Source organism: Oryctolagus cuniculus, chromosome 2, assembly GCF_964237555.1.
Source record: "Oryctolagus cuniculus chromosome 2, mOryCun1.1, whole genome shotgun sequence".
Classification (NCBI taxonomy): domain Eukaryota; kingdom Metazoa; phylum Chordata; class Mammalia; order Lagomorpha; family Leporidae; genus Oryctolagus; species Oryctolagus cuniculus.
In genome coordinates this window covers 199,586,152-199,649,742 of record NC_091433.1, presented here as the reverse complement: position 1 = coordinate 199,649,742, position 63,591 = coordinate 199,586,152, and the positions used below count along the sequence as shown (strand labels likewise).

General features: G+C 51.4%; 1 long non-coding RNA gene across 2 annotated transcripts; it reads right to left on the bottom strand.

The window, feature by feature from the left end:
• Nucleotides 1–3,077: 3,077 nt before the first annotated feature.
• LOC103346001 (uncharacterized) lies at nucleotides 3,078–20,795 on the bottom strand. Of its 2 annotated transcripts, XR_007913611.2 has the most exons (4): nucleotides 20,716–20,795; nucleotides 7,947–8,063; nucleotides 6,828–6,957; nucleotides 3,078–5,174 (listed from the first exon to the last, which is right to left on the bottom strand). It is a non-coding gene; the product is annotated as an uncharacterized lncRNA (long non-coding RNA). The 2 variants fall into 2 exon arrangements; XR_011386995.1 differs by lacking the exon at nucleotides 20,716–20,795 and having other exon boundaries at nucleotides 7,947–9,259.
• Between the last annotated feature and the right edge of the window lie 42,796 nt (nucleotides 20,796–63,591).

The window sequence follows — 63,591 nt, the reverse complement described above, 5'->3', positions numbered from 1 at the left end:
TAAAAGTTAAAAAAAAGAATCAAAAAAGGGAGAGAACGATCCATCATGGGAAGCGGGATACACAGCAGACTCATAGAATGGCAGATGTCCTAATAGCACTCTGGCCTCAGAATCAGCCCTTGAGGCATTCGGATCTGGCTGAAGAGCCTGTGAAAGTATTTTAGGTGTAGAAAGCCAAGACACTCTGGCAAAAAAAAAAAAAATCTCTGTGAGTGAGATCCCAGTGGAAAGAATGGGGCCATCAAAGAAGGAGGTACCTTTCTCTGAAGGGAGGAGGGAACTTCCACTTTGACTATGACCCTGTCGGAATAAGATTGCAGTCTGTGAACTCAAAAGGCTTCCATAGCCTTGGCAACTCATGACTAGAGCCTAGGGAGATTACTGATGCCATAAACAAGAGTGTCAAATTGTTAAGTCAACAACAGGAATCACTGTGTACTTACTTCTCATGTGGAATCTGTCCTTAATGTGTTGTCCAATGTGAAGTAATGCTATAACTAGTACTGAAACAGTATTTTACACTTTGTGTTTCTGTGTGGGTGCAAACTGATGAAATCTTTACTTAATATATACTAAATTGATCTTCTGTATATAAAGAGAATTGAAAACGAATCTTGATGTGAATGGAATGTTAGAGGGAGCGGGAGATGGGAGTGTTGCAGGTGGGAGGGAAGTTATGTGGGGGGAAAGCCATTGTAATCCATAAACTGTACTTTGGAAATTTATATTTATTAAATAAAAAAAAGAAGTCAAGGAGACACACACAAAAAAAATGGGGGCCAGTGCTTTGGTGCAGCAAAGTAAGCCTCTGCTTGTTATGCAAGCATCCCATATTGGAGGGCCAATTTGGGTCCCAGCTGCTCCATTTTTGATCCAGCTTCCTACTAATGTGCCAGGAAAAGCAGAAGAGAATAGCCCAAGTACCTGGGCTCCTGCCACCCATGTGGCACCATGGAGACATGGATGGAATTCCTGGCTCCTGGCTTCAGCCTGACCCAGCCCCTGTTGTTGGGATAATTTGGGGAATGAATCAGCAAATGGAGGGTCTCTCTCCTACTCTTCCTCTCTCTGCTTTATCACTTTGCCTTTCAAATAAATCTTAATAAATATGTAATAAAGATGACAGTGACCCAATATGTAACTGAAGCCTGCAGTCTGTCCGGGTCTCCTTGGTTTTGCTCTGTCCCTTCTGTCCTGCCCAGGTTACCGCGAGACATTGGGGCTCCTGAGGCTCCTCTTGCAGGTGACAGTTTCTCAGCCCTTCCTTGCTTCTGACAACTGTGACACTGTTGCAGAATACTGGTTAAGTGTTTTGTAGGATACCCCTTAGTCTGAATTTCATTGAGGGGTTTTGCAGTAAGATGAGGTTCACAGGTCATGGGAAGAAGACCACAGTGGTAAAGGGTGGCTGTCATTGCGTCCCACTGAGAGACACATTCTGCTACAGGCAGCAGTCATGACCGCCGGACTTGACCATGACCCCGTGGTCACCTGCTGCCCTCATTCCCACCCCGTCAGCTGCTTCTCCTGGCCCCTCAAGGTGCTGCCCTGCTGGGAAGGAAGTCACAGTGCAGCATACACAGCCTCCCAGCACCTGCCCTGGCTATCAGGCTCTTCTGTCTGGACAGTGTGCCCTCCCTGTCCACATACTCGTTTGCCAACATCATGGAGTTGTGATCCAAAGTTGGCTTTTTTATTTGGTTGCTCAAATTGTACCACACTGGCCCACCGGGATTCTTCAGTCACCTCCTGTGCTACCCAACAGGTGCGTCATGATTTTTGCTTGTTGGTTTTTTTTTTTTTTTTTTGACAGAGTGGACAGCGAGAGAGAGAGACAGAGAGAAAGGTCTTCCTTTTGCCGTTGGTTCACCCTCCAATGGCCGGCGCATCCGGCGCGCTGAAGCCAGCACGGCGCGCTGCAGCCAGCACACCGTGCTGATCCGATGGCAGGAGCCAGGTGCTTTTCCTGGTCTCCCATGGGGTGCAGGGCCCAAGGACTTGGGCCATCCTCCACTGCACTCCCTGGCCACAGCAGAGAGCTGGCCTGGAAGAGGGGCAACTGGGACAGAATCCAGCAGCCCGACCGGGACTAGAACCCGGTGTGCCAGCGCCGCAAGGCAGAGGATTAGCCTAGTGAGCCGCGGCGCCGGCCATTGGTTTGTTTCTGATCATTTCCTTTATTTCTGGCACTACAAGCTGGTTCAGGCTCACTGCATAATTCCTACTCCAGTCCTAGAACCAGGCGTTTCTTCGAGCTACCCTGGTTCCCTATTGGAAAACCGCCTAAAGAAACAAGATCTGAGGTTAGGTATGCAGCTGCACCTGGGGTCTCATTTCTTTTGGCCTTGTCAAATGAGATAAAAAAAAAGTATGGTGTGTGCACGTGCATGCATACCTGTGTGTTCACACCTGTGTGTTCATGTATGTCCCCACACGGGTATTTGTGCAAGTGTGTGTGTGCACTAGCCCATGCATGTGCAGTTAATAACTATGTATCTCTGTATGGAACCATCTGTATCTGTGTGAAGCAAAGCTGGGTTCATGCTGATGTCCCCAGCTCTAATCCCCTGTGACCTGGGCTATTCCAGCTTCCTCCCTTTGCCCATCTGTCAATCAATGGCACAGGGAGGGGCTAGCCCCCACCACCCAGGGCCTATTTACATATGTAGATGGTGGCATCAATTATCATCCCAAACCCCAAGGGACAACGTTGTCAATAGCAGAACCAAGTGCAGTCCCTTTTGCCTGTGGACTTACTGACTCCATTTCCTGAGGACAGTATTTCCCAGCCTGTCAGTGGGACTGGTTTACACATTTGTGATGCAGGAGGTCTCTTGCTGAAGGTGACTTTCCTTCCTAGGAGCCTAAAGATCTCACTTTTGTTGCACCATTGAAAGGCGTTTCTTTGTGTTGGGAAATGGGTTTTGAGAAATGCTTGTCAACTCACGTAGCCACCATGTCATTTTTTTTAACTTTTATTTAATGAATATAAATTTCTGAAGTACAGCTTATGAATTACATTGGCTCCCCCCCCCATAACTTCCCTCCCACCCACAACCCTCCCCTTTCCCGCTCCCTCTCCCCTTCCATTCACATCAAGATTCATTTTCATTTCTCTTTATATACAGAAGATCAGTTATTTGCCTACAGTTCTGTGACCTTGGAACCAACTTCCTGGGCTCCCTGACCGGACCCGTCCCTCCTCACTGCACCTTGGTAACCGCTGGTCATTGCAGGGCATACAGTTTGAAGTCACACAGCAGGCGGCCTTTCTAGACTGGCTTCACTCACTTAAGAAGTACACATTTACATTTTACCCCTATCTGTGGCTTGCCGCCTCATTTCTTCCTACAGATAAAAAATATTCAATTGTGTGGATATACTCAGTTTGCTTAATCCATTCACAAGAGGAAGGAGATCTTGGGTGTACATGTTTGCATTCAGGCTTTTGTGTGGACACAAGGCTTCAGATAAAGTGGGTGAACTGGGAGCATAGCTACTGGGCCATGCACAGGCTAGGGCTCCATTGAGGTCTGGAAGACAGACAGAGTTCCAAAGACATCCATGCTTTGTCTGTCCGTCAGCATTTGATAGTGTTGGGTTTTTTAACTTCGTTTTTCTCTTTTTGATAGCATGAAGTGGTATCTCATTGATGTTATAATTGGCGATTCCTTGACAGGAAACAATTATGAGTTTATTTCCACGTGATCATTGGCCTCTGTGTCTCTTCTTTGGTGAGGTGCCTTTACAAATTGTTTGCACATTTCTTATGCTATTTTCTACTTATTGTGAGTACTAAATGTTGAGGTTTAAATGCTTTCCTGTGTTTTCCGGACAAGTCAAAGATCAGATGTGTGGTTTGCAGATTCCCCGCAGTCTGCAGCTTGTCTTGATTTCCAGAAGTGTCTGCACAGAGTGCCATTTATCATTTATCAGTGAGCAGTTACCAGGATTTTCATGCATGAATTGTATTTTTGACATTGTGCCTAAAGACTTATTGTCAAACCCAGAAATACATAGATTTATTTCCCTTTTTGTCTAAGTTTTATAATAATACATCTCACATTTATGCCATGTTCCATCTTGAGTTATTTTATGAAAGTCATAAAGTTTGTGTCTAGATTTAGTTATTACATAAGACTGTTCACTGTTCCATCACTTTAGTTGAAAAGATGATCTCTTCATTTGTCAGAATAAGCTGACTACATTAACATGGGTCAAATTCAGGTCTTTTTTCTGTCCTATTGATCTGCAAATCTGTTGTTTGCCAATAGCATTCCTTCCTGCTTTCTCTGTGTCTGCTGTTGTGCTGTTGGGCAGTGTCTGTTCTCCAATGTACCACAGTAATGCTCCTCGGTGTGCATGCTGCCTTTTCTTAGGAACATTTGCTTAGGTGAGGTTCTTGGTTTTGGAGAACAGAAAAAACAATGCAAAACATTGTTCTGTGTGGATTTCGTACACAGGCATTTAAATTGTCCCTGAAAATGGAGCCTGGGACCATCTGAGGAGGGGGCGTCTACACCTGGGCTGACTCTCGGTGCTTTCCCCTAACGTTTGCCAAAAGCAGTGGGGAGGAACGCGTCCTCCATGAAACCCAAGCTCCGCACTCTTCTGTTATTGTTTGCAAAGTCTCTGGGCATCTGTTTAGGGGAAATGTTTTTAAAATGTAAAGGAAAGAGCTCTCAAGAGATGTGAGTTTTACAAACACACTGGATCATCTCAACCCTTTCACGGCATCCTGTGGTAGGGACGGCGGGGGGGTGGGGGGAGCATGGCAGCTGTAGCCCACTCCCTGCAAGGCTGGGAGAGCCCCTCAGCAGCCTCGTGAGACTCACCCACAGGGTGCGTTTGCTGCTTAGAAGTCCCTGGGGACAACCTAGGTGAAAGCAAACAGTTAGAGCTGCTGTCCTCCATGTCAGCCAGCAGGGAATCTGGGGAGGGCCCGTGAGCTGCCCATCACGAATGCTCTGTGTCTTGGCTCACAGATCCCTGCGGGTGAAACAGCCGCTTCTCACAGAGCACCTGGGACTGCGCACTTGGCTCCACGAGTGCGTCATTCCCCAGAAGAGGCGTCCTTCGCAGAGTCCCTCCAGATGTGTATTCATGATACGTGATTATCCTAAACTCAGAGCTGCGTCACTGCTGGTGAACAGTTCATGGAAGACAATGAAATCCTGAAAATAAAAATAAATCATCACTGAAAAAGGAGGAGTCAGTACTGATGGCAGCGCTAGGTGAGGGGGTAGGTGCGGTTTCTCATTACTTACACTGAAACAAACCATTATTAGAAATCCCTGTGCATCTTGTCTTAAGGATTTATTTTATTTATTTGAAATGCAGAGTTAGAGAGCAAAAGGAGAGGGCGAAAGACCTTCCATCTCCCGGTTCACTCCCTAAATGGTGGTCGAAACAGCTGGGACTGGGCCAGGTTGAAGTCAGGAGACTGGAACTCCATCCGGGTCTCCTATGTGGGTGCAGACGCCCAAGTGCTTGGGCCATCTTCTGCTGCTTCCCCAGGTGCATTAGCAGGGAGCTGAATTGGAAGTGGAGCAGCTGGGACTCAAACCGGCACCCGTATGGTATGCTGGCATGGCAGGCAAAGGCTTAACCTACTACACCACGGTGGCAGCCCCGATTGTGTGATTTTTCTAAGTTGTTCTATTTTGGTTTACACAGAGATGTGTAAAATAGCCATTTATACAATTTGGATATTGTTTTAAAAAACAGACACAAAACTTTCATGGTTATTCCAGGAAAATCCTACTGTAAATGCACAGGATGTCAGAGGGAAATTGGTCCGTGCAGCGGTGAGCAGGTATTCAGGGTGAGTTCCCTGGGTTCAAAGATGCTCCCAGCTGAGATCCGGAAGCAAATTGCCATAAACACCTGTATAACTCAGGAGATAAAAAGTTGCCCAGTGACATGAATTTAGTCACTCTCTGCTGTCTGAAGCAACCCTGAGGCCTGGGGGAGCCCTGGACAGCAGGACCCTCTCAGAGGGGCCCAAACACTCCCAAGGGGTGGCCACTGCCCTCCTGGAATCTGCAGCTGGGGCCTGAGCTCTGCATTTGTCGAATCTGACTAATTTAAGATGTGCCTGCTGCCACGTCTTAGGTTAACTCAAGTTCAGCAGAAGCAGTTATGGTTTTTTATTCTGGGGGGAAGCGCTAACCTGAAGATGATCCATTGGATGGACATTAACTATCAAGTTGATAGAAATAAAATAAGCTTTACAAATAGGGAAATGCATACATGTTGATGGGAATTTGTTGGGAAACAGAAAACAAGTGGGTGGAAGGAAGGTTTATTGCACTGAGCCAGAAAGTGAGAGACCACCGGACCTCAGAAGCATTAGGGGGACAAAACAGCTGCCACAGTACTGCCTTTCAGTTGAGGCCTTCCTGTCCTTGCAAAACAACACTGGATTTCAATAGAAAGAGAAAACCTACATGTGTATGGAGCAACCAGTGCCTGGGACTCAGGGAGTGACGGCCCGACCAGCTCCACTGGGAGGGAGGCTGCTGCAAGGGGCTGGGCATTCGCCGCACCAAAGCTTGAACTCAGTACAAGGAGACATGAGTACTTCTTGCTAGGGAGCTGCCTGAGTGCTCAGCCCCACTGGGCTCCCGGAGCATTTATGGCGGATGCCATGGGTAATGCCCTTGTAGATCTGCACAGCCGATACCAGGACTGCTCATCAGCAAACCCCAGGAGAGGAGGTACCATAATCAACAAACATTTGCAAAGAGCATGCAATTGGAAAAAATTATCCTAGCCTGCATAGGGAGTCACAGAGAGGGAAGAATCTGGGCATTACAGTGAGTTACCGCAGATCTGTTGCTGGGCAAAGAGGATGTGGCAGGTGCGTCTTCTTGTTTAAGTGCTGAATATTTCATGGTCTGGAGAGATGGGGAGAAAGGCAGCTGGTCACAGTACTAGTGAAACCAGTCCGTTACACTGTAAAACAAACAAGCATGACTGTGGGGAGCAACTGGGAGCAACTCGGACTAGACTAAGTTACTGGAATTAAGACTTATTCTATGCATCTGCTCTCCCACAATATGGCGCTGGGAGAGGAGAAAACAGCTTCTACGCAGCTGCCTCCAGTTCAACCAATAAGCAGCAGGACCTGCTCCTGATTGGAGGAGAGCAGCGTACTCGGCGTGTGGGTAGCAGAGTTGGGATTGGTGGAAGAGGACTGTAAAGGAGGAGAGAGACAACATGCACCAGGAACATCTAAGGGGAACATCTGAGGGAACACCTGTGCAGCCCCCGAGAGAGCCGGCCGGCGGTGTGCTGCTCCCCCGCGGAAGTGGGGAAAGTGGCCAGGGGGAACCGCCCTTCCACAGAGGTGGAAGGGTTGGTAGCCAACCCAGGAAGAACCAGCAGCAAACCCGGGGAGGGCCGAGCAGACAAAAGAACAGCGCAGGGTCTTGTGTCGTTCCTCCACGAAGAGGGGGAGCGACACATGACATGCACATGTGTGCGCACACGCACGCACACACACACACACTTTTCAGCGTTGGCGCAGATGCTTTCCAACACTATAGCATCCTATTTTGATGCAGGTTGTAAGACAGTCTACGGTTCAAGGACATTTTCACATTGCTTATGAGAAACTGCAGCTGAAAGATGTAAAACCCCATAACTCGCTGAATATGGCTAAGTCTGGAGTCAGTGCGCCCTGGACCCCAGGTCCCTCTGCAGCTATGCGCATAGGCTCAGATGGCCAGGATGTGGAGGCCCACACACTGGCCCTGCCAGCGGAAGCCAAGGTTGGCCTCAGGCTTACAGCACGTTTGCCACCATGGCCAGGGGAGCATAGCACCGGTCGCTAGAACTGCTGTGAAACTGCGCACAGAAAGATGATAAATCAAATTCTGGGGATGAGACACTTGTGCAGATGTTTCAGCTGAGTGCATCACTCGTTTAAGAAGGATACATACTGAAATAATGATTCAATTTCTGTTCCTGAGTCCAGGTGTAGGTCTGGATTCCCCCGATTCAGATTGATGACAAGCTGCCCTCGAAGCTCTTGTCTGGTTCTGACTGTTTGAAAAGAGCTGAGTTTTGAAAGAGTTAATGTTATTTTTGGAAATGCATTTATGTTAAGTATCTGAGCAATCACTTTATTTATAACTATAAATAAATCTGATCTATAACTGGTTAAATCACCCTGACTAAATAGACGGATATTATTTCACAGTGTTAAGAAATCTTATTTTGACTAGATATTTTAAGCCCTCCTGATTTTAAGCTTGTCTTTGACAAGCTTCCTGAAATTCAGAGTTCTAGATCCTTTGAATTTGGACTTTCATATTTCCAGTTGGGCCCTTGGAAATTCCGAGGCTGTATCTCTCATCTCGCAGAGACACAGACTAATTAAGCTATTTGGATTATGTAATTTTAAGAAGTGAAGTGGCACTAAACTTTAAGTTATGATAATATAAAATGTTACTAATACAAATGGCCAAAAGTTACAAAAGTCTAATGATCTTGTGTTATTATCAGTCATGATAGTTATCTTAGTAAAAAGGCCCAGAGGCCTAAAAGGAATGTTTATAAAATTCTACAGGTGCTTTCTAAAATATTCTGTAAACAGGTGCCTCTTCCTGTCAATTAATAAATTTTATAATTTAACCATGTCTATTTAAAGTCTCTTTTCACCACAGTTTTGTATTCTCCTCTAAAACCACTTATAATCAGATTCATATTTTAAAAAAGACTCTAACAAATGTTCTTAAATACAAGTTTTTTTGGCAACTTTAAAATCAATGGATTAAATAAGAATTTCCTAAGCTCTGAAAAATAAAAATGCAAAAACAAACTGCTCATGAAAATTAAAAGATTGTTGGTTTTGTGTTTAGATGTTGCCTCTTCCGGGTTCCAAAGGACTTCTTCCATGACTTCTACTGTAGTCAATACTTTGGAACAGCTCTGTAAACAGATAAAGCTAAGTTTAACAATATACTATGGGTTCCAACTGAAAAAACATTATGGTTAATTCAGATTACCAAAAACAAAAGATAATTCTAATCAAGTGATGGTAAATTTTAAAATCAGTTAAAGACTTATTTTTAAAAAGCCCCTACAAAAACTATTTTATTATTCTGCCTTGTGATGCATGTTACATACGTGTTAACTGAGGGCACATGTTATATGTTGTGCCTACTTAAAAAAAATCTATTAAGAGCTCTGTTTTAATTGGCTTATAGATAAAAGAGCTCTTATCTAAATTAAAACTGTTAAATTAACCCAAAATGCCTTTTTGGTTCATGTGACTCAAATAAATCTCTGGTAGGTTGTTTTAAATTTGTTTAAAAAAAAAACCTGGCCGGCACCGCGGCTCACTAGGCTAATCCTCCGCCTTGCGGCGCCGGCACACCGGGTTCTAGTCCCGGTCGGGCTGCCGGATTCTGTCCCGGTTGCCCCTCTTCCAGGCCAGCTCTCTGCTGTGGCCAGGGAGTGCAGTGGAGGATGGCCCAAGTGCTTGGGCCCTGCACCCCATGGGAGACCAGGATAAGTATCTGGCTCCTGCCATCGGATCAGTGCAGTGCGCTGGCTGCAGCGCGCCAGCCACACCGGCCATTGGAGGGTGAACCAACGGCAAAGGAAGACCTTTCTCTCTGTCTCTCTCTCTCGCTGTCCACTCTGCCTGTCAAAAAAAAAAAAAAAAAAAAAACAAAAACAAAACCCTAAAAATGTTTTAACTCATTGACATATTTGTGCTTGGGTTTGCTAGTCAAACATGTTACATATTTACAATTAACAAGCTTAGATGTATAATATTGACCTAAAAATAATATAGGTAAGGGAATAATATCCAATTTACCTTCTAGAGTTGTTCTTTCACAAGATCATGACATAAGGTAATAACTACGCTTATCTAATACTTTAGTTTCTTAGATAATGTAAGTATAATTGTTAAAAATAAATTAATAAATTCAAAGGATAAATATTTCCAAATACATGTACTCTTGACTTAAAAATTATAAAAGACTTTGGGTCTTTTGGTAAATATTTTCATGAACTGTTGATATTTGGTGAGCAGCATGGAAAGCCTGACTTCTTGCCTCATTTCTCTCTTCTCTTCCAAATGATTTCACAGCTAGATTAATGTTGCCATGGGCACAGTAGACAGGCAATCCCCCCTTTCAAACCAAACTAAGGGAGAAATAACAAGTTTTACTAATGACTTCAAATTTATAAACAGGTTGGGTAAGGTGGCCATCATGCTTCGATTATAACTAAAAAGACATAACTTTCCACATGGGTGTTGTCTTACCTCACAGGAAAAAACACTGTCAAGACATGCCTGTGACTACAGATTTCTAGCTCAGGCCACCAAAGATTAGGAATGGGATCAAGTACTACCTTGGCTGACATCCAAAAGGCTGCCTCTGTGGTCCACTTTAACAAGGACCAGGAAAAATAGGAACAAGCTAGACAGTAGGAGACAAGTAAAAGACAGGTGGCAGTCAACTAATAACAGCTTTACACAGTGATCTGCCATCAGGGAGACCCAACAAGGCCAATCTACCCCAAATGGCACCGGTTTTTGATGTGGAAAGCCAGGACATTGGGCAAACAGCTGTCATGACAGAAGCCAGCTTCCAAAGAGCCCTGTCAGTTCTACCAAGAGCTGGGTCACTAAAAACAGAACTGCCCAGGGGCAGAAGGGCTTCCAGGTCAGAACCACAGACCCTGTTGGCTCCAGGCTGAAAAAAAGCCCTTCTCTCTGCCCAGCTTCCCAAGTCACCACCACTATTGAGGGGATGGCCTAGGGGCAGTAACGTCGCAGGCAGGGCTGTACACTGCATTTTAAAGATGCCACATATTGGATACTAACCTCCTATTCAGGCCAGCCAGGCAATGGAGTCAATGGGGTGTCTTCCCTAAGGAGGGTCACAACTCCCTTACTATGTCTCTTCAAGTTTGCTACTGTGTGGAGATACGTCCAGGCCGTATATATACCAGCCGAGCCTTAACATCCACCTATTTATTTATTTCTTTATTGACAGGCAGAGTTAGACAGGGAGAGAGAGAGAGAGAGACAGAGAGAAAGGTCTTCCTTCCATTGGTTCAATCCCCAAATGGCTGCTACGGCTGGTGTGCTGCACCGATCCGAAACCAGGAGCTTCCTCCTGGTCTCCCATGCGGGTACAGGGCCCAAGCACTTGGGCCATCCTCCACTGCTTTCCTGGGCCACAGCAGAGAGCTGGACTGGAAGAGGAGCAACCGGAACAGAATCCGGCGCCTCAACCAGGACTAGAACCCAGGGTGCTGGCGCCACAGGCGGAGGAATAGCCAAGTGAGCCACGGCACCAGCCATCCACCTAATTATTGTCAAACCCGTTTAAAAAGCTACAAAGAGGGAGGAAGAGAGACCCTGCCTTGGGGACAGACACCAAAGGCTTTCAAAAAATTAAACAGACCCTCATAAATGCCCCAGCTCTAGGGCTCCCAGACACAGCTGAACTTTTTCTTGGATGTGTATGAGCACTCTGGCACCATAATGAGGACAGAAACCCAGATGTTGAGGTCTTGACACCACCAGTGGCATACGTTAACTTCATGTGAAGTTAACCCAAGGACCATCCCATGTAAAACCTCTTTGTTGCTACAATGTGGCTTTAAAATGCTCTTATATGTGATCAGTTGATAGAAACTGTCTCAACAGGACCCTGTTGGAACTATATCCTCCAGAGAGGGCCCCTATTTTAAAAAATGCTGGCTTGATATATTTAGTATTCTCACACCTAATGCTAAAATCTTGGTACAGCACCCATAGTGAGGTGCTAAGAAAACTCTTTCACCTCTTTTCATCTAAAAAGTAAGGATTAAAACTAAAAATACTGACCCTAAACTGAAAAAAAATGATATAAAATCTGGACATTGCCATCTAAGGTTGGCTGATGTAGTAAAACAAAGGCTGCTTGCAGTGTACTGCAGAGGGTGGAGTGGTTCATTCTTGGGAAGTCACCACAGAGTACACAGGTCACTGCGCATTGCCGCTTCTAGAGTGAACGACACGTTACTGGCCCACTTCTGGCTATGGAAGAGGTGCTAATCCATATTATTTAGGATCTGAACTACAGGTGGCTGAGGTGGTCCCCTGGCTCCACCACAGCAGGGTGAAGCAACCTAGAGCACTTCTCTGACAAGGCAGCACCGTGCGAGTTGACCACCCAAACACAAACAAAAAAACTAAGCCTCATCTTGAGAGACCTCCAAAGACTACAGCCCTGCCTGGTCCCTCCAGAGGCTGACCAATCTGTGCATGATGGAAGCTTGAGGAGCCCACAGGACCACAACTTACAAGATAAATAACCTATTCAAGACTGTTCATAGAATATACTGCTTATGGACTGCTTATGTTTCTTATTGTAATGCACTGTCACCCTTTGTGATTATCTATGATTGTAGTTAAGGCCCTGGTTCTTGCCATAGGCTTGGCAACAGTCTCCCCAAGTGAATTATTTGGTGGTTGGTTCCCTGCCACTGTGGGCACTGTAGTTTGATTCTAGGAGCCTATTTAGTTCCTCTGTGCCTGGCTCCCTTGGCATTAAGGACCATCACCAATATTATCAAGGACATCATTAAATAAAAAGAAATATGGCCACCCATGTCACAATGGAATAGGCAGTGCTCTTTGACCCTGAGAGGGTCTGAGCATCACAGCGGGGAATGAGGTAGGGGCTTTCCAAAGGAAAGTTAAGGGCCTCCTGGATCAAAGGAAAAGCTGAGGACCCTCCCAGAACAATAAGAACCATGTGGCATAATCAGTATCTACGTACACATGCATAACCCTGTAACAACCCTACAGCAACCCTGAAACTTTATGTGTGTAACCATATAAGGGAGACAGAGAACTGAGATTGTTCAAGAGGCAATGCCCTGCTTTGTTTGGGGTTCAGCCTTGGAATGTCGATTCACTGGGCCCATGCCAACATGAATAAACACTGCTTCCTGCTATAAGCCTCGGTGCTGTGTCTCTGTCCAAGAAACCCACAACAGTGGCCCTAACCTGGCTATCTGCCTTATCCCATATCATTCCCCCTGAGTTCATGACTCATTCTTAAGTTGGTGATGAAGGGTGATGATCCATCTTCTGTCTCTGCTTCTTGTTGATCAGGGAAGTGGTCCCTATCTCAGGGTTGCAAACCTCTTCCTATCTCAGCCATTGGATCCATCACTCAAGCTGGAGGATTTTCATCAGTCACTGCCAATGGCTATGACCCCCACATGCTCATCATTACTTTGAGAAGCTGTCAAATTCTTTTTTCTTTTTTTCTTTTTTTTTTTTTTTTGACAGGCAGAGTTAGACAGTGAGAGAGAGATAGACAGAAAGGTCTTCCTTCCGTTGGTTCACCCCACAAATGGCCGCTACAGCCAGCGTGCTGTGCCGATCTGAAGCCAGGAGCCAGGTGCTTCCTCCTGGTCTCCCATGGGGTGTAGGGCCCAAGCACTTGGGCCACCCTCCACTGCCCTCCCGGGCCACAGCAGAGAGCCAGACTGGAAGAGGAGCAACCGGGACAGAATCCGGCACCCAACCGGGGGTAGAACCCGGGGTGCCGGCACCGCAGGCAGAGGATTAGCCTAGTGAGCCGCGGCGCCAGCCAGAAGCTGTCAAATTCTTAAACAGACAATTTTATCAATCAGGATGAGCATAATTGGGAAAAAAATGCAAGTGACATGTCCTTTAAGAAAGGAAGTATATACCTGGTTGTTTCCCAAATACTGGGGGCTGATAGATTGTCCCTGCACAGAGTATAAAGCCACCTGGCCCAGCAGAAAGAATTGTAGTCACTTTTCAGTGAACATCTGCTGTTAGACTAGAGGTGACAGATTCCGATAATCACTGAACAGGCTCCCCTTGCTCCATCGGTGCATACTCTGAGACTTGGCAGCAGCCCAGGACTGCCTTAGAGCATACACAGACTTAAGTACTTGTAAAAGTTGGTCGGAGGTGTAGGCGAGGTTGCCCAAAGCAATGGGCAGGTTTTTAAAATTAGCTTCATGTATACCAGGATCTTAATGCAATAAAAGAACTCAATAAGGAGTGTTTCTGCAAATAGCAGTGTCCTGAGAGAATCAAGAACACAGGTAGGTAAAATATGTCTGCCTTAAAATGCAACCGCCTTGATATGACAAAAGCAGAGGCTTTACTTATCTTTTTGCTTTTTGGATAGGTACTTGAGATCTTTGGTTCACAAGATCAGGCAAATTTATCTTTCATGTGCACCTGAGAAGACTCAAGAGGAAGTTTAATCCTTGACACATGTACCCAGTTTGGGATGCCCTGTAACTTAACTGTTGTAGGAGTGCTCCATAGAACCTGGTAGGGTCCCTCCCACGTAGGCTGCAATTGAGAGGGACCCTTCCTTTCAAATCTTCAATAAAACTGGGTCTCTTGGGGAAATAGACTGTTCATGACTTTTGGGATCTGGCACTGGGAGAATTTTACTACCATACTTCATCAGAACATTTTGTACCTAGTCTAAATTATTACTATAATCAGATCTGAGTCTTTGAACCAAAGAGGATGTGAGAGCCAGGCCTCCCATGCAGCATCTCATCTCAAATGGCCTAAGCTTCAAGGCAGTCTTCAGTGCTACTCTCAATATATAGGCAATAGTCTAAGCCATGTCTCAGAGGTCTCTTGGCAAAGCTTAGCCAGAATGTTTTGAAGAATATGGTTAGCCTTTTCAAACTTACTTGATGACTGAGGTCTCTAAGAGGCATGGAGATGATAAGAAATCTCTAGAGTAGTGCTACCTATTGAGTTACTTTCCTTATGACAGCAAGTGGTACTTTTCCTTTAAATACCCAAGAAATTTCTTGCATTAAAGCTCCTCTTCCCAGATGGGTAGAGTCATGTATTTCCTCAATAATCTTTGATTTAATGGTCATCCTGCAGCCACTGCATCTATCTGTTTAGAAAAATGGGCCACTAGTCATGGAACTGGACCCAATTTTTGAGTCAGTACTCCTAGAACTACCCTGTTCCTATGCTACAGGGTGAAGGGCCTGGCCAAGCTGTGGACTCCTGGTGCTAGGGCTTCTGTTAACAGCTCTTTATTCTTTGTAAGGCCTCCTGTTGCTCTGTGTCTCATGTGAAGGTTTGGCTATGAACCCAAACCCTAGAAACCATATGCTATAAAATCTTGCTATTCCCAGGAACGCCCTTCGCTGTTTGTTCATCTGTAGGAGTCCTATATATAATATAGCTTCATTTTATTTGAGTGAAAGAGCATGTTTCCTGGAGTCAAAATAGATCCTAGTAGTTTATGTGTGGTTTAGAAACCTGAGCTTTTGTTTGGGAAACTCTATCCTCATTTTGCTAAAAAGTTTAGGACTAGGATGGTATTTTCATATGAGTACTCCTTGGAGGGGCTGCAAATTAGAGTAGGATTGTTCCCCTTTTTATTGAAGCTCCCTGAGTCTCTTTGAGAGGACACTACCAAACATATGTGGACTAGCTATGAAGGCATGAAGGATTGTGCATTGCTGAATTATATTTGAGGCTACATCAGTCCATTCAAAGGCAAACAAAAACTGAGATTCTGGGTTTATTGGGATGCAGAAGGAAGGATAGGACGAATTGGAATGACTGCCTCATTAATAGCCCTAAGGTCTTGAACTATCTTGTATTTCCCATTTGGTTTCAAAACAGGCATAATAGGAGTATCACAAGGAAACTAGCATGGAACCAAGAGTCCATGTTTGTGGAACTTGTCAATCAATGGTCAAGGTCTCCATCCAGCTTCTAGTTTTATGGGTTACTGACACTGATAAGGAAATGCAGTTGTATCTTTTAAGAAAACTCTGACAGGCACAGTATGTGTAGTCCATCCAGGAATTCCCTTATCCCAAACTTGAGTATCTACTGCATCTTTTATTTCACCAGGTAGATCTTCTAAACTGGAATCTCAGTACTTGCAAACATAACAAATGACTTAGACTTAGGAGAAATTAACTTCAGGAAGACAGCAATTCCCTTCCAAGCAAATGAGTTGGGCATTTAGACATAGCTAAAAACTGATGAGCTGTAAGAATATCTTGTCTGACACATTAAACAGCAAAGTACATCTTCAAGAGTGAATAGTATAGTTCTTTGAGGACAGAGGTCCTGCATGGGAAGTTAGTGCATGGGAAGTTGTTCATTTAACAAATTGTCACTCTTATGTTTGATGTCAGTGATCACCCAAGGCTCTTGACATGAGATGCCTAAGCTATGGAAGCCTCTTGAACACTAAGACCCCATCGGTCTTTAGACAAGGCCATGGGCAAAGTGGAAGTTCCTCCCTCCTTTTGGAAAAGAGAACATTTCCTCTTTGATGACCACTTCTTTGCATTGGCGTATGGACCATCGGGGTCCTGCATGGAGGGACACTCCTCGCACCAGTGTCCTGGCTTTCCACACCTGAAATGCTCTCCTGTGGGCTTTTCAGCCAGACCAGAATGCCTTTTGGATTGATTCTGAGGTCACTGAGTGTTACGTACAGTGACTGCCATTTTATGAGCCTGCTGTCTATGTGGCGTCTCATGTTGGATCATCCTTTCCTCTTCAACCCCATCTATATTATTACTAAACACTTCAAATACTATTGTTACCATCTAGGTCATGAGAATTTGGGATCGCATGATCAGTTTATGAAACTATTCCAGAAGAAGTGAGTTCAGGGGCTGGCGCTGTGGCACAGGGGGTTAAGCCACCGTCTGCAGTGCCAGCATCCCTTATGGACACCAGTTGAAGTCCTGGCTGCTCCGCTTCTGATTCAGCTCCCTGATAATGTGCCTGGGAAAGCAGCGGAGGATGACCCAAGTGCTTTGGCTCCATGTAGGAGACCCAGAAGAAGCTCCTGGCTCCTGTCTTATGCCTGGCCCCGTCCTGGTTGTTGCAGCCATTTGGGGAGTGAACTAGCAGATGGAAGATATCTCTTTCCCTCTCCCTCTTTCTGTAATTCTGACTTATAAATAAATAAATCTTTTTAAAAAGTGAGTTTTATGGGAATGAGCAAAGAATCATACAGCTGAAAATCTCTATGGATCTTGAGAAGACAAAAATAGACATGGTTCTCCATAAGCCTAGTTAATGCTTAAGAATATGATTTGAAGACGTAATTTGGTGTCATGGTATCTCTTTTTGTACTCATAGTGAGGTTCCCTGTTTTATCCAGCCCTTTGGGGTGCTCCCTGTAGTAACCAGTCTGCTGGGGACTCCCTGAGAGTTGATCTGGGTTTTTACTCATTGACCCTTATGTAACCAAACCCACCATGCCTGGGATAAAGTGGTCTCCAGGTGGTGTATTGCCAATGCAAAGGTGCCAGCACATCTAGAGGCAAACACATGTAAAATTGGGGCATTTACACAGTGCCCAAATTCGCTTGGGGGCTGCTACCACCATTGCAAGATACAGACATCTGGAAGGTTAACACCTCACTCAAGGCAGCAAAGTTACTGGATGATCAAAACAAGCAAACAAAATAAACCTCAGTACATTGTTGAAACCTGCTGGGAACCCTGGGGCTTTTCCACCCTGAAAATTCTCAGGGGATTTTTAATGCCATTGCCTAAAACTTGTAGCCCTCGGAGGCACCACCAGCTCTGCGCTCCTAGTCAACCAGAGGAGGCATTCAACTGGTGCCTGTGATATCTAAATCAGGGCCTTTCCTGGCCGGCGCCGCGGCTCACAAGGCTAATCCTCCGCCTTGCAGCGCCGGCACACCGGGTTCTAGTCCCAGTTGGGGCACCGGATTCTGTCCCAGTTGCCCCTCTTCCAGGCCAGCTCTCTGCTGTGGCCAGGGAGTGCAGTGGAGGATGGCCCAAGTGCTTGGGCCCTGCACCCCATGGGAGACCAGGATAAGTATCTGGCTCCTGCCATCGGATCAGCGCGGTGCGCCGGCTGCAGCACGCTGGCCGCGGCGGCCACTGGAGGGTGAACCAACGGCAAAAGGAAGACCTTTCTCTCTGTCTCTCTCTCTCACTGTCCACTCTGCCTGTCAAAAAAAATAAATAAATAAATCAGGGCCTTTCCTGGTGTCCCAAAGATTGAGAGCCTTTTACTGCCATTGCTAGGAAATCTAGACTAGGAGGCATCGAAATCCCACATCTGGAGTGCATTCCAGAGTGGAAGAAACCAGCATAAAGCTGAAAACAATCAAAGTGCTGCTGACCAGGCAGGTGGCACCAGCTATGGGGGCCACGATCTTGGGGGAAGAGTCTATTGCCCATCCTCTGGTAAGGGTCAAAGTCCCATAGGGGCTGCCATCTCAGTGACTATGTGTAACAGAGCCTGTTCCATTAGCAAATCAAAAGCTGTCCACTTTAATACACAAAATTGATCACATGAAATCTGTCTACAAAAACAGAATGCTATGTACCACCTTGTCCAATCATAAGAATTAACCTTAAGGGGCCGGCACCGTGGCTCACTTGGTTAATCCTCCGCCTGGGTTTTAGTCCCAGTTGCTCCTCTTCCAGTCCAGCTCTCTGCTGTGGCCCGGAAAGGCAGTGGAGGATGGCCCAAATGCTTGCGCCCCTGCACCTGCGTGGGAGACCAGGAGGAAGTACCTGGCTCCTGGCTTCGGATTGGTGCAGTATGCAGGCCATAGCGGCCATTTGGGGGTGAACCAACAGAAGGAAGGCCTTTCTCTCTGTCTCTCTCTCTAACTCTGCCTGTCAAATAAAATAATAATAATAATTAACCTTAAAAACACATTATAGGGGCTGGCACAGTGGCATAGTGTGTAAAGCCGTCACCTGCAATGCTGGCATTCTATATGGGTGCCAGTTCATGTCCTGGCTGCTCTACTTTCCATCCAGCTCTCTGCTAATGGCCTAGAAAAAGGTGGAAGATGGCCCAGGAGTTTGGGCCCTGCTACCCTTGTGGGAGACCTGGAAGAAGCTCTTGGCTCCTGGCTTCAGCCTAGCCCAGTACTGGTGGTTGCAACCATCTGGGGAGTGAACCAGCAGATGGAAGATCTCCCTCTCTCTCCCTGTAATTCTGACTTTCAAATAAGTAAATACGTATTTTAAAAAATACACATTACAAGCAATGAGGAAACACTTATAAATTGGCAAATATTCACAAACTGGCTCTCTCTCTTCCTGTTTCTCTGCTCAAATCCCATTAACTCTAGCAGTTTGTATTGGCCTTTCCTCTCCTGCAACTACCAAAATTAGAAACACCAAACACACCAAAGTCATCACTATTTGCATATTAGCTGACCTTCCCGATCCATGAACTATGAAAGGAGAGAGACTAGGGGACGGAGAGATTTTCAGGATTGAAAAACTGCATAGTGCTGAAAGAGACAGATTCAATTCCACTTGAGTGAATTTTCTCCTGGCTGGGTTGCCAATATGTGGTGGGAGAGGTGGGTGTGGATTTCTATTCCAGACCCCTGCCTTCTACTTAGAGAAGCATTCTAAGTACAGGCATATGCAGTGCACAAAGTGGTAGTTTATTTGAAAGGTGAGAAAGCAAACACACACACACCAGCACAGCTGAGGTGCAGAGAGGCCCAGGAAGGGTAAGGGGTCGGGGAGGGAAATAGAGAGAGGGCAGCTCAGTGCTGCCTGTCATCCAGGTCTCCAAGAAAGAAGAGAGAAAAGAGGCTCCTCCCAGTTGCTGGCCTCTTCTGTAAGCTCAGATGAGGAATGGCTACATGGCACCTCCTGCCCCTGGTCCCAGGTGAAGCGAGATCCATCCTGGGATGGGGGCTGCTTGACTGACTGGTGGATAGGATTACCTAGGCAGGGGATGTGGCTTCTAGCTCATGGCCCTAATTGAGCTACCTGCCGTATTCCCATCCCATCTGCTGCCCATGGCAGGGCTGGTCCTCAGGCTGGAAGCTGGGAGTCGCCAGTGTAGCTCCACTAACCAGGGCATTTTACTACCTTCTCTTACAAAACACAGGCAACTTCCCAAATCCACTGCCATGGGGAGGGAGCAGCACAGCCAGGAGTTAGCCAGTCACGACAACCTGAGCCCCTGCCACATTTTCTCCACGATGGGTGCTTACATCCGAGGCAGAAGTAGGTGATTACACTGAGACACTACTTCTCTGTTCTCTGGGAACGTGTGCCAGAGGAGCCTCCAGTCTCGAAAGGCGAGCCCGTGCGGGTGGAGCAGAGAGCACCCAGCTCGCTCGGGCGGTCCAGGCTGCAGGCCCCTGCAAAGCTGGGCTCGGCAACTCCACAGCCTGGCCCCCCGGCTCGGCGCTGTGCAGCCGCGGGCCTGGCTCCCCCGGCTCGGCAACTCCACAGCGTGGCTCCCCGGGCTCGGCGCTGTGCAGCCGCGGGCCTGGGCGCGAGCAGCCCTGAGAGGGCGGCCCAGCGAGGAGGCCGGCAGCCGGGCGCTTGCCCAAGGCAGCCTCTGCTCTGAGAACATGGAACCTCGGCGGGGCTTCTGTTCCCAGAGAGCGAAGGCACAGGCCCGTGTTTGGTCCCACCCCAGGGTCCCGTCCCCGCAGACAGTGGGGGGCGTTCCCAGGGTCTCCGGAACCGCAGCCCAGAGGGCAGGGAGCACCCAAGGAGCCACGCTCTGTGTCCGTCACACGAGGGCCCAGCCCCCACAAGGGGTCCGTCACAAGCGAAGCTCAACCCATCCAGAGCCCGACACCAATCCTAAGATTGAGATAAATGTCCAGGCGCGACCCAAACGGGGAAAAGGAAATGTGAGAGAGAGTGGCTTCCATTTTCCTAACCTGTGGATGGCTTCAAAGCGTTGGCTTGCGACGCCCCGCAACCCTCAGCAGGAAAAGCAAACCGTACCTCCGGTGCTGCGTTAAGCCAGGTGACGCAGACGCCGGAGCGCTACGTCCTCTGTCGTAAAAGCGGGCGCGTTACGTCAGCTGGCGCCGGTGTCGGCACGTTACCTCAGCCGTCGCGCGGTCAAAGACGCCCTTTGCGGTGCGGAAACAAAGCATGCGGAGTGTCCTGAGAGGCGAGGCTGCCGTGACTGACAGAGTCTAATGCTGAGGACATGCCTCCGTGCCCAGAGAAAAGAACCTTAAGGAAGAAAATCGAATTAAAGACACTTTGACAGAAAACAACCACCAAACCATGAGGCTGTTTCACAGAAAAATCACACCGAAAAAAACACTAAAGGAAATCAATCCTTCCAATAAAGGAAGATAAATCCAAATGAATCAGAGAGTCGCAGAATTTTAAGTATCTAGTTCGGATTAAATATTGACTCCATGTGACAATGATCATGTCACGTGGGTTGTATTGAATGCCTCTCTGTATAAATACATACATTCATAATCATACACACGCGAGGTCTTCAAAAAGTTCGTGGAAAGTGGTTATTATGGGGAAAATACTTAAGAAACTCAAAATATTTTTGCCAAAATCAGTCCACACTGATTTGTTCTAGCGCGAGATCCAGGGTGAGGCCCTGAGAAGGACGAGCAGCAGCTCGAGAGAGCCCCTGTCCAAGCAACACCTCTGCTGAAGCGAGAGCAAGAACGGACTCGGGATGGAGAGGCTGGGCGTGAAGCATGGCGAGACCTTTGACGCCTTGTGAAACGTGTGTGGGACGGTGCCCCGAAGAGGTCGGAAGTTTGCGAATGGAGAACTCAGCTGAGGCAGGGACAGGACGATGCTGAAGCCGAAGCTGCAGCAGAGCTTCCAGTGGTCGGGAACAAGTGCCCTCAGGCTCCTGAGGTGCTTCCTGGAAGAGTCAGCACAGGGGTAAAACAGGCTTCCCCAGCAGGATACTGAAGACAGTGCACGGTCAGGGCAAAGCCCCAGGACAGGGACATGGTCACACCAAAGCAAAAGTGGACCGGGCCAGGGCAGAGCTCCTGGCACAGGCTTTTGGCATGCTTGATACGTTGTGCTTGAGGGGCAAAGTATGTTGTGGTCTGCTTGTTGGAAGGGTGTTCTGAGAGGCCACCAAAGATTTATCAGAAAAACACCCAGGAAGGCATCCCCAGAGGGTCCTTCTGCACCACACGGTGGCCCTGCTCCTTCCTCTCACCGAGTCTTGGCGAGAAATTGGTACATTACAACTTGGTTTCCTGTCTTAAAGAGCTAAAGGGCACCGGTGTTTCTTCACTAGTAATGTAAGAGATGGCAGTGACACAGTTGCATTCCCAGGACTCAACAGCTGGTACCATTGCTTACAAAAATATCTTCAATATGATGGGGTTTGTGTATATTTTTCTCCTAATTACATTTGTCCATGAACTTCGTGATATTTCCTCATATATAACTCTCCGTGCAGATATATATCAGTGTAGATATAAATGTATAGAGAGATATGCAACGTTAGTTTTAAAAAAAAGAGGTGGAGAAAAGCAAGAAAGCTTGATAAATGAGTCACAGTATTACAAGATGCTTGTGTTAGTTGACTGGCATTAGATTTTAATAAGAATACCTTCAGCAGAGTCAGCACGAAATCATTCAAAGAACAGGAATCAGATGTCCATATTTAACAAGCTTATAGAGGGGAGAAAAACAAACAAACCAAATAAGAAAAGAGAAGAAAAGTAATATAGGAGGAAACACAAATAGTGAACAAAAATATGATAGATTTAAATATACCAGTAATTGTGGTAGATATGTTACTTAGACTCTCAAATTTGAAGTAAAAAATAGTCACAGTGCATAAAATAATCATATTTTATAATGCATACAAAATTTAAAAAATGAAAACAATCCAGTTGTATGTGGTTTACAAAAGACATGCTTTCAACATAGTGACACAAATGTTTAGAAGGAATAATATGTAAAAATACCAACCATGCAAAATAAATTTGGTTTAGTTGTACCAATAGCAAACAAAGTGGACTCCAAGGCACAAAACAAGACCAGGGTAAAGAAAAACATTTAATAACAAAACTTTGAGCCATAGTTTAACACAACAATTTTAATAGCATATGCTCCTAATAACATAACCTCAAAATGCGTACAGCATGCATTTTAAGAATAGCAAAGGGTATTGGGCAACACCTGAATTATAAAGTTTTAAAGTGCATCTCTTAGTAACCAATAGAAAAGGCAGACAAAAATCAAGGATATGAAATGCTGGCGCATTCTAAGATAAATCCAGGTAACTCACCATGTTAATAGAGTGAAGGAGATTATATTGATGGAAGCAGGAAAAGTACTTGATAAAGTGAAATGTAAACTCACAACACAACAGCCAAAAAGGTGTGGTCAATGAGGAATCAAAGGAGACTTCCCGAGAACAGGAGAGGACATCGCGAAGCCCACACAGTCGCACATGGCAGTGGCACCTTGATATGGCCCATCCCCAGGATGACGGCTGAGACTAGAGAGTGCACCCCACCACCCATGGTTAACGTTGGCCTGGAGCCCAGCCAGGGGACAAAACAAGAAGTAAGGCTTGGAAATGGATGTAATAAACCCACCTCGATGCAAAGGTGGCATGATCATGTGTGCAGAAATTCAACAAAGTATACAGGTAAGTTTAAAAATTAACCGAATCTATCGAGACACTGGATGAAGGCCAACACAAAACACCATCTTCCTTCTACATGCCAGCAACAAAACGTTAGCAAATAAAATTTAAAAGATACCTTGGATGTTCATAAGGGAAATGCAACAAGATTCCTCGCTCCTAGGTGCCCACATGGAGGGCAAAGTGGCTCCTCACTCCTGGGTGGGATGCACAGTGCACGGGCAATATCCTCACTGGCATCCTGGTCAGTGTCGCAAAGACAAAGGCAGCCAGAGGCTGGGCAGCTCGGAGCGGGGCCAGTGCTCGCAGACCACGGTGTTCTCTCTCACAGTGGACCCTTCACGGAGCAGCCTCACAGACGCCCTCACCTGTCCTGTGAAGAGTGAGTCGCCAGCTAGTGTGCCTGGGGGTGTCTCTGAGCCCACACCAATCGAGGGCCTGCCTGGCACAGGAGCGCCCGCCCCCAGCCCCTGCGCAGGTCAGCAATGGCTCCTCCCATATCACAGGCTCACCCTGCTTTGTGCCCCCACTTTGAGAAAGAACCGTGAGCACCCAGTCACACATGAGTCCTACTTTCTGACTGCTGAGTCCCTGGGGCTACCCCACTCAAGCCCCTCAGGTGCACAGAACCCAGCAGCCCCACATCTGTACCTGGAGCGGTCTGTTCCCCCCAGGGTGGCCGGCCTGGGTCTTCTGAACTAGAACATGGTGAAGGGGCCGAGTCACCCCAGGAACAGGGAATGTCCAGGCCCCAACATGCAGCACAGGTGCACAGGGCAGTCTCTCCTTGAGGACTCACAATCCAGCAGCCACATGAGGAGCCCAGGGTAGCCCTCAGGGCCCAGGGACAGTGCCAGCCACTGCCTGCGCTGAGAGTCACGTGGCCCCTCCCACCCAGGTCTCCATAGGAGGAGCCCGGCTGACACCTTGACGGCAGAGAAAGCAGCTGCTCTGTGCCCGGATGCACACACAGAGCCCAGAGGGTGAAGCGTGTGTGTGGGTTCTGGCCTGCAGCATTGTTCCCACAGCCATGGCTGTGGGCCTCTCTGGCCAGCACTGTAGGTCATCAGCACCCATAGCTGAGGAGACAGCATGAAGGCAGTGTTCCTGAGGGGCTTGTGTTCAACTCCCGCTCTGACTCTAAATCACATTCCTGTCCACTCCAGTTCTGTCCATCGGGGGACTCAAGCTACTGTTTACACAGGGACAAAGCCAGAACCCCAAAGTAAATTTATTTTTTAACGATCACCACATAGAATAATTATTTTCGTTTTTCTCTGAGATTCAGAGAGACATCTCCCATCTTCTGGTTCACTCCCCATAAGCCCGAAACAGCAGGGATAAGCCAAATTGAAGGGAGCCTGTGTATGTACATGGACAGGGTACATTCATGTGGGCTGTGTACAGTGCAGGCTGTGTGCATACATGCACATATATGTGCATGCCAGTGTGTGTTCTTGCATGAGGTGCATACATGTGTGGGCTGTGCAGTCACAAAGCCATTCGTGGCCCCTCCTTAGGGCCCATACCATGAACACCAGGAGCTTGTCAGACAAAATGACACTAGGTAGGGTCTGCTGCAGTGCCCGTCTCCTTGTCTTGGAGCCTGCAACCCGATGGAGGAGGTTCCAAGACGAGGAATGGGAGTTGCGACAGACCCCATCTAGGGTTAGCAGGGTCCGGCTGCTGCAGTCTTTACTTCACTGTGCTGCCATCCCAAGTCCCATGTTCTGTGTGCTCCAGAAACATTGCTTTGGGGCCAGCATTGTGGCTTATCAGGTAGAGCCACCACTTTCGACACTGGCAGCCCATATGGGCACCATTTCGAGACCCACCTGCTCCCACTTCCAATCTAGCTCCCTGCTAATGTGCCTGGGAAAGCAGCGAAAGATGGCTTAAGTGCTTGGGCCCCTGTACCCACATGGGAGACTCATATGAAGCTCCTGGCTCCTGGCTTCAGCCTGGCCCAGTCCCAGCTGCTGTGGCCATTTGGGGAGTGAACCAGTATATGGAAGCACTCGCTCGCTCTCTTTCTCTCTGTCTCTTCCTCTCTCTCTGTAACTCCAACTTTCAAATAAATAAATAAATCTTAAAAAAAAACCAACACTGCTTTGGATAAAAGAAAACTATGATTTTACGTGTTTTATTTAAATAGGGTCAGTGTCACACCTCAGTGCCAGATCTTGGTCTTTCTTGTGTGTCATCTTGTCCACTTGCTCATATATTTCTGGGTAAGTTTTGTTGTTGTTGTTGTTGTCTTTTTATCAGCAGAAGGGGTTGAACGTCATGAGGGCCTTCCAGATGGGATGTGACACTCACTTGTTTCTCATATTGCTTTTTTGTGACTAAAAGATGCCCACGGCTATGGCCTTGAGGACACACCTGGCAGTGGGGATTGTTAATTACAGGGCAGGACCACAGGAACTCAGGTTTTGTAAATTGCTAGACTTCAAAACGTGTGCATCCTTTCCAGCAGTCTCATTGAGGACAGTGACTCAGGTGGCAGGCGGTTCTGCCGCCCAGTACCCTCGGGTCAGCCTGAGGGCTCTGAGTCAGGGCAGCCGCGGGGCGGCTGGGCCCCAGCGAGCTGGGCACTGATGGTACAGTCACATGGAACAGGGGGTGCTTTGCGGTGGCTCTGTTTTGAAGCAATGATTAGATTTGAGGTTGGTTTATTGGTCACCGATCTTGCTGCCTTATCTATATTGCATTAAAATACAAGTTTCCAACTTTCAATTGAAGTCAATAGATGAATCAGCTCCATGATTCACTGTCTCCTTATCTTGTAAATGTTGTCATATCCTGAAAGAATCATACCTGCATATTGATAGAAACCCTTTGAAGTTTGAAGACACCGTGCATTTAAAATAAGGTCATTATTTTGCCTTAATACCAGACCTATGAAAGAATCTCTGCTTCAAATCCGTGCTGATACCCAGGCTGCTGCGCCACAATTGTTTACTGGCCTTTCCTCTCAGGGCCCGACCCTGGGCTGGCAGTGGCGCACAGGCCTTGGGAAGTTCCAGTTGTGCGGCTTCACAGGGTAGGCGTCCCCTGACACCACAGGGACACTCTGACGGCACAGACCCTGTGGGCAGCACTGGACACAAAAGTGATCCTCTGTGATCCTCTGTCTCCAGTTGACCTGTGCTGGTGTAATCAGCTCTGACAAGTTGCCCCCGACCGGGGGAGAACCAGAGGCATGCTCTCATGACCTCAACACTTGCAGAGTTCTGCAGCCCATGCCTGGGGCCAGAACAGCAGCTGACCTCTGCTGGGCCCAGCAGCTTACAAAGCCCCTGACAGTAGCAACTCCAGCGCTGCTCCAACGGGTGTTTGTTATTGAAACAGAATCCTCTGCAGGTGGGTTCAGCCAGAAGAGGAAGGGAAGAAAACCAGCAGTGGGTGGCCAAGGCCCTGAGCGTGGCCTTTCTCTGCCTCTACAGCCTCTGGGACTAAGTTCCGGGCTCCCTGATAGTGGCTGCTTTGTCACTTGTCTCTCAGCACACAGCCTTCCCTGTGTCCCTGGGCCCCGAGCACAAGTTAGAGCCCAGGCCTGGCTTTCAGTCTGAATGGCCCCCTTGCAAAGTCTGTGCCTTAACATGTCCCAGTGAGGGGTCTGGTGCTGTGGTGTAGCAGGCAGAACCGCCTGCAGTGCTGGCATCGCATATGGGTGCCATTTCATGTCCCAGCTGCTCCTCTTCTGATCCAGCTCTCTGCTTATGGTCTGGGAAAGCAGTAGAAGACAGCCCAAGTGCTTGGGCCCCTGCACCCAGGTGGGAGACCCTGAAGAAGCTCCTGGCTTCAGATCAGCCCAGCTCCAGATGTTGCAACCATTTGGAGAATGAACCAGTGAATGGAAGACCTCTCCCTGTCTCTCTGCCTCTGCCTCTCTGTAGTTCTGCCTTTCAAATAAATTAATTAAATAAAAAAAAAAGATGTCCAGGCGATGGGATGTGGTGTCACTGGGGGTTGCCATGGCAACCAATGAGCTCACTTCTCAGACACAGGATGCAGGGCCAGGGCAGATATGGGGCCCGACCAGGACTAGAACCTAGTGTGCTGGCACTGCAGGCGGAGGATTAGCCTATTGAGCCGCGGTGCTGGCCACCATTTTTATCTCACCTGAGGTCACTCTGATCCTTTGTCCTGGTGTCCGCTTAGCACTCAGAGTTCACCTGTCAAACAAGCAGCTGAAAGAGGGAGAAGCATCTTCGTCGTATGCACTGGGCATCCGCAGCACCTCAGGTAGGCACCAGGTGGGTCCCCGAGCTATGAGTCCAGCGTGGCCTGCGTGTGGGAAGCAGGAGGCCCTCACACCTCTGCAACCCAGGACTTGGCTGCTTCGCCTGCCTCAAGGAGGTGGCACAGCTCTGCCCTGTGCCGCTGCCACAGACAGCGAGCAGCTACAGGGCCACCTCTGAGGGGAAGTTTGAAGCTGATGAGGCCCCGTGCACGGAAGCCCACTGCGGGCAGGGGGTGCGGGGAGCCCTGTTCGCGTGTCCTCAGCACGCTGTGTCGGGTGAAGTCTCCACAGCAGGTGTCGGGGCAGAGGGAAGGTGGGAAGACTTCAGAGCTGGGGCTAGGAGTTGATGCAGGTGTGGCCCTGGCTGGTCCCTGGGCGACCACAAGCCTCAGAGTGCCCCTTGGGACCTCGCAAAACAGAGCCGCAGGGGGAGCAGCGAGGGAAGAGGCCCGCGAGTGGGTCTCTCCTGCCGGGAAGCCCTCAGGGTTACCAAGAACCTGTCTGAAGTCAGGGGGACCACAGCGCTGGCCACGCCCACCTGGAAGGCTCCATGGGGCTCCTGGGGTGGCCGTGTCGGGAAATCTCTGGAAAACAAGCCGTCCATTTCTTATAAAGCAGAGTAACGATGTAGACCAGAAGAGGGGCTGGGAAAACCGTGCCACCACGTGATGTGGCTGTTTCCCAGCTGAGAGGCCTGCAGGCCACGGCAGGAGGCTCGGGCTCCGGGGGCCCTCTGGGTCTCGGTCTATGGCTGCCCAGTGCAGGCTTCCCCCACAGAGTCAGCTGGGAACCGTGATTCAGCGAAGCGGCTCCCACAGTGGCCTTAGGAAGAAATGCTGAAGTTTGGAGAATGGAGCCCTGCTCCTCTTTGGCAAGAAAAACAGGTGCACTTTCTTCCGTCTGAGGCCACTGGGCCCACGTGAGAAAAGGATCCATTTACATCATGCAAATGGCCGCATGCTTCACTGGGCTGCGACCTCGAGGCTGGGCTGTGAATCAGCAGTCTCTGCAGCTCCCAAGTTCTCCTAGGGTGAACCAGCCAGGGAGGGCCGGGCCGCCCTGCCCACTGCCCCGGGGGTGGCCAAGCACGGTCTGCACTGGGGTCCTGGGTCACGGGCCCAGCACTGCTCTGCACACAGCAGACTTGCCTGAGTTGCTCACAAGTGTGTCCACGTGTTCAGTGACCGAGGAGTGGCCCAGGGAGGGCAGAAGGCTCCACGAGAGACAGAGAACCTAGAATGGGTAGAACCTAGAATGTTCTAGCTTCCTCACTGAGCCCCAGAAGCCCTGAGCTCCTTAGCGAGCTCGGTCACCAGTGGAGGGACAGTGGCATCTCCCTGACTTCTGAGCCCAGCTGGTGCCGGCCCCGGCTCTGAGTGAGCGTGAACACAGGAGTGGGGTGGGGCAATGTCAGTGCCACCGGCTGTGAAACACCATCTGTCCAGGGGTTCTGGGCTCTTCTGCTCGGGTGCCCAGCCTTGTGTCCGGTGTTTCTGATGCAAGACTCCCAGCACCCTATGCTTTGTCTCTACAAAGCGCCATCATAACTGGTCTCAGCCAGCAGAGCTGAGACTGGGGAGTGCTGGCGATTTCCGTGCAGGCAGCTCCATGCAGCAGAACACTGCTGCTGTCCTATTCCTCCTGAGTGAGAGTGGGCTGCCCACTCTGGGCGTACACACACACACACACACACACACGAGCTCCTGCAGGCTGACTCCTGAGTTTCCCTCACCCAGCTCTGTGCTCTCCCTGCCTCTGCCAGAAACGCCACTCACTTCTGCGGAGTCACAGTTCTCACCAACCTCACCCCAGGGACCGGGTGAATGTCCCACGTGCAGAAACTAGCCACATCCGGCGCGGTTGTACGTACCACGGGGACCCGCAGGAGCGCACGCTCCCCCACGCAGGCAGTATTTCTGTCTCTCTCGTCAGTGCCACATCCATCCTGACGCCATTATGTCATTGCCACGTTGTTTGCACACATTGTTTGTGCACAGCTGGCCCCGTTATTCACACAAGCCCAGCTGGCACAGCAGAAATATGCCAGGGCTGCGCTGATCAGCTGTCTGTCCCACGTCCTCGCTGGTGACTGTCTGGAGAGGACTCCGACTGACCCGCCAGGGAAGTTGGCTGGAGGAGGAAGAAGGGCAGGTTGGGGAGGAGGGGGAGGGCGGAGCTCAGCCCTGTCCTGGGATCTCCTAGAGGTGCACCTGCTGTGATCTGCTAGGATCTCCTAGGGTGCAGCCTGGGAGAACATCAAGCCTGGATCTCCCTCAGCCCGAGGCAGGGAGAGGTGCAGATCACAGCAGGTGCATTCCGAGGTGGCCAAGCCTCCAGCTTCCCCTCACGAATCCACGATGCCAAGAAAGAGAAGTCGAGGTTGCCCACATCTGATAAAAGTCACGAAGCAGAGGGATGTCCGCCGTCCCAGGACTCTCCTGGGCCCTTCCTGTGGCCTCCAGACAAGAGCCACGGTGAGTCAGAGGTGGGAGCAACACGGTCTTCCTCGCCTGCTGACTCGCCTGCTTCTGCGCCTGTGTTGTTGGCTGTGAGACTGTAGTTTTCTTCTAACGCAGGCGCAATGACAAATGCAAAGCAACCGCTGAGGACAGCTGCTTGCCCCGCACTCTCGCCTGAGGCCTCTCGCTTCTGATCTTGGCAACCAGTTTCGACCTCAGAGAATTGAGTGTGCAGGAGTCTCTACGGTCCTCCTCTGAGGAGCAGGCTACAGGGCTCTGTGGGGCTAACAGGGCCTTCCCGTCTGCCTCTGCTTCCACTGTGGCAGGGACGTCACGTCACGGTGCAGACCCCCTGGCCTGACTCCACGCCCCAGAGAGCAGTAAGCCAACGAGCCTGGAAGCCTCTGTGTCTCACCCAGGAACACCAGGTGCCCCCCAGGAGCCTCCCTCTCCTCGCCCAGGCCCGCCAGGTCCCCCAGCTGCACAGGGACCCCTAAGGTCACAGGGGATCTGGCACTCTGCAGGCATTGCTGGCTGCTCCAGGGCTGCTCTCTCCCAGCCTCGTCAGCACCTCCCAGCAAGCAGCCCAGCGCTCTCTTCAGGCTATCATGGCCAAGTTCAGTCGTTCTCACTGTTCTGTAAACCAAAGGACTAGGGTGTCACACACTGACCTTGAACGTAGATGGCTGGGTCACTAATCTCTGACAGAGGCCTCTGTTTGCTGGCAAAGAACCTCGTTGAGCAACCACAAGGAAGCCATGACACCCTAGGGGAGCGCGTGCACACACACAAACACACACACACACAGGGAAGGGACAGCACCTCCTGAACTCAGCCATCTTGCACGTCGCCCTCCGCTGGCAACTTCTCCAGATGACACGTGGTAGCCACGTGCCCTGTGGCCCTGCACCGTCTGAGCCCACTGGGACAGGCTTGCACCTGCCCCACCTGTTCACTTCAGTTTGTCTTCGACTTCAGAGCCCTCGGCAAATCCCCTTCTCTTTATAGCATGCTCCAGACGGGGGGTTCTGCAGGGTCATGATGGTCTGTTCTGGACATGCTGGGTGTTTGCGAGTTCAGGAACCTCTGAACTCCCATGGCAGTGAGGACACTGCAAACACCAGAGGGAGCCTCAGGGCTCCTGTGCATGGTGTGTGAGCCGTTGCTCTCCGGTGTTGAGCTCTGCGTGTGTGCATTTGTGCAAGGCCCAGGGATTCTGGGAGACAGCCAGGCTGTCCAGTGTAGCTGGGCCTCATGGTGGGCTGGCTGCCAGGACACACCGTCTCTATGTCAAGATGCGCCCTGTGCTGCTGGCTGGTTTCTCTGGCGCTGTGTCTGGGCTGACCCTGCTCCTGACTGCCCCCGGTGAGAGGTGGCACTGTGACAGGCGCTCTCTGCACAGTGATCTGGGCACAAGCTCTCCCTCCGCCTGCCGGCTGCCTTTGCCACCCCTTCTACTTATGCACTCATGTTTGCATCTATTGTGGCTTCCTCCCTCCTTTTTCCAAAATAAACTTGCAGGTGGATGCGGTCTCAGCGGTGTGAGCTGCCGCGGCAGCCTCTCTGTCCACGCCCAGTCACTCATTCCCTTCGGGCCCCACTGGCTGCTCGCCACTCTCGTTTCTCCCTTTACCCTGTCCTGCAGAGCTTCCGGCCTCGACCCCTGTGTGTCTGACCCTCGTGGTTTCTCCTTTGCTGCTGCTGCTGTTTGCTTACCCCGAGCTCAGCCATGTGTCCTGCTGGCCTCTCCTGGCCCCTGCTGTGCACTGTTGGCTGTTAGTTGTCCATGGCTACTTAACGACAGGCCCTTACCGCCCAGCAGCCTCTGTGGGCCAGTGCCAGCTCCAGCTTAGCTGGATCTTTCAGGGACTTCCGTCAAGGTGCCAGCCAGGCTCCCTCGTGCCAAGGCCTGGCTGGGGGAGGATCCACGTCCCATCTTGCGTGGGGATGACGGGTGCCCGTCTTGCTGTGTCCTGGCCTGCTGCTGTCAGAAGCTGACTCAGGGGGCCGGGAGGCAAGAGACAGCACTGGTCCAGAGCCCCCCGGCTCCTCCAACTCCTCAGTTTGATTGAGAAGAAGGGCAGCAGTGCCACTGGGCCCGGCCCTGTCCCTTCCCCACCCTCTCCATGCACGGCACGAGAGGCCCTGGCTGGAGGACTCAGGCCCCGAGCAGGGAAGAGGGCCTGCTCTCACCCTTCATATTTTTAGAAAGTCTCCCTGTGCCAGAAATCTGGAGTTCATGGTTCTGGAAATAATCACAGTCCGGGCTGTGCTTCGTCAAGCGCGTCTCGGCCTGCGCTCATGAAAACTTAGAAATTCTGCACTTGATGAAAGGTTTAAGAGTCGTTTTAACTGGCAGACATTTGCATAGTACTCAGGAGCGGGGCTTTTCCCTTGAATTATGCATGGGCTTGTGCTGTGTCGCGTGGTCTTGTGGGAAGCTCTTTACGCCAATGAGAGGAGCTGGGCTGGCTTCTTCCTGGGGGGTCCTGGTGAGTCTGTGAACCATTGCTGTGCCGGGCACAGAAGCTCTGCTCTCTGGCACGGTGAGACAAATATCCCTCCAAGACTGCTCTTCCCAGAACCTGCCGAGCCTGAGTCCTTGGGGGGAGGGTGGCAAGAAGCCAATGCTGAGCTCACAGGGCCAAGTGCATAATGGGAATCTGCCCCTATGGCTCCCGTACCCCCTGTGCCACCCCTCAGTTCCTCATGTCCTGTCTGCTTGCGGAACATATGCAGGTTTGTTAAGAAATGGGATTTTAGGGGCCGGCACTGTGGCATAGTGGGTAAAGCCACCTCCTGCAGTTCCGGCATCCCATATGGGCGCTGGTTCAAGACCCTGCTGCTCCACTTCCAATCCAGCTCTCCACTATGGCCTGGGAAAGCAGAAGATGACTCAAGTCCTTGGGCCCCTGCACCCACATGGGAGACCTGGAAGAAGCTCCTGGCTCCTGGCTTCGGATCGGCGTAGCTCTGGCCATTGCGGTCAATTGGGGAGTGAACCAGTGGATGGAAGACCTCTCCCTCTCTCTCTCTCTCTCTGCCTCTCCTCTCTCTGTGTAACTCTGACTTTCATATAAATAAATCTTTAAAGAAAGAGAGATAGGATTTTAAAACACATTTGACAAATGTGGATTTCTTGCAAAATCACTGAAAATATTGCCCAGATAAGAAAAAGTCAGTCACTCCCCTGTAGGCGATTTTTGTTTTGTTTTATTTATTTCTTGAATGTTTTAATACTTATTTGGGAAAACAGGTTCCATCTTGTTGTCTTAGGACGTTGCTGTGTGAAGTCATGCATTAGCAAAGCTGACTTCACAGAACATAGAGACGTAGGACCCGTGGCATGTTCAGGACATGGAGAGACACAGGCCTGTGGCAAGTTTAGGACAGCAAAACCATTCTCAGACGGCATCTGGTGGGACCAGGTTGGTCGTGGCACAGCCAGTGGAGATCCACAACATGGGTCTTGCAGCCAGGAGATCCAGGCTCAGGCAGGAGTTCTCTCAGCTGCAGGGGTGCCGCAGCCAATGCCAGCCTCCATCCCCTGCTCGGCCACTGACTGCACATGGCCTGGGACAGTGTCACTCACTCTGCAGGATTTTAAGTGTTGATGAAGCAGGCACTGGACCTGACAATTAAGGTAAGAGTGCATGGATCCCTTACCAGATGCCCGGCTCCACTCCTGACTCCAGCGTTCTGCTAATGTGCACTCTGGCAGGCAGCACTGATGGTTCAAGGAGCTGGGCCCTGCCACTCACCTGGGAGATCGGGACTGAGGGCCTGGCTCCAAGATTCAGTGCAGACGAGTGCCAGCTATTGCAGGATTTGAGGAGCGAATCAGCAGGTCTGGCTCTGCCTCTCGAGCAGACACAGAAAAATTTTAAGAAGAATCTGTGTAGCTGTCCAGAGAGAAAAAGGTGGAAAGTTAAGGACATATTTAAACTGGAGCCACCAGTAAAGTAAAACGGACAGCTGCCTCCCCTAACAGGTACCATGCTCCACGGTCAACTGCCCTCTTGGGGACACAGGCTGAAGTTCACCAGGGCCACATGTCCTACCTCTGCAGGGGATGGCAGAGGGGCAGACTGGGGAGGCTCTTGCTGCACCTGAGATGAGACCGCCACCTCCCATGCAACCCAGGCAAGCTCACAGGGGATGAACCAGTCCTGACAGGTTGCCGACAGCAGCGTTTATGTCCCTGCCACAACTCTGGAAAGACCCTGCTTATCTGGAAACATCTGTTCTATTTAAAAATAACTGCTGTGTTTCACTGGAAGCAACGTCAAAGACAGGCTCTACGCAAAATGGAGATATCCGCGTTTGGTAGCTCACGGACCCAAAGGAGCTCAGAGCACGACTTACCTAGTGTGATCTCGTCGTGCCCGGCCCCGCCGGCTGCTTGAGCCACTGCGCATGTGCCTGAGGGGAACAGACCCTGCCTCTCTGCAGGCTGGAAAACGTGTTGGGGAACGACCTAGTGCCCTGGGCCAGAGACACAGCCCCTCCTCAGGGCGGCTTGGCATTGCGCTCTCCAGAAAAGGGGTGCCTGCCCTTCTCAACCCTGGGCCCGGGCCGACTCTGGTGGACCAAACGCCGGGGAAGGGGGCTCTCTGCCACCCGCAGTCCCAGGGTGGAGAAAGCCAGAGGCTCAGCGCATTCAGCCCACCCCCACCCCTTAGAAAGATGCCAAGAGAGACGCAGCTGCGTGGTCTGCAGCGTCCCCGCGGTGGAAACGAGGGGCTCTCAGAGCTAATTACAGAAGGCGCTGCAGGCGCATCTCCGCACGGGAAATGAGTCTCCCAAAACGCAGACGCAGAAATGGGAGCCTCAGACGCGGGCGGCTTGGACTGAGGTCAGGCAGGGCCACCCTGAGGGTGTAGCATGGACTCCTTGTCCCCGAGGTGGCCCAGGGTGGGCAGCAGGCCCCTGTGTCTGACAGCCTGGAGAGCCTACTGCCCACTGCAGCCCTGACCAGGACGGCTGTCCTGCTACCCTCAAGCATCGTCCCAAGGAATAAACAGCACAATTGCTTCTATAATTAAAAAAAATTATTGAGGCCCCGCTGTGGCGTAGTGGGTAAAGCCACCACCACCTGCAGTGCCAGCATCCCATATAGGCACAGGTTCATGTCCCGGCTGTTCCACTTCTGATCCAGCTCTCAACTGTGGCCTGGGAAAGCAGTGGAGGATGGCCCATGTCCTTGGGCCCCTGCACCCATGTGGGAGACCCAGAAGAAGCTCCTGGCTCCTGGCTTTGGATAGGCATAGCTCCAGCCATTGTAGCCATCTGGGGAGTGAAGCAGCAGATGGAAGACCTCTCTCTCTCTCTCTGCTTCTTCTTCTCTCTCTGTGTAACTTTGACTTTCAATTAAATAAATGAATCTTTAAAAAAAAAGTTAATTATGGAGAATCCTTCACTTACGATAGAAAAAAAAAAAGGTGACTTCATCTTGGGAAATACACAAACCCCACAGAAAACACTGAGAAGACTCAAGAACAGAAGGAAGATAGGGGAAGCCCTGCCACTGCATTCTTTCTTTTCTTAAGGTTGATTTGTTTATTTGAAAGTCAGAGTTATACAGAGAGAGGGGAGACAGATCTTCTTCCAGCAAATGGCCCACTCCCCACATGGCAGCAACAACCCGGGGCTGGGCCAGGCCAAATCCTGGAGCCAGGAGCCAGGGGCTTCCTCTGGGTTGTCCACAAGGGTAGCAGAGGCCCAAGCACACATACCATCCTCCACTGCTTTCCCCAAGCCATTTAGCAGGGAACTGGATCAGAAGTGGAGCAATCAGGACCCGAACTGGCGCCCATATGGGATGCTGGTGCCGCAGTTGGCATCTTTACCAGCTACACCATAAGGCTGACCCCATTCTTGTGTTTTAACTAAAAGTGCTCATGTCCCAAAGGTGGAATTTCTCCCCGCAGGGCTTTATAAATCACATGGCTCCCACTACTGGAACTCCTGTTCCAGAAAATTCCAACAAGCTGGTTGTGAGTTTCCTTCGAGGCCAAATGTAATCTGCTTCGAGGCTGGAGCAGATGCCGACACATAAGATAAAGGACAGCAGCACAGGGCTGGCTCCTGGGGGGTCTGGCCACCTAGAGAAGACACAGAAATCCCCAACTTCTCATGGGACTTCAGTCTGAGCCTCGGACATCTCTCACATGTCACAAGGTAAATCCCAGAGCAATCAGAGACGTTCGCATTGAAATAACAAGGCCATGTAAATAACTGAGGAAAATGCGGTTGAACTGTTCTTTAAATAAAAATTAAAATCCAGAAATAATGGCAGAGATGATTAATACATCTAATTAATAAAATACTAACAAACTATAGAATGCCAAAAACACTATACAAAGGACAAAGAAAATGAAAAATGACTAAGGTATTAACTTATTACCAACAAAGGCTAGTAATATGGATGATAGTGTTCATAAACATGAAGACTTAAACGAATGTCTGAAAATGAAGAAAAACCTTCACAGAATAAGAAATACAAATGGCTCCCAGGAAGAGCAAGGAAAAACTGCTCAAGTCTACTCATTGTAGTAGAAACAGAAACCGCACTGAGGTGTGACTTTCCAGAGTAGAGGTGGCAGCGCTCTGAGCCTGGGCCCAGCCACCAAGCGATTCACAGGGCCTCTACCCAGTAGTGTCACTGCAGCGACAGCAGCAACGCAAAAGGCAGCAAACAGAAGGCAGGTAGCTGCGCACCAGCCGGCCTCAACCATTGCCAGGCGTGTGCCCTGCACCCGAGTCTGGCCTGGCGCAGGTGGCCTCCAGGTCCAGCTGAGCTTTATGGGGCTCAGGAAGCAGAAATGTGTGGCAGGACGTCCAGGGAGGCCCAGCCCCAGCCCACTGCTCTGGGAAGGGCCACGGCAGAGGCCTGGGCACCACACTGCCACACGCAGGTCTGGCTTAGGTTCTGCTTCAGACAACAAGATTGCTCCTGGCTTCAGCCTGGTGCAGTTTGGGCCGCTGCAGCCATTGGCAATGTGTGTGTGTGTGTGTGTGTGTGTGTGTGCGTGAGAACCAGGGGATGGAAGATAGCTTGCTCTCTCCTTCTCTCTTCCTCTTTCTACCTCTTTCAAAATAAATAAACATTTAAAAAAATCAAAGTTTAAGGGTGTGATAATATTGTCAGATTACACATTTTAGGAAATAATTCATCTCACATAGAGCACACGTTGTAAGATTGATGGCTGAAATAACAAAATGTCTGGGATTTGGATCAAAGAAAGCCTAAGGGGAGAGCGTGTGCCAATGACACAATCCCGGAGGTGCTTGACAGCTGAAGCTGGGGGCGTGAGTTTGTGGCAGTGTTTGCTTTACATTCGAGAAAGCTGCAGCTTCTCCATAGTAAAAAGCTTAAAAAAGTTAAGTGAGGCAGAAATAGATTTCCAACAAAAACTGAGTTCATCATGAACAACGCTTAAGAAAGAAGGTCCTACAGGGAGTGAGACCACATTGCCAGACAGCAGCTGGAAGTGCGCAGAGGCCGTCCACTCCTGGGTCAGCACAGGGGACATCATCTGCAAGGGAGAGGGGCATCACACACATGTGAGGGGAAGAAGGGGCCCAGCAGCCGCAGCACTGCTGGGCACAGCCATCTGCTCGTCCAGGGGAGACAGCAACGCGGGAGGAGGCTGCCACGGCAAGGCCAGTCGCAGTACCTCGGGATTAAACGCTATGAGTGCAGAGTGGAAAAGCAAGATCTCACGACTCACAGAGGGGCAGCACGGGTGAGAATGAGCACTCGGGCAAGCAGGAGACGCAAGAGCAGACAGCAAGGGCTAGGATTTCAGTGAGCCTAAACGTGCCAAATGTGCCGAATAAATGGCAAAGGTTGCTTCTGTTAACTGTAATTGTCTTCTACCTAGAGACATGCCTTAGACTCGGAAGGCAATGGGCAGAGGGAGGCCCTGCCAGGCAGGTTCCACAAAAAGATGATTAAACTCCAACAGTATCACTGGAGGCATTTCAGAGGGACCAAAAAGCCAAGCCTTATGCATGGGAGGCTCCTAAGCCGGTGTGTACCTAGTTACCCGTCTCCACGTGCTTGAAGCAAAGACAGACACAGGCCCGGCTGCACGAAGCACTGACCAGGAGCCACGTGGACTCTGTAGCCTGCCGCTCTCCACAGAACTGGAAGACAAGACACGGGCTCAAGCAACAGCAAGGACTGCTGTGTGTAGCCCCGGGAAGGAGACAGGGAAGAGAGGGGAGCTGGGAGACCAGGGAGCAGAGCAGGAGGCAAAGCTGAGTGTTTGCTCAGAGCAAGAGCGACGGGGCGTGAGACCCAGCAAAGAAAGCAGAGTAATAGCGAAAAGAGGCCATGACCGACCTATAGTTGTCACCTTTACACTTCTAGAAATTCATTTTTGTCCTTCTTGCCTCCACCAATTTATATAATCTGAGGTTTGAACGTAAGTCAACAGTATTTAGTGCCCTGTTTTATTACTAAAAAAGAAGTAGCCACTAAGAAAAAGTCACATATGCAACAAAAGTGCCAAATTAAATGTATCTTTAGGGGCTGGCACTGTGGCATAGTGAGCTAAGCCTCTGCCTGTGGCTCTGGCATTCCATATGGGCGTCGGTTTGAGTCCCACCTGCTCCACTTCCAACCCAGCTCTCTGCTATGGCCTGGGAAAGCACCAGAAGATGGCCCAAGTGCTTGGGGCACTGCACCCACATGGGGGACCCAGAAGAAGCTCCTGACCCCTGGCTTTGGATTGGCCAGCTCCAGACGTTGCAGCCATTTGGATAGTGAACCAGCGGATGGAAGACCTTTCTCTCTGTCTCTTCCTTCCTCTGTCTGTAACTCTGCCTCTCAAATAAACAAATAAAATCTTTTTTTAAAGGTATCTTTAAATACTGGCGACATGGTGTGGTGGGTAAAGCTGACGCCTATGATGCCAACATCCCATATGGGTGCTGATTTGTGTCCTGGCTGCTCCACTTCCCATCCAGCTTCCTGCCAATGGCCTGGGAAAGCAGCAGAAGACAGACCTAGTATTTGGGCCCCTGAATCCACGTGGAAGATCTGAATGAAGCTCCTGGCTCCTGGCTTTGGCCAGGCTCAGTTCTAGCCTTTGTGGCCATCTGGGGAGTGAACCAGTAGTTGGAAGAGCGCTCTCTCATGGTTTTTCTCTCTCCTCCCTCTCTCTCTCCTGACTTTTAAATAAATAAATAAATAAATAAATCTTTTAAAAAATTGTAAAATGTGCCATGCTTTAGTTTCCTCTGCTTCCTGCTGATCACATTTCTCACATGTGGTTGATTTTGGTCACGTGCTTCTGTTAACAGTTCATCTGTGAAGTTCTGACAAGGGGCCTGACCTTTGTGGGGCTCCTCCAGCTGATTAAACTTATCTCTTGAAGATGCGCTTTGAGGGTACATTACTAGTAACAGACACTTACCATGTTGCACAGGAGTCAGACATGAGAGCCTGCAGGCCAGAGCTGCTCCACACACCCCAGTCTAGCCCCTGGGAGATGGTCTCTGAGCAGGCTGGGTTCTTGGTGAAGGTGCGACTCCTGTCATCGGCTACAGGAAAAGCCGAGGGCCATCTGCTGCAGAGACATAACCCATGGTTCAGCAAACTTTCTTGTCACCTACAAATTTAGAAATGTAGAGACCAAATGCATGAAAAAATTAATATGCTCAGGGGAAAACAGAATTTTGGAAAGTTTACAAAGTTACAATAGTAAGACTGCATGGTTGTGGCATTGAAACAAAGAATAGACTAAAGACCTTAGAAGTAACAGCCAACCACCATTCCACAAAGGCGCTAAAAGGCACCTTAGGAAAAAAGGTAGTCTTTTCTTAAAAAGGTGCTGGAAAAAGTGGATACATGGATGCAGAACAATGAAACCAGACACCTACCTCTCATGTGTTAAAAAAAAAAAAAAACTCAAAATTGATTAAAGACCCACGTATAAGACTTGAAGTTTTGAAACTACTAGAAGAAAACATGGGGTAAACGCTACAGGGCATTATATTGGGAAATGATTTTTTAAAGATTTTGTTTATTTATTCAAGAGATGGAGTTACAAACAGAGAGAGGGAGAGACAGAGAGAAAGGTCTTCCATCCGCTGGTTCACTCTCCAAATGGCCACAACGGCTGGAGCTGGGCCAATCCGAAGCCAGGAGCCAGGAGCTCCTTCTGGATCTCCCACGTGGGTGCAGGGGCCCAAGCACTGGGGCCATGCTCCACTGCTTTCCCAGGCCATAAAAAGAGAGCTGGGTAGGAAGAGGAGCAGCCAGGACTTGAACTGACGTGGCGTCTGCACATTCCCAATCGGCTGTTGTCCAGCATCTGAGGGAATGGTGGGCAGCCCAGAGAGTTGTCAGCTGGGCTGACGTTCAGAGGCTGCTGACCACAGGGAAGGCAGTGAGTACAGGCATCATTCCGGAAAAACGGAATTGTTGAATTGTGCATTCATAAAGAATCCGGAAAGAAGGAGAGAGAGAGAGAGAGAGAGAGAGAGAGAGAGAGAGAGAGAGAGATGCATTTTAAAGCAAAAGCGGCTCTATTCAACATAAAATATGAATTGCTCATCTATCTTCTTTTGGTCCTCACAAAGTTAAGCATTTGTGTTTACAGAAGAAAACAAAGAATGTCAGTTGCTCAAAGCATCTTCCATCTAGACTCAGAGGAAATCCACGCTGGCTGTTTTTCCTACAAGTCGATGATATCGGAGCTGGAGTCTGACCAGAGAGATTCTAGCTCTGTGGGTGCGCATTGAAGTGGCCCTTGTTCTGTGACAAGACCCACCCGCCTTTGAAACTGCTCTCCCGTGAGTGCCTCTCCCAGTGGGAAGTGCCATGAGAGGGAGGGAAGGCTGTCAAGAGCCCAGACAGAGCCTACAGAGAGTGACCCTTGACCTCTCCCCTCAGCCCTGTCCTGTGGTAAGACTGTGACCCCTAACCTCTCCCCTCAGTCCTGTGCTGTGGTGAGACCGTGACCCCTGACCTTCTCCCTCAGCCCCATACTGTGGTAAGACTGTGACCCCTGACCTCTCCCCTCAGTCCTGTGCTGTGGTGAGACAGTGACCCCTGACCTCTCCCCTCAGCCCTGTCCTGTGGTGAGACTGTGACCTCTGACCTCTCCCTCAGCCCTGTACTGTGGTAAGACGTTGACCCCTGACCTCTCCCCTCAGCCCTATACTGTGGTGAGACCGTGACCCCTGACCTCCTCCCTCAGCCCCATACTGTGGTGAAAGCGTGACCCCTGACCTTCTCCCTCAGCCCTGTCCTGTGGTAAGACTGTGACCCCTGACCTCTCCCCTCAGCCCTGTGCTGTGGTGAGACAGTGACCCCTGACCTCTCCCCTCAGCCCTGTCCTGTGGTGAGACTGTGACCTCTGACCTCTCCCCTCAGCCCTGTACTGTGGTGAGACAGTGACCCCTGACCTCTCCCCTCAGCCCTGTGCTGTGGTGAGACCGTGACCCCTGACCTCCTCCCTTAGCTGTGTGCTTGGTGAGGGTCCTGTCAGTGCTTCCTGACTCCTGATTAAATCACCTTGTTACCTTCAGTTCACCTAGAGACTGGCACTGTGCAGCCAAACTGCTGGCATCTGACTGCTGGCCCTGCCGCCTCACACAGACACAGATACACAGATACACACATACACACACACTTCACACACATGCACCTCATACGCATACAGACACACACACTCTTCACACAGACACACACAGATACAAACACACCTCATACAGACACACATACACACACACCTCACATACAGACACACCTCACACAGACACACACTCCTCACACAGACACACACAGATACAAACACACCTCACACAGACACACACATGCATACACACCTCACATACAGACACACCTCACACACATGCACCTCATACGCATACAGACACATACACTCCTCACACAGACACACACAGATACAAACACACCTCACACACACACAGACACACACACTCACACACACCTCACATACAGACACACCTCACACACACACATACACACACACCTCACAAACACACCTCACATACAGATACACTTCACACAGACACACACACACACACCTCACACACACACACCTCACATACAGACACACCTCACACAGACACACACATACACACACACCTCACAAACACACACCTCACATAGACACACCTCACACAGACACACACACAAACACAAACACATCTCACACACAGGCCCAGCACCTCACACACACACACCTCACACACTGACACATACACAGACACATGTCACACACACCTCACACAGACACACATACCTCATACACAGACACAGACACACAGACACACCTCACACACATACACACACGATGGCGGATGGGCAAGGTTATCTCTCTCCCTGTTCATTGCTCCCCTCCCTACCATGAGGCTGAAGATGCCTAGTTGGAATAGTCTAGAACATTTTCAGAAGTCCATAGCTGGTATGCAGGAAGCACTAAATAAATTACTTTGGCTGCAGAGCAGGTGAGCCCTGCATATTGCACCTGTCTGGCCGAGCACCCCCACCCCCGCCCCAGTCTCTGGTCCACAGAATCCTGGTGGGGTGGTAGCAGCCTCCCATCCCCCAGGCTGCAGGTTCTGTGCTGGGGAAGCGCCGAGCCACTCCTGTGTCGCCTGACAAGGCCGTGAAGAGGGGCTGCATGTGGGTGGCCAGAGCCCCCCTCAGCGTGCACAGGAGGCGAGACAGAGACCCTCTTCCGTTCCTCTGTGACGGAGGTGGAAGGGTCGCCAGGGAAGAGCATGGAGCAGGGTGACACAACACACACACAGGCCGGGATGTCATCCCCTCTCCAGCCTGTGCCGTCGGGCAGATAAACCCTGTTTGCCAGAGGTCACTCAGCACTGTGTGCAGGAGTCTCGGTTCCCACCAGAGAACCTTCCCCGTGTCAGGCTCCACACACTCCCCACGCGACGGGAGGGATGGGGCGTCCCCAGGCCCCAGCCTCTCACTGCAACTATAGCAGAACAGCTCAACAGCTGAGAAAAGAGAACAAAACCGTTCCAGGGGCAAGCAGGAGCTGAGCTTTCTCTTGGCACCCCGGCACTCTGGGAAGGCAGCATCACGGACGTGCGGCCCCTCCAGGAAGTGAAGCAAGGCCCTGGGTCCCGCACAGCCCCCCACCCACCCCCGCCAGATGTCTCAGGCATGGGCAGCTTGGTCCTAAGGCCACAGGCCTAGGAGACCACCATTTCCCTGACGTGGCCCCTGCCACAGCTCCACCTCCACTGAGACAGCCGTGCACACTGGGCAGCGTGTGCCGCAGGCGCGGCACAGACACCAGTGCCTGTCTGCAGTGTTTGTCTGGAGCCCGTTCACGTGCACTCCACACGCAGGAGCGGCCAGTCCACACCAGGAAGAGATCGCGGGAGCCTCTTATTGTCAAAGTTGAGCAAGATTTCAGAGACCATTCCTCATTTCAAAATGGAGGGCAGTGGTCCAGGCGAGCAGAAGGCCATCTGCTTGACTTCAAAGGGATGTCACACGGCTGGCTTGTTTTGTGGGGAGAAGTCGGCGGTCCCACGCGGCCGTGACTTTGCCACCCAGACACTCTGCAGGGGGCGGAGAGGCTGCTTCTGACTCAGCCCGTCCTGACGAGCATCAGCCACAGCACCTCGGCCTGGCCCTGAACGAGCTGCGCCCTCTTCCCGGTGTCCTCGGCGCAGGTGGGGACGCTCCAAACTCACAGGGGGACGGACGGGAGGCCAGGTCTCAGCTCAGCATTGGGGCTCTACTCGTCCCTGCCATCTGAGTCACTCACACAGCAGCTGTGACTAAAGGGAGAACAGAGTCTACTCCCTCCCGAATTCCCCCGTTGTTAGATCTGGGGTTGCATCCACGGCACTGTGAACAGCCAGCCCCCAAGAGTGAGCTCCGCTGTCGCTCTTTCCAGATAAAACCAGACTAGAAATAAGGTGGAGGGGAGGTTCTTGGGATTCTCTAACAGTGTTGTGCAATAAGAGAGATCTTGCGCTGTGTTTGATTCCCTTACACAGAAACTCGAAACGCGTCAGTCGCGGGTGATGGCAAGACGGCACTCACTCAGGGGGTACCGGGGCAGGGGCACCTCTGAGACTTCATCCTCAAGTTGCTGCCAACTCACACATTGAAATTCAAGGTCACTGGTGGTCTGAGTAACCCTTCAGATGTAGAAAGCCAATCAGAAAGAACAAAGCCAGCAGGAAAGGAGCGTGGCTGTTGCTGAGCAACGCGTCGGCGCCGCTGTCCTCCCTGACTCACTTCAGCCCCGGCCTGCTGTGCACAGGAAACAGAAGCTGGGACATCACGGGACTGCTCGGCACCGCCTCCGACAGCCCGGCGTTCCCAGGCGCCCTGGACCGCGAGCAGCCTGCTCCTGCAGAACGCCCGAGGAGGTGACCAGGCGCTCCATTAGAGGCCACGACCCTCACCCTCCGGGGCCCCCAACTGTGGCGCGTTCCTGAGTGCCCCGAACCCACCTAGAGGGACTTCTGGGCTCCCTGAGTTCTGGGGCCCGCAATGCTGGTTCTGTGGGTGTCACGGAGCTTTTGGGCAGTTGTAACCTGGAGCCACTTCCCTCCCTCCGGTGAGGAACCTGAGGCTGTGGGCAGCTGTGAAGCCAGCGTCTGCTGCACATGCCATGAGGGACACTTTCATCAGACCACAAAGGCCGCAGTTTCTCTCCCGCGACGCTCACGGCCCCAAAGAAAGAGCCCAGAGGAAGCTTCCAGGGCGTGGGGGGGCTCGCCCTGCTGCACCAGCTGGCAGGGGCAGCCTTCCCCGGCCTCTGACCACAGCTGCCCTCGACCTGCCTCAGCTCCCGCAGCAGGCGGCGGGGGGGGACCTAGCGGCTCCCGAGATGCCTTCCACAGCCTCTCCCCAGCCCAGCCTTCCCCGCGGCTGACCTGCAGCCGGAACCCCGTCAGTCTGGGCTCCTCCGACTGGCCAAGGCCTGAGGGGAAGTGAGCAGTTCCGGGGTTTAGGTGGCAAATCCCGTCATCCTCTTTAATAATTAGCTTTATCTGTTTACTTTTTCATTTCATTTGGTGTTTTTACATATTATCATCACAAATCCTAAATAGCAGACCAAATAGAACTGTAATTGTACAAAACAACAGCGTATAGGGGAAATTGGGGTTTCCCAGCACTGCAGAGTATTAATAAAGTTTGGGTTTTTACAGTGAGTGCCAAAGGGCGGTGGGCGACTAGGGAGACGGAGCACCTTGTCAAGGCCCCGGTAACTGCAGAACAGCAAATCCCAAACGTGGCCTTGTCTGGAACTCCGTGGGGGAGGGCAGGCACACTGGCAGGCTCCAAGGCCAGGGGCAGCTCCGGGGGGCAGTGGAGGAGGGGCTGGGGGTCAGCACCATCTTACCTCCCTCCCCAGAGCTCAGACCACCCACTTAGGGTCAACTCTGCTCAACTGGTTCAGTGGGTGACGGGGGCCCCTTTGCATGCTCTGTCCAGGGATCTTCTAGAATCTTCCCTTCTGTGCCTGCATCAAGTGCTCAAAAATGTAATGTGGTTTCCCCTGACTTCCCCCCTTTCCTGGCCCACATCCCGTCCTTCAGTGTCCTGCTGAAGTGAGTCTCAGACCCACCCTCTTCTCCACCGCCGGACAGGACCTCATGACAGCTGCGAGGTGCTGGCCTTCCTGACTCCAAGGGTGCGCCTGAGACCCGATTTACCTACAGGCTTGAAGGGTCATTCGCCACAGGACTCAACCTTGTCACTCCCCACCTGGCACCCTCCATAGAACCCCGACAGAAGCAAGAGTTCCCTTTCTTCCCCAGTGCCTCTCAGACCCTGTTGGAGCCAAGTCTGCTGTCCATACGGCCTCCCTGTCCACACCACACTGTCCACACCACACCGTCCACACCTCACCTCCCAGGCCTCCATGTCCAGGCCTTGCCACACACCTTTCACCATCCACACCTCCCTGCCCAGGACCCGCTGTCCATGCCCCCAGCACGGCGGCCTCCACCTGTGATGCTGCTGTGTTCCTCCCTTCTCCCGGCCACATACTTCCCTCACTCTGGAAATCCCCATTCCATGGACCCCGGATCTGAAGGCTCTCCCGTGGCCCCCTGCTTCGTGGAAGGTTCGGAGACCCTGACCCTGCCTAGTCCAGTCCAGCGTGCAGCACACCAGCGACCACACCGTGTGATCATCATGTCCAAGCTGGGTGGCAGCAACGATGCCGGGCCTCCTGGTTACCCGCTGTGCTTGCCCCCTCCACCAGCCTCCTCGTCCACAGGACTGAGTCCACGGAGGGACACGGGCCTGTGTGGTCACACCTGTGGCCAGCACTGGTGCTTTCCAGAATACCCCCACCGATGTTTGTCAACGGAGTGAGGAACAGGTCTGTTCTCTCCTGAATCCCCCTCTTCACCAAACACGTGCACTGTAGAAGCGAGGTGAGACTTAAGGGATATTTAGCTTCAATTAACTAACTGCTGGAGTTCAACAGAAGGCGCCAGGCAGTCAGCTTCTTGTAAGGGACCTCGCCCTTATCTGCTCTGGCAACTGAAGGGCGACACAAGCGACTTCCACTGTGAGCGCACACACACTGGGAAAGGAAAGGAAACTGTGTGTGTGTGTGTGTTTCTTATCCCCCCAGAACATTCCAGAGCCGGGACACTAGCACCACATGCGCACGCCCCATGTAAGTGCCGTGCCCAAGGGGTCATATGAAAGTGGACCATGTGAGTGAGCAAGTCCTGTGGATTTTCATGGTGCACTTCTGTGGCTTCCTGGAGAGGGAACAAATGCCACCTGTTCAGGATCGGCTGCCCCACAAGGGACTGGGCCGGGGGCACCTTGGAGGTCACTGGGCAGTGCCGGCGGCATTTCGAGGCTGGGAGGGGCCCTCAGCCCACTGGGGCGAGAGTCAGGGCCTTTGTCTCTTCTACCCATCCTCCCCTGTCCCTGGATCATGGGCTGGAGGCCTCCGGGATGCGCTGTTTCCTGAGGGCCGTCGCGGCCTGAGCCCAGGGCTCTCCCTCAGCCCTGTGCTGCGGGCACAGCCAGCGCCTGCCTCCCAGACTTGTCGTCATGCGCGTGTCCGCATAAGCTGTTCCAAAGCAGTCAGTTCCGAATTCAATTATTTCGCACAAAACCGTGCTTGCCTTGCAGGTGGAACAGCAGTAAAACTAACCCAGACATTTTCAATATAAAAGTGATTAGCACTGACCGCGCGTCGGGAGATCTCACATCTTCTTCTCTGTGGGTCTCCACGGCCTGCGGCGTCTGAGACGGGGTCTCCCCTGTGCGGACCTCATGCTGCCTGAACTCCGCAGCCACCACCGGACGTGGGGGTCAGCCAGACACGGAGCGGGAACAGCAGGCTGCCCTGCTAGCCGGGAATCACGCAGCCTCTGTTGGCGTGAGCTGGAGCAGAGGACTTGCCGAGGGGTTTTCCTGAAACACACGTGAGACAGGCTTCGCCTAATTGCCTCCCGACACCCCTTGCGCGCCGCAGACGTCCAAGGAGCAGCTTCTGAATAAGTGGCCGGTGGAAGGGACAAATACGCAGCGTGGTTTTGAATCCGGTTGCTGCCGCCGCGTCACCGCTCAGCGCCCCCTCCTCTGCCTGGGCCGGGCCCCTGGGCTGTGGTGCTGCACCAGGAGAAGTCTGGTCCTGATCAGATTTGGCAGCATAGGTAGGTCCTTTGTGAAATGAAAACAAAACCTCTCAGACGGGCATGTCTGGGCTGCTGAGGTCAGAGCAGCCTGGGGCTGTAGACCCGTCCCCATCCGGCTGCCACCCCAGGTGCTGCCAGGAAGTCCCCAGCAGGAGCACAATGCCGGCTGTGTGCAAACCGCTCTTGCACAACTCTTGAAACACAGTGACCCCTCGAGGGTCCCAGTCTGTTTTGTGACAGTCAGAAAGCCACAGGAACAGAAGGGCATCTTGCCTCAGCTTGCACTGGCAGAGGCTGGGTTAGGACCTGCCCTGCACAGCACAGAGCTTGGGGCTCAAGCCCCTCTCCTGGGGTGCTTCTGAAGGCACCCACGGGATGCCTCACGGGGGTCTCCAGGGACCTAGGAACAGATGACACAAAGGATCTCTGAAGCCACAGTGGAACTGTTGGAGTTAACCAGCATGCAGCTACACTGCTGAAGAAGCTTATAAAAGTCATAGAATTGGCCGGCGCCGCGGCTCACTAGGCTAATCCTCTACCTAGCGGTGCCGGCACACCTAATTCTAGTCCCGGTCGGGGCGCTGGATTCTTTCCTGGCTGCCCCTCTTCCAGGCCAGCTCTCTGCTGTGGCCAGGGAGTGCAGTGGAGGATGGCCCAAGTGCTTGGGCCCTGCACCCCATGGGAGACCACGATAAGTACCTGGCTCCTGCCTTCGGATCAGCGCGGTGCACTGGCCCCAGCGCACCGGCCGCGGCGGCCATTGGAGGTTGAAGCAACGGCAAAGGAAGACCTTTCTGTTTCTCTCTCTCTCACTATCCACTCTGCCTGTCAAAAAAAAAAAAAAAAAAGTCATAGAATTTCAAACTGTTGGAATTGGTGTGATGCAAACATTTTCATAGATCAGAAAACATATACCTATTGTATGTTTTTTAAACTACAGTAAAATAGTCTATAGGAGGAACCATAATTTACAGATAAAATTCCTAAAGGGAAGAATACAAACTCATATAAGAAATTTTACATTTTTAAAATTAATTTCAGTCACAGAGCCAGATAGACAGACAGAGCTCCCATCCACAGCTCACCCCTCAAACACCCTCACTGGCTGGGCCCAGGACAGGCTGAAGCGGGGAGCTGGGAACTCAGCCCAGGTCTCTCATGTGCGGGTGGCGGGAACACTGCTACGTGTGCTGTTGCCACTGCCTCCCAGGGTCAGCATGTGCAGGAAGCTGGAGTCAGGCACTGGAACTGAACACAGTCACTCTGGTGTGAGATGATGTCTAACAGGTGTCTTAGCCACTGGGCCAAGCACCAGCCCCCGGAACTTCTTTTTTAAGATTTCTTTGGTTTATTTGAAAGGTAGAGTTACAGAAAGAGATGGGGAGACAGAGTGGTCTTCCAACCACTGGTTCACTCCCCAAATGGCCACAATGGCGGGGGCTAGGCCAGGCCAAAGCCAGAAGCTTCTGGGTCTCCCACATGGGTGCAGGGACCCAAGCACTTGGGCCATCCTCCACTGCTTTCCCAAGTGCATTAGCAGGGAGCTGGATTGGAACTGGTGCCCATATTGGATGCCAGAGCTGCAGGCAATGGCTTAACCCACTGAGGCACAGATCCGACCTAGAATTTCTTTTAAACGAACTATTTATTTTTCATCTTAAGCTTTAAACAAGGTAAAGAAGATTTTTAAATGTAATTAATTATTAACACTTTAATTTGTAGTTAGGAACTACACAATATTTTATCCTATCTTTCTATCTTGATCTATACTATCTACCTATTATTTAGCTGTCATGTATATATATCATCTATTTATATGTTGTATCTGTATCTGCATATCTAGCACCTATCTCTATCGCCTCTATCTTTCTATATCTATCATCTGTCTATATCTGCACCTACTTCTTGATCATATTTCTGTAGAGCTACCATCCCACTGCTCTGCTCCCCTTAACAGTGAATTTCCCATAAGTTGTTCATACATTTAAGAGGTTTTTCCAAACCATTGATGACTTTAATGCCTTTGCTCTCCTGCCTGCTGTGCGGATGGGTTTTTAACAACCTCCCTCATAGGAAAGTTCCTCTTCGTGATAGTTAGGAAATAAAACCAGCAACAATTGGAGGGGAAGAAATGACAACAGACAGCACAAAAAGAGAAGAAGTAACATGTTGTGCTTTTAACTGCAGTGACATAGACTTTGGAAAAAAGGTTAAGTATGTATTAAGATTGTTCTGTCAGGTAAAGAGAGCTACTCTGTGTGGCGATTTCTCAGGACTCCGTCCATCCTTCTGGAATGTCCTGACTCCTCCCTGCACAGCCACCTTGGCGGAAGGGCTGCTCCAGGTCTGTTCATCTTCCCGCAGTGGTCAAAATCCAGTAATCCCCTGAGATACAGGCAGTTAACTCTCGGCCTTTCCCTTTTCGTACGCATCTAGCTCTTCAGTCTCCGTCCTTGCGTCCTTGCACCTGAGCTGCCTGGGGCTCTGCCCTGCCGGCCCTGGGATCGCCGCGCGCACCTCTGGCACTGTGCCTGGCGCTCTGCAGACCGTGCTCGGCACAACCAGCAGAGTCATCTTTGTGACAAGCGCCACCATGTGCTACCCTACTTTAGGTTTTCTCCGAAGCCTTTTGACTGCAATCCAGCGTCTTCCACCCCTGCCAGGCCGGCACGATTGTCCCTGCCCCTCCTCCAGCCTCAGCACTGAGCCCTTGCTGCCTTGCAAGACCTCGCTTTCCCTGAAAGGTCCTGTGCTCCCAACTAGCCCCATCCACCACCATCTGACCTACCCCAGGATGCCTCCTGCTCGCCACGCTCTGTCCAGCATTCCCACAGCCCAAGGGAAGCTGCCTTGTCTCCTTTGTCCTTATTGTTTTGTCCTTTCCTAGAGGAGGGCAGGTCGGCACAGAGGGAGAAAGCACTTTCTTACCTCGCTTTCTTTCCAACATTTCTCAACACTATTGACAGAGTGAATTGTCCTGCAGCTGATCTACTCACTGTAGGACCCCAAAAGCGGTGTCCTCTTGTGACAACCCCAGAAACACAGACTCCAGACCAGACGATGCAAAAGGCAGGAGGCAATTTTATTTCATTTGCGCAAATGGGCCCTCTACTGCTGCAAGCAGCGAGCAAGAGAGAGGAGCCCCGAGCAGCTATCTCACACAGCTTTTAAGGGGCAAAACCACAAAATTAACATACCATAGGGTGGCGTAAGTTTATTGGGTAACTACAAGGGGAGGAGGTCGTCGAGGAGGAGGAGAAACAGGGGGCTACGTGCCCTACGTGTCTAAGCTTGGACAAGGGGAGGGGGTCCTTGAAGAGCAGAAAGGGATGGCTACGTGCCCTACCGTGCCTCACGGTTTCTTTGTTAAGCTTGAACAAGCACAGGGGAGGGGGCTTATGTGCATACCAGGATGTTCTGTCGCCCTTATCTCTGGGTAGTAGCTATCTGCTTTCTCTGTGAACTTAGTTTACTCCCCATTTCCCAGGACTGTTTTATTAAGGCCATTTTTTATGGCGGCTCTTGGCTCCTTTCACTCACAGGTGTGTGCGAGGTGTGTGAGGCCAGGGTGCACAGCCATGCTGTGGTCTGGGCTCTCCACAGACCGGCCCTCGTCCTCTGCACTCAGACTAGCTTCACCTTTAAGAGGACCCCTGCCAACAATGCCACAGATGCAGAATGTTAGCACTCTAGCAGGGGCCTGGAGTGGGACGGCTAGGACACGGGGATGTGGCCAGGAGCTGCAGGTGCCTCAGCCCTCTGCACACTCATGGGTGGCACCCGAGGGGCATCACCCACCAGCAGAGAGCCTGCAGGACCCTGGCAGATGCCGCCGGGGGACCGACGTTTGGCTGGCCTGGAGGACAGGTAATGGGCTCTGTGGTCGACGTTCACTGTGGTTCCTGTGTGTTGATTTACCCTGAAGTGCGTTACTGTATTTCTTTATTTCCCATCTGAAGTTCTTAAGTGACTCTCCCTGAGCCAGACTCCTCCCTGGCTCCGCTGACTGATATTCATCCCCTTTTGACTGCAGGAACCCGTTTTAGAAGGAGGGGGGAGAGCAAGACGGAGACGGGGAAGAGGTGGGGAAGGACACCCAAAGCCCGAGCAGGGCTGCGTTCCGGCCCTGCTGGAAGCCTCCTGCCCCTCGGCCAGCGGCTGCCTCCAAGGTCTCTGCTTCCTGCCAGCTCCGTCTCCTCGTTACCCTGTGTGCCGGCTTCCTGCGTGGATGTGAAGTCACTCCTTTTAATTAGATCCAGTTGTGTGTGAGGCGGACTGCAGGATCACACACCCACCCCACCCCCTCACCCCCCGGGCTGGCTCTGGGGTCTGATGCATTTCCATTTGTTTCCACTAACATTGCTGGGACCTGTGCCTGTCCACTGAGCTGCTGGCCTCTGTCTCCAGGCTCAGGGTTGCATGAATGACCGATTCCACCAACATGGATTTGTGGCTCCCAGAAGCCTTAATCAAGGAACAAGGGCAGCCGCAGCTCAAGGCCCATTCCCACACACGCGGGGTTGCAGTTAAGGCGCCCCTCCCTCTGTTTCTTCCCACCACCATTTCCTGAATGGGGCCATTCTTGAATAATATATGAGGTGGGAGGATAAATAAAGTTTATCCTTGAGCTAATATTTATTGTAATCCTAACAAAATACATACCACACACCTCATTATCTATAATTGCAAAGTGCTAGGATTACTTATTTTGATTAAAAATATCTTAAAACAGCAAACAAAATTTTATGTATAATTGTGTCCATATTGCTAATACATCAAATATGCTCTTTTTTAAAAAAAGATTTATGTTATTTATTTGAAATGCAGAGTTACAGAGAGGAGGAGAGACACAGAGAGAGATCTTCCATCTGCTGATTCACTCCTCAAATGGCCGCAATAGCCAGGGCTGGGCAGACCAAAGCCAAGAGCCAGGAGCTTCTTCCAGGTCTCCCGTGTGGGTGGCAGGGGCCGAAGCACTTGGGATCCCCTGCTGCACTTCCCAGGTTTTCTTAGCAGGGAACTGGATTGGAAGTGGAGCAGCCAGGATGTGAACCAGCATCCGTAAGGTTTGTTGGCACCGCAGGCTGAAGCTTAACCTGCTATGCCACAGTATTGACCCCTAATCTGTCCTCTTAAATACCTATCATTAACATATTAAATGCACTATTGCAGATGAACTGAATTTTTTAAAAAAGATTTTATTTATTTATTTGAGAGGTAGAGTTAGAGACAGTGAGAGGGAGAGACAGAGAGAAAGGTCTTCCTTCCCTGTTTCACTCCCCAAGTGAACTGAATTTTTTTAAAAATCATAACTTCATGTTTATAGATTATGTTATCTGTGAAACATCCCAGATCCCTTTTGCACCATGGGACTGGTTTCATAGCCAGTGACTCAGAACTTCATGATCCTGTTCTTGAATGGGGTCTTTAATCTATTTTTCAAAATGAGGATTTTAACCAAACATGAATGTATTTTGCTTCAAAAATCACACAGAAAATAATAGTTCACATCTACCTTTAATTACTTTCTAATATTTCATAGAATATCCGTTGTGTGTGTGTATTTGCAAAGCATGTACAATATATAAGCGTATTTAGCAATAAGGTCAAATAAAATTATGTTTGCTTGAATACCTGGCACTAGTTTCCAAATGCTTCAACTTCACGGGTTATCTTTCGGTTAATGTTACTTTCATGGTTAGAGAGCAGGCCTGGCCAATCTCAGATGATTTGTCTTGCTAAGATGTAGACTCTGGGAGTGGGCATTTGCTTAAGGGACCTGTGTCCCACATCAAATGACCTGAATTGGATGCCACTCCAGATCCTGACTCCAGCGCCTTTCCAGCGCAGACCCGGGGAGGTCGCAGCGCTGGCTCAGTGGTTGGGTTCCTGCAGCTCCGCGGGACCTGCATTGTGTTCCTGGCTCCGGCTCCCACTTCCACCTCAGCTCTGGCCCGGCTCAGCCCCCGTCTTTGTAGGTATTTGGGGAGGGAATCACAGGTGGGCACTGTTTCTGTCGGTCTGGTCTCTGTCTGCTTCCCTCTGTCTGCTTCCCTCTGTGTCTGCCTCTCTTGTCTGCCCCGCCCCCCAGCCGCTTTCTCAGTCTGCCTCTCTCTCTGTTTCTGGCTTTCTCTGCCACTCTCTCATTCTCTCTCTCCCAGTCTGCCCCTCTCTGACTCTCTTAAAGATCTGCACACCAGGGAAAGGCCCAGGGAAGCCTGCAATGGGTGCCATTGATACAGGTGGGTGCCTTTCTCCCTGTAGAGGCTTTGCTGCCACCGTTCAGAGGCTGTTCTGGGAGCAAGGGATAGTACCGGAGGTCTGCCACTCGGGCTGAGAACTCCAGGTGCACACTGGAGCCGGGGGCATTTCTCTTTGAGGAAATCCCATGGCCAGATTCAGAAAGATAAGAGGGGCAGGTGTGGCTGGCAGCAGGATTCCTGCCGGGGATGTTGGCCCCCAGGGCAGTGGATGTGACCCAGGGGCCAAGAAACAGCAGTGGAAGATGCGTGCGCAAACTGCAGGCGAGGGCAGGCATTGGCTGGACACGGTGCAGGGGCAGAGGGCACACAGCCGGGGGAGTGGGGTGGGCGGGCTGCCTCAGAATCCACGGAGGAAGTCTAAGAGGAAAACAAGGGATGGCACCCAGAAGAATTTCGGAGCTGAGCTCCAGGAAGGCGGCGGGACATGTGGTCGTAACCAGCGCGGGAAGACAGGAGCAGTGCGGGTCCCTCCACGCACGCCCCGGTCGCCAGTCCCGCTTCCCTCTGGGAGAACACACGTTCGCTCCACCAGCTGCCGGCCAAGTCGGCCGGAAAGCCACCCCGTGTTCCTCTGACAGCCCCACGACTCTCAGCCGGTCAGCCCCTGACTCCGGCCTGGGTCAGTGTCCTAGACGTCCTCCAGGCTGGCCTCTCTAGCAGGCTATCCCCTCACTCGCCTCCTCCAAGCTGGCCTCTCTAGCACGCTATCCCCTCACTCGCCTCACCTTCTCTCGTCTCCCCTCCCCTCCCCTCAGCCCACTTCCCCTCCCCTCCCCTCAGCCCACTTCCCCTCCCCTCCCCTCGTCTTAGCTCACTCAACCTCACTTCCCCTCACCCCACCCCACCTCAACCCACCTCACCTCCCCTCACCCCATCTTACCTCTCCTCACCTCACCTTCCCTCACCTCAACCCACCTCACCTCACCTCACTTCATTTGCCCTCCCCTTACTTCTCCAGACCTCAGATTACCTCACACCTTAGCCCACCTCACCTCACCTCACCTCACCCCACCTCACTTCACCTCACCTCACCTCACCTCACCTCACCCCACCTCACTTCACCTCACCTCACCTCACTTCACCTCACCTCACCTCACCTCACCTCACTTCACTTCACCTCACCCTACCTCACCTCACCTCACCCCACCTCACCTCACCTCACCTTACCTCACTTCACCTCACCTCACCTCACCTCACCTCACTTCACTTCACTTCACCTCACCTCACCTCACTTCACCTCACCTCACCTCACCTCACCTCACTTCACTTCACCTCACCCTACCTCACCTTACCTCACCCCACCCCACCTCACCTCACCTCCCCTCACCTCACTTCACCTCACCTCACCTCACTTCACCGCACCTCACCTCACTTCACTTCACCTCACCCCACCTCACCTCACCTCAGCTCCTCTGCCCTCCTTTTACCTCACCTCACCTCAGATCACCTCACTCCACCTCACCTCACACCTCCCCCTCCCATCACCTCACCTCACTGCAGCTCCCCTCCCCTCCCCTCCCCTCAGCTCCCCTCACCCCACCTCAACTCACCTCACCTCATTTCAGTTCTCCTCACTTCACTTCATCTCAGCACAACCTTACCTCAGAACGCAGTGGCATGGGGACCCTTGGGGGCCTGACGAGGAGTTGACAGACAGCCTTTGCCCCCTCAGGACACTCCCATCCTCCGCCATCCTCCTACAGGTCCCACCTCCCAGCCCCAGTTTCCCTGGCGATCACCCCTCTGCCCATGTCCATCCCATCAGCGTCAGAGCCAGGTCTCAGGTCCTGCTCTCTGGTCAACACTGAAATAGCAGGAGAAGAAGGTGGGCACCAACTAACCCTGGGGGCCCTTTCCTGAGAGGCCAGGCCAAGGCAGGCCAAGCCCAGCACACGGAGGCCACGGAGAATGAGTGAGGTTGGCAAGTTCACATGCAGGACCCACAGGGCAAGGCCGGGACAGCAGGAGGAGGGGTAACGTATGCAGCACGGGGCTGGGCCACTTGCAACTGTGTTGGTCCCGGATGGGTCTGGAATCTTCAGCAGAAGCAGGAGGGTATCTGCCTGGGTCCACAACGACCACATCTGCTCCCGACAGCATCATCATCCCTTGGCAACATGGGAAAACCTGGAACTCCCCAGAGTGGTTGGAAGACCACTGCCTTGCAAGATGCGCATCACTCAGGAGAGCCAGTCCAAAGCGGTGGGTTTGACCCGGAGCCCGAAGACCTGGGACAGAATTTGTTAACAGAAGATCCTCTTGCGCCACCTGCTGCTTTCCTTCTGCCCAGTTTTCACGGCTCATTTGGAGACAAAGAATAATGTTCCAAGCCAATCACTCACCGGATAATCAGCAAAGCTAGAACATACCTACAGAATGTGTAAAATGCAGGCCATTCATCACCTTTTTGCACTTCTTGCACTCCTGCGGGAAGGCCGTGCATAGAGGTGAGGCAGTTGTCAAACCTACGGAGCACCTGCCCCCCCCCCCCAAGTCCCACAGAGGACTTTGTTCTGTGCAGAGGAAGGGAGCAGGACAGGAGCCTACAGGGTGAGCGGGTTGGGCGGGTCTGATGGTGGCTGAGGGGTCTACCCTGAGGTCCGCGGCACCCAGGAGAAACAAGTGGGCAGAGACCCTCGTTGTTCAGGGGCGGGGAAGGGGACTCGTGGGTCTGGGGAGGTCAAGTCAAGCTAGCAGTTTCTTGTCCAAAGGCAAAGTTGGGGATTTGGAGGTGAGTCAGGCCACGTCCTGGTAGACACAGTGCTCTTGTCCTGTCTGTCATGGAAGAGGGTAGTCTCTGCCTTGAGATCTTTCCAGAACCCAGAGAGAAGGGAACTTCCTGACCATCTCTGTCTCCAAGTGCATGGAACTCTGTGGAGTTCCACGTTGTCAGGAGGGACACATGTTATGGTCAAGCATGGTCTGGCATGTGTGCTTCTGACAGGTCACATGACCCATGTAAGGCCAACTGGCATCTCTGCCACAGATAAGTGAGGAACACCCAGCTGTCCTAATTCTACCCCCCAAATAAAGTCGCAACCCCAAATAAAGCCACTGGTTAAGATCTCAATTTAGAAGGAAACCCTAGGACTGGTGCTGTGGCATAGCGGGTAAACTGGCATCCCAAATGGGCACCAGTTCAAGTCCCAGATGCTCTACTTCCAATCCAGCTCTCTGCTGTGGCCTGGGAAAGCAGAAGATGGCCTAAGTGCTTGGGCCCCTGTACCGACATGGGAGACCCAGAGGAAGCTCTTGACTTCAGATCGGCCCAGCTCTAGCTGTTGTGGCCATCTGGGGAGTAAACCAGCATATGGAAGACCTCTCTCTGCCTCTGCCTCTCGTAACTCTGCCTTTCAAAAAAGAAGGGAAACCCTAGTTATTTCCCTCTGACTGTGGTTCTATGGTCTTGGAATAATAAAAACATGAAAAATGCATGTTATAATCATAAATGTGCATTCCCCAGCCGTCTCTCAGATGTTCTGCGATCCTCTCATCTGCGGACCCCTTGGTAGCCCACCCTATGAGGATCCTCTGTAACGCAGCCCACCCCGTGGGGGTACACTGCGACGTGTCCCACCCTGTCAGGATCCACTGTAACAGACCAATCATTCTAGAGTGATGATTTATAGACCAAAAGTTTTAGAATATTGACAATCTCACATATTTATTTTTCTGGAATGAGATCAAACTGATAAACCCTTTGAGATATCATGGCAAGCTCATTTGCTTTATTAATTATCATCGGATAGCAATAGGCAATGGGGCTGACACTGACCGCAGAATAACAGGAACACAGACAGACTGTATCTTCCGGGATCTGGGTCACCCAGTACAGCAACTGTGAGGGAATAACCCACACCGGGAGGCACCGCTGTGCTGGCCCGCGCCCTGTGTCTGGCCCAAGGAGGAGATGCAGGTGAAGACCCTGGGAACACCAGTGGATTCCATGTGAGGCTCTTTAGCTGTGCCTGTCACAACAGGGATGCCTGTGGCCCCCAGGGGCTGAACATGCAGCTGAACGTTAGGATTGTTGAATTCCTTAGAGCTTCTCAGAACCAGGTGGCTTCAATTTACAAAACCAACCTTCAGAACAGGATTTTTCTGGACACTGAAGCCAAGTATCTAAAAGATCTCAGGCCCGCAATTAGCTCAGAGCTTGAGCTCATCACACAGTATCTAAAACTGGGTTTCAGTGCTTGCTGCTTTATCTATTAATGTGTTATATTTCTGTGTTGATTCTGTACACACTTTAGAAATTTGCAGCTTAGGAACCAGCATTGTGGCACCACAGTTTAAGCTGCCACCTGCAATGCCGGCGACCCTTATCAGAGTGCTGCTTCAAGTCCCAGCTACTCAGCTTCTGATCCAGCTTGCAGCTAATGCACCTCGAAGGCAGCAGTGGGGACCCAAGGACTTGGGCCCCTGTCACGCATGTGGGAGACCGCGATGGCGCTCAAGCTCCTGGCTGCAGCCTGGCCCAGGTAGCTGTTGCAGCCATTCGTGGTTTAAAGCAGTAAATGGGATCTCTCTCTCCCCTCTCCCCTCTCTCCCCTCTCCCCTCTCTCCTCGCCCCTCTCCCTCCCTTTCCTTCCTCTCCCTCTCTCCCTCTCTTCCTGTGTGTCTCCCTCTCCCTACTTGCCACACTTTGGAAGCACTCCTGTATCACTCCTGGTCCCTTCAGGTGTTGGCCAGGTCTCCCACCTGATGACACTGAGCAGTCTCCATGACCTTAGAACCTTATGCAGGTGGCGCTTTGTCTCCAGGACTGCCCACAGTTCCAGGTAAACTTAAGTGAACTCCCTTGACAACGTGATCTGTGTCCTGGCCTGGTGGTGCACGTGTGTGCATGCCCATGCTGTCTGAGTATGTGTGCATGTTTGAATTTATGTATGTGAACATGCACACGTGTGCTTCTGTGTATGTGAAATATTTCGTGAAAGATTTTTAGAAGTACAACTTTAAGCTGAAAATTTCCTTTTTAAGAAAAGAGATTTACAGGCCGTTGCCGCAGCTTACTAGGCTAATCCTCCGCCTTGCGGCGCCGGCACACGGGGTTCTAGTCCCGGTTGGGGCACCAGATTCTGTCCCGGTTGCCCCTCTTCCAGTCCAGCTCTCTGCTGTGGCCAGGGAGTGCAGTGGAGGATGGCCCAAGTGCTTGGGCCCTGCACCCCATGGGAGACCAGGATAAGTACCTGGCTCCTGCCATCGGATCAGTGCGGTGCACCAGCCGCAGCGCGCCAGCCGCGGCGGCCATTGGAGGGTGAACCAATGGCAAAGGAAGACTTTTCTCTCTGTCTCTCTCTCACTGTCCACTCTGCCTGTCCAAAAAAAAAAAAAAAAAAAGAGAGAGAGAGAGAGAGAGAGAGATTTACTTAATTGGAAGGCAGAGTTACAAAGAGAGATGGAGAGATACAGAGATCTTCTATCTGCTGGTTCACTCCCCAAATGGCTGCAATGGCCAGGGCGGGGCCCAAGTAGTTGGGCCATCTTCTGCTGCATTCTCAAACCCATTAGCATAGGGCTAGATCCAAAGTGAAGCAGCCCAAACCAGCACCCACATGGGATGCCAGTGTCGCAGGCAGTGGCTTACCCCATTATGCCACAACGCCAGCCCATCCCGCTGTCTTCTGAGCATAGGACTCACTAAGAGACAGATGATCACCAGGCTGCTGTGACAAGAGCCGGCAGGGGCTCCTAGTGTCTTGTTGTGAGCATGAAGAGAAGAAAAAGAACCTAACTAGGAAAACCTGAGGTGCGTTTGGGAGAAGGCTGGGAACTCTGAGTGTGGGAGGAATGGCACCTGCCTCCTTGTGCAGCATCCCCACAGGCACCAGCAAGACCTCATAATTCACCCAGAACTTGCCCTCAATTAATCCTGAGAAATGTCAAGATATTGTAATGTATTGGAGTCCCAGTTCCCAGGGGGATTCCAGAATCTGCCCTGGGCCCTGAGCACTGTTGTTAGGTAGGAAGTTAGAAATTTGTGTGTGTGTCCGTGGGGGACTGGAGGATTAGCAGCCTCAGAAGCTCCCCTGGGAGGCAGCTCAGTATTTCACACTATAAAGTCCTGCCCACACCCTGATACCTTTACAGGTGGTCTCAGCCCTCCCCCCAAGGAAAGCTCCTGGGGCGGGGAGGGGGGGAGGAATCCTCTCTACTCAGCACCAAATTGGTTACCTGGCCTGATCCGCATTGGGCCGTAAAACCTTCACAGCCTTTCCCTAAGGAAGGCACCGGAGAGCAGGCGTCTCTGCCCCCTGCCAGGAGGGCTCCCCAGTCTAATAGCATGCATGGGGAATCCTTGGGAGGAATTTGACCTAAGTCACACCCACCAGACCCCTTGTCCTGGAGAATAGGAGGGAAGGAGAAACAGCTGGAAGAACCCCACCCCTTTCCCTTACAAGCCCCAGTCTGAATACAGACTCGGCCCCCAGCTCTTTCCTGAGCTGCCTGCCTGGCCTGCCAGGTGTCTTCTCGCCATTACACCATGCTACCTTGCTTTCCCTGGTCTGAGTGACTGGGCATCCTCTCAGGTTCTGTCTGGAGACATGTCCGTCCATTCTAATGGATGCCTGCCCCATTCAACCTTGCTACCTTGCTGACCACTCCTTTGTCTCACGTCTGAATTATTTCTCATGCGAAGACAAGAACCAATCCCAAGAACTGTTAGACTCAGCTGAGAGTGTGATTACCTAAAATCTCCATTTGTCTTCAGTGACACATCTAGACACGCTCAGTCCATCTCCGTGAACCCAGGATGCGTGACGTCCAGGAGTGGGCACCGGGAAGGTTCCCGCAGCACAGCCCAGTTCATGCCATTCCACCTTGGGACTCAAACTCCATGCACAAAAAGCAGTTAGTGCTTTGGGGTGTGATGTCCTCAGTCCTCAGTTTGCCCTTGACTGGAGAGTCAGCCTGGGGGCAGAGAATCGGCGTCTTGAGGCACAGAGGAGCGAGACTGAGGCCCGTTGCAGCTGGTGGAGTTAGGGTGAAGGTTGTACAGGGCCCGAGGGCAGAGCCAACCCACCTGTGGCTGGGCCAGGTCTGGTGGGCCCCAGCGAAGGGGCGGCTGGGCCTCTGCAGCTGCGTCCACCCAGGTGGAGCTCAGCTGAGAGCTGTGGGCCTGCAAAGCTAAATCTCACTTCATCATTTCTGCTGCTCACTTTCACAGCAAAAGGCTGTCCTGAAAGTGAGGTCACCGCGTCTGAACCGCGTTGCACTGCGGTCCGGACATCTCTGATCCTCGGCTCTCACGCTGCAGGGCCACAGCCAGAGCTCTGAGTCCTGGAACTAACAACTCACAGAACGCCGTGTGAGAAAAAGAGCATGATGTTGTGAATCAGAATCGTCCACAGGCCCGGCAAAGGCCGCATGCAAATAAGCGCGGAGGCCTTGGCCTGATTAGCTCAGGGGGGCATGAGCTGTGAGAGGAATCCGAATCGGCAATTACTGTCATTCAGTCATTCACGACTGAACAGCAAACAGCTCGGTTTCACCTGAGGTGTACAGAGCGTCCCCCTCCTCTGAGGGCAGCAGGGGGAGGGCTTGCAGGGCCGGTCCCGCATGCAGGAGGAAGAGACTCAGCACAGGGAAGCGCCCCTTCAGCCTGAGCCAAGGCGCTGGGCAGGGGACGTCTGTCTGTCTCCACACACTGCTTTAGACTGCGCTGAAGCTGCAGGAAGTAAAAGGAGAGGTCCCTGAGCCCAAACTCAGAGATGTGCCCAGGGCCCATTTCCTGGGAGTGCAGGTCCCACTCTCTGCCTCAGATGAGTCTCTGCTGACACCCAGGGGGACTCAAGCCCAGGAACCTGCCGTGGCCTGAGCACCCTGCCCCTCGCCGGCCCTGTGTGCCGCAGAGCAGCATGCACACCTTTGTCACCAGGACCGACTGAGGCTTGCCTGGGAACCTTTGATTCAAGCTACTCTTCCCATTCACACGAACTTGCATGGAGTTCAACCCCGTGGAGGTCCAGGACAAGGCCACGCTTGCTCACGGGTCAGGTGTTGGGCTAAGGAAGAGGTCCTTGGAGCTGGGTTCCCTGGAGGAGCTGGGAGGAGACTTTGGCAGCCTGCCCAGCCACACTCGCCAGGTCAGAGGGAGCCCCACTCCCTCCAGTTTTCACCCAATGGAAGTGAAAATGGGCAACTCCCAGGGCTGACCTCTGCCCTCTGTGGGAGGAGGGCCCCTTCACCCTGCCTCCAGGCTGCGACTCGGGAGCTTTTGGGCTGACGTGATCTGGGTGGACGAGTTCACCGAGGTGTCCACAGGGCCGGGCGCGTCTCACAGCAGGGCCAGGGTGTTGAGTGGTTGGGTTTATGTAGCACAGTTGGGCCCACTTGCAGCTGTGCCTGACCTCAGCTGTTTGGGGTTGGACTGGCGTTTGTTTTCACGGCGGCTGTGTGAGTTTATACAGGACGAGGAGTCAGCTGTCTACCAGCGCTCAGCAGCCAGCTGGGCTGATGCGGGGGGATTGGATTTCAGGTCGAGAGCTCTTGGGTTACCACGGCATCGTTCCCTTGTTGTCCGCAATCAAAGCATGATGGACATTCGTGTTATTTTAGGTAAGTCACCAAAAACGATGGGGCCTCTGTGGCTGCCGTGAGGAAATGCGCCTGCTTTGCTGCACCCCAAGTCTGAGCTCTGGGTTCCTCACTACTCGCCCCGTCTGTGCCAGAAAATGCAGCCCAGCGGTTTGCTCGCGCTCTCTCGCTCTCTCGCTCGCTCGCTCTCTCTCTCAGACTGAAACCTCTATGGCACCATACCGAGGGTACTTGGTCTCCGGTCTCTGCACAGAGTCTACACAGTCAAGCGCAGTCACTCAGATGTCAAGTGTCCGCACAGATGGACGCAGCAAAACCAGCGGGACGCATGAACACCAGGATCTTCACGGATTCATGGACAGCCGCAGGGGGATTTTTAACATAACAACATATAAATTTACAAATAGGACTTTTAACACTTTTTATTATTTTACTTCTATTTAAAAGGAAGAGAGGCAGAGAGAGACAGAGCTCTTCCAGCTGCTGGCTTACCGCGGGGCTGGGCCCGCCGAATGGAGGAGCCCAGAACTCAGTGCGGATCCCCCACATCAGCAGACGGGACCCAGTACTTGAGGCACCACCGCTGCCTCCCAGGTGTGTGTCTCTAAAGCTGCACTCAGAGGGAGCCAGGATCAAGCCCAGACACTCTGACGTGGGACTGGGGCACCTCCGTGTCCTAACCACTGCACCACACACCCAGCTGACAGATGTGATTTTGTCAGCCCAAAGTACATGCAGTGTGCGCTGCACAGTGGACATCCGCGTTTGCGAGGTGGGCTGCGGCTCTGGCCCTGCCCTGGCTTCCCGCGTGGGGGCTCCTCGCCCCTCACCATGGACACTTCCCAAACCCCGCCTCCAGAGGCTCCCAAGCTGACGCCAGCAGAGGAAACTCAGGCGGAATCACCCACATGATGGCCAGGTCTGTTGCTAACCCCGCCCTCTGGCTCTGCCTTCACCTCCAGGCTGACCGTGGAAGGCCCTAGAGAAGGCGCCGG